Source organism: Euleptes europaea, chromosome 20 (assembly GCF_029931775.1).
Source record: "Euleptes europaea isolate rEulEur1 chromosome 20, rEulEur1.hap1, whole genome shotgun sequence".
Taxonomy (NCBI): Eukaryota; Metazoa; Chordata; class Lepidosauria; order Squamata; family Sphaerodactylidae; genus Euleptes; species Euleptes europaea.
In genome coordinates, this window is record NC_079331.1 from 14649644 (window position 1) to 14718263 (window position 68620).

Genomic DNA, 68620 nt, shown 5'->3' on the forward strand with positions numbered 1-68620 from the left:
AGGCATTGAAGTCCCTCCCCTCCCCAAACTTCTCCCTCCTCTGGCTCCACCCCCAAAATCTCCAGGTATTTCCCAACCCGGAGATGGCAACCCTAGCTGTACATCATAAACCTACCTGTTTTGGGCTTCATCACAAAGATGCCCAGAAGCTACGCACCCCGGCAGCTGTAGAGAGGGAAGCGGTTTCCTCCCAAGGAGCACCTAAGCAGAGGACCTTGTCCACCTGCTGCTTCTTTTTAAATCACACGGCAGATCCGAGGGAAAGACCAGGACATACTTTGATGGGGGGATTTTTAAGCGTACTTGAAAGCAGATGCCAGGACGGGCAGCCATGCATTTCCAACACCTGTCACAGCCCATTCCAGCCACGCTGGCGTAGGGGCCTCTTCAGAAACCCTTTGGAGAGCTACCTCCACTTGAATCAGCAGATGGAAGGGCTCCTCTGCACACCTGGTTATCCTCCAGGTAGCAGGAAAAGATTCCTGTTTTTTTAAAGGAGTCACCAACTTCTCCCTAGCTAATTTTGTAGTCCTTTCAGCACACCGTAAGGAGCTCTTTGCAGGAACTACATCTCTTACAAATGTGCCTTTTTACGATCAAATGACTTTTTAAAATTGGGAGTGGGGTAGGGTTGCCAACCTCCAGCTACTCGCTGGAGATCTGCTTATTTCAACTGATCTCCAGCCGCTATAGATCAGTTCGCCTGGAGAAAATGGCCGCATTGGCAATTGGACTCTATGGCATTGAAGCCCCTCCCCAAACTCTGTCCTCCTCAGGCTCCACCCCAAACACCTCCCGCCAGTGGCGCAGAGGGAGCTGGCAACCCTAGATTAGGGGTTGTTTTGGTGCATGTTTTGCCCAGGACTCTGCTGCTGTGACAGCCGAATGGAACCTCCATATATAGGGTCCGTCTACCTCTGGATCACAGATGCCAGTAGGGTCGCCCGGTCCGGATTGAGAAATACCTGGAGATTTTGGGGCGGAGCTTAAGGAGGGCGGGTTTTGGCGAGGGGAGGGATTTCAATGCCATAAAGTCCAATTGCCAAAGCAGCCATTTTCTCCAGGTGGATTGAACCCTAGCTGCAGAGAGGGAAAAACTTCACCTACAGATTTCTGCCGCTGAAACTGTTAAAGACACAGGCGCAGGCCAGCCTGCCCACCTAGACAGTTGGCAATCCTAACCAAAAGAGGGTCAAAGAGATGAGGGAGCAGATGGCAAAACATAAAACCGGGCCCCTGGCTTCAACAGGTCCACAGGTTCTGTGTATTGCATTTTGAGAGGTTTTTGAGCGACAGACTCGGCCGGAGAGTCACCGAATTGCCTGAAATAAGTAACCTCATAGAAGGTAGCAGAATTGCAGGTGGCAGAACAATAACTCTTCCCGCAGCAGAAACGTTTGGGCGAAGGGCAGGCAGATCTATTATCGGATGCGGCGGAGATGAGAAGGTTCATGACAGCCCATCAAGAACAGACGGGTGGTCAGATGGATGGAGGAGCCGCCGGGGTGTTCGGGGGCCAGATCCGTCACCCTGGAATTGGTCGCAACGGCCGGCAGCGAGGGAAGAATTGATGGGTTCCTCTAAAGAGGCAGCAGGGTGTCTGGCGACGTACAGAGTGCCATCCAAATCAAGATCCGGAGAACACGGCAACGGGTGCTGCGGGGAGCATTTTACACTGCTTTTGAGAAAAGACGACATGCGCCACCCCAAGCAGGGCCGTCTCAGCGCATGGGCACGCGGGGCATCCCCACGAGCATAGGGGCCCCATGTTTAGGGTTGCCAACCTCCAGGTCCTAAGGCAAAAGAGACACCTCTGTGTAGAAATGCAGTTACTCCAAATCTAACCCAGATCAACCATACAAAGTATAGCTAAACAACAGACTGTATTATACAATAACATTGACACATACAAAAAGTCCTATTTCTTAAGCATAAAGACACATAAACGGTCAAAATATTCCAAGGTTTCCAAAATTCACTATCCTAAAGACAGACAAAAAGTCCAACAGATACCTATTCTAGGTTTTTTTCTTCTTTCAGGTATGGATTCCAGGTAGGTATTACTCAGTCCCAAAGCAGGGGATCAAAAGTGCTGGACTTTTTGTCCGTCTTTAGGATAATGAATTTAGGAAACCTTGGAATATTGTGACTTTGTGCCTTTATGCTTAAGAAATAAGACTTTTTGTATGTGTTTGTCAACGTTATTGTATAATACAGTCTGTTGTTTAGCTGTACTTTGTATGGTTGATCCGGGTTAGATTTGAAGTAACCTCCAGGTACTAGCTGGAGATCTCCCGCTATTACAACTGATCTCCAACCAGTAGAGATCTGTTCCCCTGGAGAACGTGGCCGCATTGGCAATTGGACTCTGTGGCATCAAAGCCCCTCCCCAAACCCCGCCCTCCTCAGGCTGCGCCCCAAAAACCTCCCGCCGGTGGCAAAGAGGGACTTGGCAACCCTACCCATGCTAATCTATGTATGTTGTGTCTTGCATATTTAGCATGTGTTTTGCTAAAGATAATGAACAATATTAATGTTGATTTGGGTTTGGTTTAAGAATAAATACTGAAGTATAATGTAAGAAAGGACTTGTTCATTTCGGAAAAGCCAATAAATGTAGCTTTAATTTTGTTGACCATTTACATTTTTATTCCTGAGGGTGGTTGTGCATGTAGGGGCCCCAATGCCCTGCTTTGCACAGGGGCCTATTATGCTGCTAAGACAGCTCGGACCCTGAGAGTGCCAACTGCATGACGGGCACACACCTTCCCCGTGGCTCTTTCCACATGTTCAATTTATGTGCATGCGGTCGTTCTCATATAGGGCTGCCAGGTCTCTCTTTGCCACCGGCGGGAGGTTTTTAGGGCGGAGATTGAGGAGGGCAGGGTTTGGGGAGGGGAGGGACTTCAGTGCCATAGAGTCCAATGGCCAAAGCGGCCATTTTCTCCAGGTGATCTGAGCGCTGTCGGCTGGAGATCAGTTGTAATATCAGGAGATCTCCAGCTATTACCTGAAATAGGCAGCATGTAGGCTCACAATATATAGCACAAAATTAGTATGAAAGAAATATTTTTTAATGGAAAGACATTAACCTCATGTCTGCATATTAACTAACTAACAAAGTTAACTTACTGACATCCAATAAATCACAACAGTATAATAACTAACAAAGTAAACTTGTGTGTGTGTGTAAAGTGCCTAACTTACTGACACCCAATAAATCACATGAATAATAACAATACAGATTGTTATTATTATTAATAATAATACATTAATTAATTATTAATAATTAATTATTAATAATAATAATAATAATAATTAATAATAATAATAACAATACAGATTGGAAAAGTGTAAAGAATTGCAATTCTGTAACGACGCAGCTACAGTCCGTGGGCATAAGCCTCATATAGGGTCAGTATACCTGATAGAGGCTTATGCCCCCGGACTGTCGCTGCCATAGAGTCCAATAGCCAAAGCGGCCCTTTTCTCCAGGGGAACTGATCTCTATTAGCTGGAGATCAGTTGTAATAGCAGGTGATCTCCAGCTAGTACCTGGAGGTTGGCAACTCTATTCCCCCCAGCAGGAGGGTCGAATGGCCTTGGGCTGCAGAGGCCCGAGTTCGAATCCCCACTCAGCCGTGGCGTGCGATGGGCCAGTCACATGCGCCAACAGTATGAGGGAGAAGAAAACCAAACCTGGAGGGGCAGCTGCCGCCGAAACAACCCTATTTTAATCTACGTCGCAAATCAGATCACCAGTAGCCAATCATATTGGGGGCACCATATTGGGGACCCCTGCTCTGGACAGATCCGCATGTCGTAATTGCTGTCGTAATTGTTCATTCCCAGATTTTCTTGCCCGTGGTGAAATCCAGGAGGTTTACGAGAGTGTAATGTGCAGATCCGGCTTCTGTCCGTTACCATTCATCGTGGCTGTAACAAGGGAAGGCATTCAGGGAAAGAAACAGTTAAAAACTGGAAACCTGGAAAGAACTAAATTATGGTAGAAAACAAAGTTTTCAATGAATTAAAGGGTGGGGGGGATACAAGCAAAGGCACAAGCTGTCTGAAGGGACCAGAACAAACTTTTCCTTCCTGTCTTCTTTCTAATCTTTGAGGTTGCATCAAGAATGCCGGAAATTGCATCTTTTAATGAGATTGTGTTACTTAAGAAATGTAAATCTTGGGAAATTCTTGAGTGGAACTCAACCTCTCCAAGATAAGAGCTTTCTCCATCCGGCCATCTCCCTCCTCCCCTCCCCCTGGTCAAGAGACTCCCCGGCTATCTCCCTGCTGAAACAGATCCTCTTTAAGCCCAGGTATTTACCACATGGGCATTGCCCCAAGTAAGGAAATAATTATTGCATGCACTAGATGGAACCTGTCTGATCTCCTTCGGAGTCAGTGAGAATCTAGGCCTGGCGGCCGCTTCTACAAATAGGTTGCCAACCTCCAGGTAGTAGCTGGAGATCTCCTGCTATTACAACTGGTTTCCAGCCGACAGAGATCAGTTCCCCTGGAGAAAAAGGCCGCTTTGGCAATTGGACTCTATGGGATTGAAGTCCCTCCCCTCCCCAAGCCCCACCCTTCTCAGGCTCCACCCCAAAAACCTCCCGCGGGTGGCGAAGAGGGACCTGGCAACCCTGTCTACAGAGTCAAAATCCAAGAGAGGGTAGATCACATTGGCAAGGTTTAAATCAATGTAGAAAAGAAGTGAAACTCAAATATTAAGAGAAAGATTCAAACGCAGCAGCACCTTAAATGGCCAACAAGATTTCCAGGGTTGTATCTGTAGGGCTGCCAATCTCCAGGTACAAGCTGGAGATCTCCTGCTATTACAACTGATCTCCAGCTGATAGAGATCAGTTCATCTGGAGAAAATGGCTGCTTTGGCTGTTGGACTCTATGGCATTGAAGTCCCTCCCCTCCCCAAACTCCACCCTCCTCAGGCTCCCCTCCAAAAACCTCCCACCGGTAGCAAAGAGGGACCTGGCAACCTGGCAATCTGACAAAGCTTATACTTTGGAAATTTTGTTGGTCGTTAAGGTGCTACTAGACTCGAATCTTGTTCTTCTATTGCAGAGCAACACAGCTCCCCACCTGAAACTAAAACACCCTATAAAGGAAGCCACGGCCCTCAGTTTGCAAGACCGGAGCAAGGCTGATAACAAAAGGACTGCGGAAGAACGCAAATGCCCATTTTGTCCGGATCAAGTAGACCCCCCCCAGCCCACATTGTTTTAGCATGTCCACAAAATATTATCACACGAAATAAATATATCACTCCCTGGATAAAACAGCTAAAGAGGCTTTCTGAGAACCAGAGACTGCGTTATCTGCTGTCAAACAGATCGGTCAGTTGCGTGAGAGATGTGGCAACTTTGCTGTTTATAGCGTCAAGGCAAAATCAGATTTCATTTCCCCTTTTTTAAAGTGTGAAGTGATTGGTGAATTGCCGGCAGCTGTTAAATCTAGGGAAAGGAAAAGGACGTTTTGGAGGACATTGATTCATAGGGTCACCATTAAGTCGGAGGCGACTTGACGGCACTTGACACACCCACAGCTTCTGTCAAAGCAAAATAAAAGAAGAGTCCAGCGGCACCTCGAAGACTAAAGAAATGTATGCCAGCAGATGTTCTCGCGCATTAGAGCTCACAACATCTGTGCCTTGATACCAAGAATAATTAAGAATCCTGGGTTGCCAACCGGCCTGCAGAAAAACATCCTGTCCCTTTAATATAGGTTTCATGCATGGAAATGGCCAGTAGAAACTTTTCATGGAGGTAAATAATATCACCTGGTAAATAATATCCCGTTAAGCCTCTGTTAAAGGAAGAGGACAGTTTTCACATAAGTTGGCAACACTTAGTCTAGAAGAAAAGTGTTCATTTAAGGTTACCGCTCCCCCCACATTGGGCTTTGGAGTCTTTTGCCCTAGCCTGACATAAAGAAATTTAGCAGGTGAGCAACGTGGTAATTCTGAAGGTAAATACACAGAATGTTTAAAAATGATGTAGATGAAGTTACAAAGTGTGTTAAAAAAACAGCGTGGGCCCCTTCCTTTCTGGGAAAGGTGCAACACGGGGAGTATATTTCATTGAATTATATTTTAGTGGCAAAGAGCATATTCTTTGACTTGGGAAAACTACTTTACATTTCCTTCCACTATTTAAATGTGTTCAGACAGGCAGTCCAGGGGCGCCCTCTTGTGGCAGAAAGGTTTTAATACAGGATTGCTTTTCTTGATATAAGAATCAAAGACCAAAATGTAGTCTAAAAAGTTGAGGTTCTTCACACCTGTAATGCGCTCCCACCGACCAAGAATGTAACACCATTGAATAATTTTTTCTGGGATAATTTCTATGCTGCCTGTCCAGAAAACATGCTTGAGGTGGCTGGCACATGATAAAAAGAATAATAAAACACTATAAGCATTGTTAAAAATCAACAGCCTATTAAAACCGCAGCATTAAAATGCCAGCCATTAAAAAACCCAGCTGCAGCATAAAACAGCAGCATAAAAACACGCTAGGAGAAAACTTGTAAAAACAATAGAAAAATTAAATGCTTAATGAAAAGCCTAGGTGAAGTGTTTTGAGCTGGTGAGTAAAAGAGAATAGGGCAGCCGCCACCTGAGCTTCCAGGAGGGCATCCCACTGTGGGGGGTGCCAAGCATAGCCTGGTAACTGGCAGGAACCCGGGGGAGAGCAGGGACATGGTTGGGCACCGGGAGACAACAGTGTGACATCACTTCCAGGGAAAACCTGGAAGCGATGTCATGCCTTTCTAGGAATCACTGGAAATTCTATAGTAAAACAGTTGATTCCCAGACTGAACTGACATCACCTTTGGGTTTTTCCTTAAAGGGATGTCATGCCGTCATCCAACTGTGATTTTTTTAAGGTTATTTTTTCCCCTGCTGGTTGCAAGAGTGGTGGCGGGTAGGGTTGCCAGATCCGGGTTGGGAAATACCTGGAGATTTGGGGGGCAGAGCCTGAGCAAGGCAGGTTTTGGGGAGGGGAGGGACTTCAATGCCATAGAGTCCAGTGGCCAAAGAGGCCATTTTCTCCAGGGAAACTGATCTCTATCGGCTGGAGATCAGTTGTACTACTGGGAGATCTCCAGCTACCACCTGGAGGTTGGCAACCCTAGTGGCGGACAAGGAGCTGGTGGCGGGAAGATGACCTCCCGGTTCCACAGGCAATGTGCCACCACCGAGAAAGCCCTGTCTCTCACTGTGACCCTCCTCACCTCTGCAGGGGGACGGCATAGAAAGCAGGGCTTGAGAGGAGGCATTTGGGCGTTGTGGGAGTTGCGTGTGGTTTCCTACACAAAAGTGCTTTCCATGAAGGTGTTCTGTAAGCTGCTGTGGCTGTTGGTTGCATAGGCTATTAGAGGAACGAGCATCAAGAGTACCAATAGAAACACAATAAGAATACTTACCCTGTTTTCCATCCTTAATCGTGCTTTCCTGACATGCTCCATGTTCGTTAGCTCAGTACCATGATAGCCCTGTAACCAGAAAAAGAAGAAGAGTTGGATTTTATATGCCGACTTTCTCTCCCACTTAAGGAAGAATCAAACCGGCTGACAATCACCTTCCCTCCCCCTCCTCACAACAGACACCTTGTGAGGTAGGTGGGGCTGAGAGAGCTCTAAGAGAGCTGTGACTAGCCCACGGTCACCCAGCAGGCTTCGTGTGGAGGAGTGGGGGAAACCAACCCGCTTCACCAGATTAGCGTCCGCCGCTCATGTGGAAGAGTGGGGGAATCGAACCCGGTTCTCCAGATTAGAGTCCACCGCTCTTAACCACTACACCACGCTGGCTCTCCAGGTAAATTAGTATTCCCATAGTATAGACAACTGAGGTTAAAAGAGACTGGATTTTTTTTTTAATAAGCTGGGTCTTGTCTGCTTGATCTTATGATCTTAACTTCCTACTGTCCTAGAGCCAACAGATTTTGATTTGGGGGCAAGGGCATAAATCATTGTGACCAATCATCTTTTTTTAATATGGGTTTTATGCACCTGATAGACATATGATTAATTACAGAGCAAACTCATTTGCTGATTCTTACACACCCACCCAGATGTTTCTGTTGCCATTATAAGGAGCACTTTACAATCAATCTAATCCAGGGTGGTGCTTTGGAGAGGTGGGGGGAAGAAACTCATTAATGAGTGTTCAACTTTGTTGCTAGGACTAATTGCATTTCTTAATCTGCAAAGAGAGCTATTCTCCTCCTCAGGTCTCTGTAATTAATCTCACATATCTTGATTTGTTTCATTTTTTTAAGATCAAGATTGCTGCTGTTATCTTGTCCCTTAAAATAAGAGGACCACAATTTTACAACCGGGCAGCCGTAGGGTTCCCAACCTCCAGGAGGTGGCTGGAGATCTCCCGCTATTACAACAGATCTCCAGGAAACAGAGATCAGTGCCCCTGGAGAAAATGGCTGCTTTGGAAGGTGGACTCTATGGCATTATACCCCATTGAAGTCCCTCCCCTCCCGGCCCTCCTCAGGCTCCACCCCGAAAATCTCCAACCTGTAGCTGGCAACCCAACTTCTAAAGGGGCTATATTCTCAAGGTGAACTGATCTGTATCGCCTGGAGATCAGTTGTAACAGTGGGAGATCTCCAGCTACAACCTGGAGGTTGGCAACCCTACCTCCCAGGGTCACCTCCCCCCAAAAAAAATCTCCAGGAATTTATTAACCGAGTTGGCAACCTTAATTCCCTTCCCCCCATCCCCAACAGGTCTGGCTTTGTGGGTATCTTGGCCTTCCAACCTCTTGCCTTGCAAACACATAGAACACTGCTGGAAAAAAGCTATGTGTTCTATGCACATAGAATGTGGTGACAAGACCCCGGTTTCATCTTGTTTCGCGTTGTAATTACGTTGGCTTGAAAATACTTTAGCTTCTTCAGACTTTATATTCCAACATCCGACTGCAGTTTTGCAGTTCATGAGAATGACATCGTAGTCCCTTTTGTGCATTTGAGTAACTGTATTACTATCCACTGTGATGGTTTATTTTACGTTGTAATGTTAAGGGCATAATAGAATATTGCAATAACACCCTTAGTGTCATTAATTTTATTAGTGGCTGTGTACTGAAAGTAAATTTCCTACATAGGATTTTTCCACAACCTGGAGGTTGGCAACCCTACCTCCCAGGGTCCCCTCCCTCCAAAAAAATCTCCAGGAATTTCTTAACCGAGTTGGCAACTTTAATTCCCTTCCCCCCATCCCCAACAGGTCTGGCTTTGTGGGTATCTCGGCCTTCCAACCTCTTGCCTTGCAAAGAAAAAGGAAGCAGAGCGCGTGGAAGGGCTGCAGGCTTATAACTCGGCTTTATTTGCAAGCCTGTAGCCAGGCAGCAGAGGAAACAGGAAACGAGGCCGTCACCTCGAGCAGAGAATTTATTAAAGGTATCCGGCAAAAGGCAAGGCTTCCGCCACCCACAGGCATTAATGACTAAAGAGGCTTGCAAAGACGAGGACCTTCCCTTGTGACTCTTTGGGGTGCAAATTGTGTGCAGCTCCGGAATGGGAAAAACCTGGCGATTTTTGGGGCGGGGCCTGAGGAAGGCAGAGTTTGGGGAGGGGAGGGACTTCAATGCCATAGAGTCCAATTGCCAAAGCAGCCCTTTTCTCCAGGCGAACTGATCTCTATCAGCTGGAGATCAGTTGTCATAGCAGGAGATCGCCTGAAAACAAGTGGTTCGAAAGAGATCATATAAAGCAGGGGTGGGGAACGTCAGGCCTGGGGGCCGTATAAGGCCCGCGGAATCATTTGGTCTGGCCCTTCGTGGGTCCTGGCAGATCTCTAGCTCAGAAGGATCGAAGACTGGCGAGGGGTTAAAGGGGGGCAGGGCCAGAATGCGCAGGGGGGAGTTCTTAGCCAGTGTGTCCTCATTTCATCCTTGCAGGTAGGGTAGCAGGAGCTGGCTGCAGAATCCGGCCCCGACCATGCGGAGCAGGAGCAACTCCAGCGAGAGGCTGGATGGCTGCGCCCGGCTGGTGCAACAGACCATCCTGTGCCACCAGGTGGACAAGTGCGCCACCAGTTGGATGCCTGCCTGCTTGTCTGTGCTGGGGGGGTCATCAGGGCAGCTGCCTGCTTGGGGCTTGGTCAGCACCCCCTCTCCCTTCTGGTTCTTTCCCCTCTAAGTCCTGCAAAAGACTCGTAGGGCGGGAAAGTGCCGGATCGGGGCGTTATGGGACTGGGCTCCTTCGCCTACAAGCCCCGAGCGGCTTGTTGCTCACTCCGTCTTGTGTTTGCTGCCCTACCTGAATCTCTCGGGCCCAGCTGGGGACGGCAGAGCTCAAAAACGAGTCGTTCTATGTGGCAGACCCTCAGAGCCGTCTCCGGTCGTGCCCCTTGGCTAAATGTCTGACCAAATATAGCAGGCTAATTTTTAAGTTGATAATTTTGTATGACCCACGAATGATGTTATAAATATCCAAATGGCCCTTGGCAGAAAAAGGTTCCCCACCCCTGATATAAAGATTGGCTTCACAACTTCACTTGTATAAAAACAACCCCTTCCTCTACAACATGCTCTTCTGTTGTCGCTTCGCCACTACGAGCTTGAACTACGACCATAACCAGTCCTGAGAGGCGAGGTTAAGACACGAAGCCCTTCGGGGCAGACTAAAGCCGACTGTGCTATAGAGATGTATGTATGTTTTAACTTCTTTTGGTTCCCAATACTGCTATATTAATACAATTTATTTGTGTTTTGTAGAAGCAACTTTGCTTATTATAATTATATCTTCTGTCAGGCTGAAGAAGCCCCCTATGAGCGAAAACGTGCTAAAACAATCCGGAAGGTGTTCCATTTCCCTTTCTGGCATTGAAGATTTCCTCTCAAGCCATTGCTTCTATCATTAGCCTATCAGGCAATAACTATCTGTGTCGTTTGTATCGCGCATGAACTTTAGCAATGCCAAGTGCACGAAAGAAGAATGATTTACACAGAACCTTTTATATATCATTATTGTGTTAGATTGTATGAGTCTTTATCGTTGTATGTATCGTGTTGTGCACTTTGGTGGTGTTTTTCACTTATACACTGTGATTAATGTTTTGTCATTTTTATTAGCTTAATACAATTCTTGCACTCCTATTTTGAGCTCCTTGCTGGTTTTTTCCTACGACTACTCACCTTACAGCATTGGTGCATATTTTCTCCAGTCAATTACCTGGAGGTTGGCAACCGTAGTGCAAAGTCCTCAACGATATGACTGGTGGAACATCTCCATCTTGCAGGCCCTGCGGAACGGAGAAAGGTCCTGCAGGGCCCTGGTCTCTTCAGACAGCGAGTTCCACCAGGCGGGGGCCATGGCTGAAAAGGCCCTGGCCCTGGTTGAGGACAATGCTGCTTCGGAGAGGAACGCGGCTCCTCCGTTTTGCTTGCACTGTTAGGGCTCTGGAACTCCAAGTAGGATCACCAACCTCCAGGTACTAGCTGAAGATCTCCTGCTATTACAACTGATCTCCAGCTGACAGAGCTCAGTTCCCCTGGGAAAATGGCCACTTTGGCAAGTGGACTCTATGGCACTGAAGTCCCTCCCCTCCCCAAACCCCACCCTCCTCAGGCTGCGCCCCAAAAACCTCCCGCCGGTGGCAAAGAGGGACCTGGCAACCCTAATGATGGAAGCAGGGATTTGAACACAGGTACTAGTCTGGTACTGTATCCTCTACACCACAAACTGCTCTGCATTCTGCTCTCCACATGTATAAAAGGGAGGATTAGGCCATGGAGATATATTTAAAACTGTATTTATGCAAAGCGTATATATCCCAATTGTATTCGGTTTTTAGAAACGACGTGCCCTATATCAAAGATGTCTTTTCTGTATGGGAATGCAAGGCCAAACCTTCACGTGAAAGGGTTTTGGTCCTGCCTTGGCAAATCCGGGCGTAATCCACTTTTATCCTAACCTACTTCCTGAATCTGACCAAGGCCAGCTCTGGTAAGTAGAAATCTATAAACTGCTGTGTGTTTGAGAACCGCTCCTGAGCCCGTGACATCGGGTCAGGGAGCTGATTTGCAAGAAAAACACCAGGACCACGAAAGACCACGGATTTGTTTTAAAAAGAAGTATTTGTGCAGGGCTCGGAAAGGTGCGGAGATTCCAGGAGTTGGATCACGCATTGTGTTGTGAGAACAGCGTAACAAAACCACGACGCTTCTGTAGTTAACTAAGATTTTTTTTTGATAAATTAATAGTTCTCCTGAGGTTCCAAGAGACAAAATGTATAGATGCAATTTGACTGGGAATGTATAGGTGCAATTTGACTGGGAAACACGTCTCTGCTTCCGATGCCCAGCTTGTTTTAGTCTCTCCTGCTTCCTTTCGACGAAAGAGCAGCTGGCTGAACAGAACTGCATTTCCGGCAAAATCTTCTTTAACTTGTGTAGCTAATCCGCACGCCGCCTTTCAGAATCTGCTCAAGGCAGCTCCCAACAATAAAACAAAAACCGTGCAGACGGGCTATAAAAACCACGCATATCAATAACGCAATCCTACTCAGTTAACAGGGAGAAAAAACAAGCCAATAAATACATCAGCGTGCAATAAAACCAGCGCATAAAATGAAGCGGCCTGAAATTGTAGGATCGGAGTGCAAAAAGAACTTTTAAAAAGATTGAAACCCTTAGTTTAAAGCTTGAGTAAAGGGACATGTTTTGGCTTCTTGCTGAAAGGAAAGTAGGTGCCAGCTACGCCTTGGGAGGAGGAAGGGGCCATCCCTGAAAAAGCCCTGTCTTTTGGTAACCACCTGCAGTGGCACAAAGAACAGGGATTGAGAAGTTCTCAGCTGGCAGACTGGGCAACCTGTCCAGGGGAGGGGCTGTGGCTCAGTGGTAGAGCATCTGCTTGGCATGCATAAGGTCCCAGGTTCAATCCCTGGCATCTCCAGTTAAAAGGACTAGGCAAGGAGGTGATGGGAAAGACCTCAGCCTAAGACCCTGGAGAGCCGCTGCTGGTCTGAGTAGACAAAACTGACTTGGATGGACCCAGGGTATGATTCAGTAGAAGGCGGCTTCGTGTATGTTCAACCCAGGAGGAGGCAAAAACATTAAAACATCAGAAACCCATGGATTGAAGCAGGGAGGGGACTGCAATTTTTTAAAATGCCATTTTTATAATAGAGTTTTTGTGCTGATTATGGTATGCCATCAAATGCCACGAACAATGTGAAAATTGTATAGCAGACATTGAAAACCCATGCAGTAAATGCAAGATAATAATGCAGTACACCAGTGTGGTGTAGTGGTTCGTCGGACTAGGATGTGGGAGATCGAGGTTCGAATCCCCACCCTGCCATGGAAGCTCACTGTTTGACCTTGGGCCAGTCACACGCTGCTCTAATCTCCCTCACAGGGTTGTTGTCAGGATCAAATGGAGGCGTGCAGAATGACATACGCTGCTTTGGGTCCCCCTTGGGCAGAAATACAGGTTGTCAACGAAGTAAATAAATAAATCCCTGCTCAACCATATAGCTTACGTGCCAGCGTGGTGTAATGGTTCATCGTTTAAACAAGCCTGTAATATAACCCCCCGTCTGATCCATTATATTCTCATTTTTCGGCATTTGATCTCCTGCCCCAGTCGGAGCCAGCATGGTGGTTAAGAGCGGTGGTTTGGAGCGGTGGACTCTGATCTGGAGAACCGGGTTCGATTCCCCACTCCTCCACATGAGCGGCGGCCACTAATCTGGTGAACTGGATTTGTTTCCCCACTCCTACACATGAAGCCAGCTGGGTGACCTGGGGCTAGTCACAGCTCTTTTAGAGATCTCTCAGCCCCACCTACCTCGCAGGGTGTCTAATGTGGGGAGGGGAGGGGAAGGGAAGGTGACTGTAACCCAGTTAGATTCTTCCTTAAGAGGTAGAGAAAGTTGGCATATAAAAACCAACTCTTCTTCTTCCTCCTCTTTTTCTTCTTCCTCTTCTTCCTCCTCCTCCTCCTTAGTGGCATTGGGCCTGTTGCTTTCTCTCAGCCTAATCTACCTTGAAAGCCTGTTGTGAGGATAAAAAGAAGGAAACTCAATGTTTCCTATGCGGAGCTATTTGTGATAAGCCCTGGTCGTTTATAACCTCTGGTTATTTAGCCTTGCTAAATATGGACACACACACACTGCCCGGATGGATGCACGTACCAAGAGGAAATGAAAAAGAAACGTACAGTCAGTCAGAGAGATGAAAAAAAAAATCCCATTTTGCAGAGCTGCAAATGTCTGTGATGAAATTAGACTAATCTGACCAGGAAAGGGCATCTCCCCGGTAGACTAATGTAGACATTTATCTTCTCTTGGCAAAGCAAGCGCGTTGGTCTCACGCAACGGAGGCTGATGTTTCCACCCGACGGCCACCCGTCTCTGGGGCAGGAGATCAAATGCCGAAAAATGAGAATATAATGGATCAGACTGGGGATGATATTACAGGCGCGTTTAAATGATGAACCCTGGAAAGGAAAGGTGGTCCTTGCTGTCTTTGGGGCCAAAGAATCATCCCAATTTAAATTTCACCCGGGGAGGGCTGTTCTGAAGCTAGTGGCGGCTTTTCATGACCCCTTCCTTTCCTTCTTTATTTCAAATAAGGTTGCCATGTCCCTCTTCGCCACCGGTGGGAGGTTTTGGGGGCGGAGCCTGAGAAGGGCGGGGTTTGGGGAGGGGAGGGACTTCAGTGCCATAGAGTCCAATTGCCAAAGCGGCCATTTTCTCCAGGGGAACTGATCTACGTTGGCTGGAGATCAGTTGTAATAACGAGAGATCTGCCACCACCTGGCGCTGGTTCACTCAGTTGAATTATCTACCCCTGAGATGACTCTGGGACTGATACATCTTGGAAGTCTGATGCTTAAGAAATTATTTCTCAGCCCAACCGAAGTATTCTAAGGACATTATCTATCTAATAAGGAGATCCAGCTTGTAGAACACACACTTTTGTTTGTGCACGATCAAGTTTGAATATTTATTGTAGGTTAGTGTTTGTATTGTTGTCTTATATGTTTTTACACAATGTTTCTATGCACACGATCTTTACTTTGATTGTTGAATATATGCAATAATTTCTATTGGCGTATTATTGTTGCATGGAGGTTGGCAACCCTAATTTTTAACCATTGGTAGACATGCCTTCCTTCCCCCAAATGGTGGGGTTTTCAGTTGTGACAGCAGGAGATCTTCATACAGCTCACTGTGTTGCAGACTTGCAGGGAATCTTTTCCGCAGGGATTTGTTTGTCGGGAAGCCCCTGAATGTCTGGTGTGAACGCCCTCCAGCTCCCCACAGTGACTAGGGTGCGAAATGCGGCCTTCCTCGCTCCTGGCGCACCGAGGTTCTGTTCAGGCATCCCACGAAACCGAAACCACCGTTTAATTAAACTAACCGTTCGGTTTGTGTGGGCCGTCGAAACGTGGTGGGTTAGGGTCTGTCAAACCGGGATCCGAAACAACCCTGTGCTGATTCATCGCTGTGGTTTCACATGATGTCTAAATGTGGGTGGAATCTTAGCTGTTCTCCAGCCTGGGGAAGGGGCCGTGGCTCAGTGGTAGAGCCTCTGCTTGGCGTGCGGAAGGTCCCGGTTCAATCCTTGACATGGACAGTTAACAGGACCAGGCAGTAGGTGATGGGAAAGGCTTCCACCTGAGACCCCGGAGAGGCACTGCCAGCCCGAGTGGACCATACTGACTTTAGTGTAGTGGTCAAGAGCAATCGGACTCTAATCTGGTGATCTGGGTTGGTTTCTGATCTGTATCGGCTGGAAATCAGTTGTAATAGCAGGAGATCTCCAGCTAGTACCTGGAGGTTGGCAACCCTGGGGGAGAAGAAGGTAGGTCCCTCTCTCCTAGAGCTGGCCACCCTAGTGGTCATCCCAGGAGATTTCCAGCCACCACCTGGAGGTTCGCCATCCTAGCTCCGGAGTGCTATTGGATCGGCCGCTTCCAAAGACAGAACCTTAAGAGTAAAACCAAAGCACAGTTTACCGGGAAACCACACTTTGCCAGAAAGGCCTGTCTTTGGAGAGGGGGGGCTGTGGCTCAGTGGTAGAGCACCTGCTTGGCATGCAGAAGGTCCCAAGTTCAATCCCCAGCATCTCCAGTTAAAGGGACTAGGCAAGGAGGTGATGTGGAAGACCCTGGAGAGCCGCTGCCAGTCTGAGTAGACAATACTTACTTTGATGGACCAAGGGTCTGATTCAGTATAAGCCAGCTTCATGGGGATAGGCCATGGCTCAGTGATAGAGCATCTGCTTGGCATGCAGAAGGTCCCAGGTTCAATCCCCGGCATCTCCTGTTAAAGGGACGACTAGTAGGTGATGTGAAAGACCTCTGCCTGAGACCCTGGAGAGCCATTGGAGAGGGGTCATGGCTCAATGGTAGAGCATCTCCCAGTTAAAGGGACTAGACTAGCAGGTGATGTGAAAGACCTCTGCCTCAGACCCTGGGGAGCCATTGGAGAGGGGTCATGGCTCAATGGTAGACATCTCCCAGTTAAAGGGACTAGGCTAGCAGGTGATGTGAAAGACCTCTGCCTGAGACCCTGGGGAGCCATTGGAGAGGGGTCATGGCTCAATGGTAGAGCATCTACCAGTTAAAGGGACTAGGCTAGCAGGTGATGTGAAAGATCTCTGCCTGAGACCCTGGAGAGCCACTGCCGGTGTGAGCAGATAATACTGACTTTGATGGACCAAGGGTCTGATTCAGTAGAAGGCAGCTTCACATACACAGCAACGTGACTTGGTGTTTGGAGCGCATAGTATGCCCACTACGATCCAGCACCACTGTCTGCAACCCAAGCAGAGGAAGTGCGCCTGTCGCAATGTCTAAGGGCGTAGGGCCCCGAGGTCGCCTCTGCCCCCCACCTCCAAATGTACAGTCACATGCAACGCAATCACAACTTCCACATTCCAGCTTCGGTGGTTTTTACCAGTGGATGTATAGCAGTTTCAAAATCGGTTGGCTAACCTCTGGAGCCCTCCCCGCAACACAGGAACAAGAAGAAGAGTTGGTTTGTATACCCCGCTTTTTCTCTACCTTTAAGGAGTCTCAAAGCGGCTAAGAATCGCCTTCCCTTCCTCTCCGCTAGGGCTGCCAACCTCCAGGTACTGAGCAATCCAAGAAGAACACCACTGCACTAATACCACAGGTCAAGAAGGCAGGGCAGGATAGGCTGATAATAAACGGACAACACAATAGTGTAACAAAAGTGTATAAGGTGCACAATTATCATATAACAAACAAGATATATACAAAACTCCTTCAAAGTCCAAAGTACAAAATGCTAGTTTTAGAGCAAGGCAAAAAGGTATTCTTCATGTAGAAGTTGCTAGGAAGACAATCGTTTCTATTTCTTCATCAGTTCCATTTAGTTAGAGATTTTCTATATGCACGTAAAGATTATTCAAGTTAAATCTGGTCTCTCATAGAGATTAGAAATCCGACTGTGTATTATAAAGAGGATTAGGGTTCCAGTACAGGATACAACATTGTCAATACACAATAATACAGACAGCTATGACGATTTGACTGTTCCCAAAGGGATACTGCTAGTAACTGGCATATAGAAAATCTCTAACTAAATGGAACTGATGAAGAAATAGAAACGATCATCTTCCTAGCAACTTCTACATGAAGAATACCTTTTCGCCTTTCTCTAAAACTAGCATTTTGTACTTTGGACTTTGAAGGAGTTTTGTATATATCTTGTTTGTTATATGTTAATTGTGCACCTTATACACTCTTGTTACACTATTGTGTTGTCCGTTTATTATCAGCCTATCCTGCACTGCCTTCTTAACCTCCAGGTACTAGCTGACGATCTCCTGCTATTACAACTGACCTCCAGCCGATAGAGATCAGTTCCCCTGCATAAAACGTCCGCCTTTGGCAATTGGACTGTATGGCATTGAAGTCCCTCCCTTCCCCCAAACCCCGCCCTCCTCAGGCACCGCCCCCAAAACCTCCCGCCGGTGGCGAAGAGGGACCTGGCAACCCTACATTATGTCCCGCTGAAGTCCCTCCTTGCCCCAAACCCCATCCTTCTCAGGCTCCACCCCCAAAATCTCCAGGAATTTCCCAACTCGGAGGTGGCAACTCTATCCTGAGCTGCCAAACAGAGTTGCCACCTTTTCTGTTTGTGGCCTCAGCGTGGTCTAGCAGGAAGACACCCAAGAAGTACAGCACTCCACTGTCCACGTTAAGGAAAACCCAATCTCTCCAAAACTGGTGTTGTGTGGTAAAGGGTTGAAGAGCTGAGAATTGCCTAGAGAGCCAGCATGGTGTGGTTAAGAGGGGTGGTTTGGAGCAGTGGACTCAGATCTGGAGAACAGGGTTCGATTCCCCACTCCTCCACATGAATGGCGGCCACTAATCTGGTGAACTGGATTTGTTTCCGCACTCCTACCCACGAAGCCAGCTGGGTGACCTCGGGCTAGTCACAGCTCTCTTCGAGCTCACTCAGCCCCACCTACCTCCCAGAAGGTGATCTTAACTCAGTTTGTTCTCCCTTAAGTGGTAGAGAAAGTCAGCATATAAAAACCAACTCTTCTTCTTCTTCTTCTTCTTCTTCTTCTTCTTCTTTCCTTCCAAGCCTATTGTAGTCAATGGCCCTAGAAGGGTGCTGGGACTATCCAGGACTCTCCTGCCACACCGGCAGCCTCCCCTTGGCGAGGGGACCTTTCCGTATTCTTTCTTACCTGCTTGTAAAAGTGACATGGTTTGGCTGACCAATTCAAAAATGGCCAAAGTGAACGAACGAACAAATGAATAAATGCCTTCCCTAGATTTTTTTAGTTGGTTCATTATTTAAATTGATTATGTGGCAGAACTCTTTTGCTGTGGCATCAAGTCCCGCTCTTCCAATCTCGTATATGCAGCTGTAGACTTTTATTGTCTCTAGTTTATTATACTATTACTGCTGTCGAGAGTTTTATGGTGGTCTGATTATCTTTTAGTGTTGGCTGTTATCCTTTTATTACCTTCAACATGGAGGGGCTCTTAATCTGCTTTTTAAAAATTTTAATTGTACAGCATTGCCTGTTTTTATGCTGCGCTTCAACATTTTTTTTTTAGCATATAATATATTTAAACGAGCGTCGGAACTTGCCTTGTGCCGATTGCAGAGAGGCCTTGTAGAAACATCGAAGAAGAAGAAGCAATGCCTATTAAAGAATAACCTTTTAGCTATTAGCTACTGAAAAGCCTCGACCAGAGGTGTCAAACATAAGCCCCGTGGGCTGGATCCAGCCCCTTGAGAGCTCTTATCCAGCCCGCGAGCCAGCCACCACCACCCCCACTCTTGATCTGGGCGAAGCATAGCCAAGGGACATTCATGTAGGGTTGCCAGGTCTTTCTTCTCCACAGTTGGGAAGTTTTTGGGGTGGAGCCTGAAGAGAGCAGGGTTTGGGAAGAGGAGGGTCTTCAATGGACACTGGTCCATTTGCCAAAGTGGCCATTTTCTCCAGGCGAGCTGATCTCTGTTGGCTGGAGATCAGTTGTAATAGCAGGAGATCTCCAGCTAGTACCTGGAGGTTGGCAACCCTAGTATAATGCCATAGAGTCCACCTTCCAAAGTGGCCATTTTCTCCAGGGGAACTGATCTCTGTTGGCTGGAGATCAGTTGTAATAGCAGGAGATCTCCGGCTACTACCTGGAGGTTGGCAACCCTACATTTATGTCATATCTGGCCCACGTACCAATGGAGTTCGACACCCCGGGCCTAGTGTGAAGATCATCTCATGCTTGTGCATGCCCAATCGGAACCGCTACCGAAAGCCGCTTCAAGGACTCCAGGGAAGGTTTGTTTCTCTCTCGGATGAGCAAGCTGTTTGGAGTCGCATTGGAGTACAGCGGAAGCGATATTCCTCTCCACGATGAAGAACAAAATTACATCCAGCGCAGAGACAAAGATGAGAAACAGAATAGTCCTCTCTGCTGTAATGCAATAACTCCCCTGGTCTGAAAAGCCAGGCATCAGTGGAAGGGAAAGGTTTCGAGGCCAAGCTAAAATCTCATTTTGGGGAGCTTTTCTGTCGGCTCTCAAGCTTTTGAACACATGAAACTGCCTTATACAAAATCAGAGCCTCGGTCCATCGAAGTCTGTATTGTCTACTTCGACTGGCAGGGATTCTCCACAATAGGATTGCCAACCTCCAGGTACTAGCTGGAGATCTCCTGCTATTACAGCTGATCTCCAGCCGACAGAGATCGGTTCCCCTGGAGAAAGTGGCCGCTTTGGCAATTGGACTGTATGACATTGAAGTCCCTCCCCAAACCCCGCCCTCCTCAGACTCCGTCCCCGCAAATCGCCAGATATTTCCCAACCCGGAGCTGGCAACCCTACTCCATGGTCTTATGCAGAGGTTTTTTACATCGCCTCCTGCTAGGCCCTTTAACTGGAGATGCCGGGGATTGAACCTGGGGCCTTCTGCAAGCCAAGCAGATGCCCTACCACTGATCCACGGCCCCCATTCTCCATTTATACCCTGCCTTTCTCCTCGATGGGGACCCAAAACAGCTTACGTCGCTCTCTTCTCCTCCATTTTCTTCTCACAACAACTCTGTGAGGCAGGTTAGGCTGAGCTTGTGTGTGACTGGCCCAAGGTCACCCGGCAGAGTGGAGATTCGAACCTGCGTCCCCCAGAATCTAGTCGGACACTCTAACCACTATACCACGCTGGTTCTGGGGCCCAGATTTCTTTATTTTTTTGTTACGGAAAATTTGGCACTACACTGGAATGTGTGATCATAATAGGCATGTATAGCACACGCTGCTACAAAATAACTGTGCCATTTTTAGTTGTGCCCATACACATGGGCCATTTTTGCATGGTAATTAGCAGCATGTTCCAGGCTGAATTGCCCCGCTTATTTTTTTGAATTTTGCACACTGAACCGTCATTCCGGAAGTGACTGCGAAGCTGGCGCATACCTACTTCGCATTACGAAAGAGGCCATTTTACCCGACCTTTGGTGTTTGCCACAAAGAATCACCCTCAAGGAACAATGCAAAACAACAGAGGCGCGTTAGCTATGCATATGCTAGTGGCTATGCAAAAAGGAACAAAGGAGCAGGCCAGTGGGGGGAGTGGAACGTCTCCTTTTGCGTTGGGACCTTGAAAAGGCATTTTTAAAGTCGCATTTTAAAAAAGAGCTTTGAGCGAGCATCAAAATTGACCATGCAAAAATGGCCAAGGTTTGCTGCTTAGTCATACCGCATTTCATTTGGATTCCTACACAGAGTGGAAGGGGAACTCAGAATTGGGAATTTGAAGTCACTGGTGCAGAAGAGCCAGTGTGGTGTAGTGGTTAAGAGCGGCAGACTCTAATCTGGAGAGCCGGGTTCGATTCCCCACTCCTCCACATGAGTGGCAGGCTCTAATCTGGAGAACCGGGTTCGATTCCTCGCTCCTCCACATGAAGCCTGTTGGGTGACCTTGGGCCAGTCACCGTTCTCTCCGAACTCTCTCAGCCCCCACGTACCCCACAAGGTGTCTGTTGTGGGGAGAGGAAGGGGATTGTAAGCCGCTCTGAGACTCCTTAAAGATAGAGAAAAAGTGGGGTATAAAAACCAATTCTTCTTTACACGCTGACATAATACAGCTGTTTGCGTGATAGTGAGTGTTCAAGTTACACAAATGTGCTGCCTCACTGAGAAACCTCAGTGCGCCCTGGTAAACAGTTCAACACTGAGAACCATTGATTTAGATAAAAGCACCTATTTCCGTACGGCGCAGAACGAAGGAAGGCCATCCAGTCCATGGGAAAAATAAGGCTTGTATCTTCCTGAACAAAAATAGACTTCTGTGTTTTTTTAAAGGGGGGGTTGTGCATCGCCTGCACATTTCCCTTCCATGTAAACCCCCCCCCCCAAAGGCCTTAAATATCACAGCTGAACCGCATCATCTTCATTTTTGTTGTTACACCGGCAGGATCAAGGAAGTCATGTGCGGATGAGCGAGGGAGCGCTTCCCCAAATGGAAACCGACGTGGATTCTGTTTCCGTCAATAAAGTCACAAAAAGCTGAAGCAGGAAAAGTGTCCGCACCGCCGACGGGGCTTGGAGTCGGGAGGGGCCTCTCCGGTCACCCGGGGCTGGTCCGGAATCGGCTTGGCGATCCCGCAAAACCGAGGCCGCGATTCACAGGGCGAGGCTGAAGGCCGAGAGGAATGGAGGTAGGTAGGCCTGAGGGGGTTTGAGGGGTAAAAGTTGGGGGCCAGAGTCTTCAAGCAGAGAGGAAGGGGCTGTGGCTCAGTGGCAGAGCATCTGCTTGGCAGGCAGAAGGTCCCAAGTTCAATCCCCAGCATCTCCAGTTAAAGGGACCAGGCAAGTAGGTGATGCGAAAGACCCCTCCCCGAGACCCTGGAGAGCTGCTGCCAGTCTGAGTAGACAATCCTGACTTTGGTGGACCAAGAGTCTGATCTAGTATAAGGCAGCTTCATGTGTGTTCAAGTATTTAAGGGGAGGGGCCGTTGCTCAGTGGTAGAGCATCTGCTTGGCATGCAGAAGGTCCCAGGTTCAATCCCTGGCATCTCCAGTTAAAGGGACTAGGCAGGTAGGTGTTGTGAAAGACCTCTACCTGAGACCCTGGAGAGCCGCTGCCGGTCTGAGCAGACAATACTGACTTTGATGGGCCCAGGGTCTGATTCAGTAGAAGGCAGCTTCATGTGTTCATGGGAGTGTGGGGTGGCAGCAGAATCACAATAAGTTGCCAGCAGCAGTTTCCACTAGGGTTACCAACTCTGGGTTGGGGAATTCCAGGAGATTTGGGGGTGGAGCTGGGGAGGGGAGGGTGTGGGGAGAGGAGGAACCTCAGCGGGGTATAATTCCATCGATTCCACTTCAAAAAGGAACCCTATGACACAGAGTGCAAAGCTGCAGTACTGCAGTCCAAGCTCTGCTCACGACCTGAATTCGATCCCGACGGAAGTTGGTTTCAGGTAGCCGGCTCAAGGTTGCCATTGCCTGCCTCTGCATGCTGACTTTAGTAGTCCTTGGTGGTCTCCCATCCAAGTACTGACCCTGCTTGGCTTCCAAGATCTGACCAGATCAGGCTAGCCCGGGCAATCCCGGTCAAAGCAATAATTAGGTGCCACCAAGTCACAGCTGATTTAATTGCAACGTAGGGTTTTCAAGGCAAGACACGTTCAGCGGTGGTTTGCCATTGCCAGCCTCTGCGTAGCAACCCCGGACTTCCTCGGTGGTCACCCATCCTAGTACTAAGCAGGGTCGACCCTGTTTAGCTTCCAAGATCCGACGAGATCAGGCCAGCCTGGGCCATCCAGATCCGAGCCAAGGATGTGCAGAAGCGGTTGCCGTTGCCTGCCTCTGCGTAACAACCCCGGACTTCCACAGTGGTCTCCCATCCAAGTACCAACCGGCTGGCCCAGCTTAGCTTCTGAGATCCGACCAGCTCAGTCCAGCCTGGCCCATTTGGGACAGAGCCGGGAGGGCGCGCTTACTCTGGAGTAAACCCCCGCCGAGTTGCAAGCACCGACCCAGGCGAGGCAGGGGCCGAACTTGGCCGGGAAGCAGCGCCAAGGCGCAGATTGAGGGTGAGCCCGTGAAGCCCAGGGGCGAAAACGCACGGGAGGCTTCGCCTGGGATTTGCCACCCTCTAGATCAGGGGTGGGGAATGTCAGGCCCGGGGGCCATGTAAGGCCCGCAAAATCATTTGGTCTGGCCCTTCATGGATCCTGGCAGATCTCTAGCTCAGAAGGATGCTGCCCTGCCTGAATCTCTTGGGCCCAGGTGGGGACAGCAGAGCTCAAAAGTGAGTCGCTCTGCGCGGCAGACACCCGGAGCCGTCTCCGGTCCTGCCTCTTGGCTAACTGTTTGACCAAATACAGCAGGCTAGTTTTTAATCTTTGTATGGCCCCCGAATGATGTGATAAATATCCAAATGGCCCTGGGTGGGGAAAAAGTTCCCCACCCCTGCTCGAGATGCCCACTTTCCCCATCTCAGTTCTCAAAACTCTGCACTGGGGGGCTTATTGTTGAGTTTGGAGAATTTGGCTGGGGGGAAAAAAGTTCCCCACCCCTGCTCTAGATGCCCACTTTCCCCATCCCAATTCTCAAAACTCTGCAAGGGGGGCTTATTGTTGAGTTTGGAGAATTTGGCTTGGGGGGGGGGAGTTCCCCACCCCTGCTCTAGATGCCCACTTTCCCCATCCCAATTCTCAAAACTCTGCAAGGGGGGCTTATTGTTGAGTTTGGAGAATTTGGCTGGGGGGGGGGAAGTTCCCCACCCCTGCTCGAGATGCCCACTTTCCCCATCCCAATTCTCAAAACTCTGCAAGGGGGGCTTATTGTTGAGTTTGGAGAATTTGGCTTGGGGGGGGGAGTTCCCCACCCCTGCTCTAGATGCCCACTTTCCCCATCCCAATTCTCAAAACTCTGCAAGGGGGGCTTATTGTTGAGTTTGGAGAATTTGGCTGGGGGGGGGAAGTTCCCCACCCCTGCTCGAGATGCCCACTTTCCCCATCCCAATTCTCAAAACTCTGCAAGGGGGGGCTTATTGTTGAGTTTGGAGAATTTGGCTGGGGGGGGGGAAGTTCCCCACCCCTACTCGAGATGCCCACTTTCCCCATCCCAATTCTCAAAACTCTGCAAGGGGGGGCTTATTGTTGAGTTTGGAGAATTTGGCTGGGGGGGGGGGAAGTTCCCCACCCCTGCTCGAGATGCCCACTTTCCCCATCCCAATTCTCAAAACTCTGCAAGGGGGGGGCTTATTGTTGAGTTTGGAGAATTTGGCTGGGGGGGGGGAAGTTCCCCACCCCTACTCGAGATGCCCACTTTCCCCATCCCAATTCTCAAAACTCTGCAAGGGGGGGCTTATTGTTGAGTTTGGAGAATTTGGCTGGGGGGGGAAGTTCCCCACCCCTGCTCGAGATGCCCACTTTCCCCATCCCAATTCTCAAAACTCTGCAAGGGGGGCTTATTGTTGAGTTTGGAGAATTTGGCTGGGGGGGGGGAAGTTCCCCACCCCTGCTCGAGATGCCCACTTTCCCCATCCCAATTCTCAAAACTCTGCAAGGGGGGGCTTATTGTTGAGTTTGGAGAATTTGGCTGGGGGGGGGGGAAGTTCCCCACCCCTACTCGAGATGCCCACTTTCCCCATCCCAATTCTCAAAACTCTGCAAGGGGGGGCTTATTGTTGAGTTTGGAGAATTTGGCTGGGGGGGGGAAAGTTCCCCACCCCTGCTCGAGATGCCCACTTTCCCCATCCCAATTCTCAAAACTCTGCAAGGGGGGGGGCTTATTGTTGAGTTTGGAGAATTTGGCTGGGTGGGGGGAGTTCCCCACCCCTGCTCTAGATGCCCACTTTCCCCATCCCAATTCTCAAAACTCTGCAAGGGAGTTTGGAGAATTTGGCTGGGGGGAACGGGCATCTAGAGGGTGGCAAATCCCAGGCGAGTTTTCGCCCCCAGATCTTTATCCCACCCGGGTTGGCTGCGGAAGGAAGGGGGGGGGGAGGCTGGCTTCCCCTTCTCAGCGGCTGCTTTCTCCTCCTCCTCCTGCTCCCGGACCGGAAACCAAACCTCTTTTGCGATTCTCGGGTTTGCTGCGAAGTTGCTTCGGGGCGGCGGCCGCCTTAGGGCGGCGTGTTGGAGCTCCTGCCCGCAGCCTCCGGGGGTCCAGAGGCGGAGCGCCGGGGGCGGCCCGGGGGGGCTTCAAGGGGGGGAGAGAGGGAAGCGCGATCTCCCCCGGGGAAGAAGCGGACCCGATTCGGGGAGGGGGGCGAGAGAGAGCCCCCCCACCCAGCAATGGAAGATGTGAGTTTCGGTGGCATCTTGGGGGTGGGTGGGCTGCGAAGGGTTGGCAGGGAGGGGGAGATGAGAAAGGGGGGAGAGAGGCAGCCCCGGGGGCCCCCCACCCAGCGATGGAAGATGTGAGTTTCGGTGGCATCTTGGGGGTGGGTGGGCTGCGAAGGGTTGGCAGGGAGGGAGGCAGGGAGGGGGAGATGGGAAAGGTCGGGGGGGTCTAGAGAGAGAGAAAGGCGACCTCCTTTTCTTGGTGGTGGGGGAAACCAGCGCTTTCGTACATGCCGGGTAATTCCCTTTCGAGCCACTTTGAAAAGTGTGAACTGGCAAAACCCGCTCGCAAACAACGCTGAAAGTGCATTGGAAGTGGATTGGAAGGGCATCCTTCTGCGTGCGTCAAAGTGCCCAAGTTTCCAGTCCTCTGCGCGCCGCGCCGCCTTGGCTTGACACCCCCAAAGTCAACTTTTTTTGGGGGGTTTCCTTTTTGCGCGTCCAGAACTGGCTCCACCGAGCACCCTGCTGCTTTGTCGAGTTTCACGCCGAAATGGAGGAGGAGGAAAGTTTTAAATTCTCCCCCCCCCCGTGGAAAGATGTGTGGCACTTCTCGAAGTCCCCCCCCCCCTGCCCTCTTTCCTGCCAAGATTGCTGCTGAAATGAAACAGGGTCTGGCTTGGAGAGAAACTCTCTCTGGCCATTTATGCACGGGGGTGGGGGGTTTGCCTTGGATTTCCCACGCTCTAGATGCACATTTTCCCCATCCAAATTCTCACAACTCAAAAATAAGCCCCCGTGCAGAGTTTTGGGGATTCGGATGGGGGAAAATGTGCACCTAGAGAGTGGCAAATCCAAGGCAAAACCTCCCGGGCATCCATGGCCTCTCTTTCTCTCTCTGGCCATTGATGCCTGGGAGGTTTTGCCTTAGATTTGACACTCTCTAGGTGCACGTTTTTCCCATCCGAAGTCTCAAAACTCAAAAATAAGTCCCCGTGCAGAGTTTTGAGAATTCAGATGGGGGGAATGTGCATCTAGAGAGCGGCAAATTCAAGGCAGGTAGTCAAGTTTTATTTTGATACAATATCAGCTCTAGGTAAAAATCAAAGTTTAAAATAATAAAAGTTGATGATTCTGGAAGGATGATTTGAAGAAGAGGAGGAAAGATCTTTTACTGGGAAACGTTTAGATCCAAGGCAAAACCTCCCATGCATAAGTTGCCTTTCCCCCCCCCCACACCATTTGCTTTTCTTTTGGCAGGGGATGGCATTTAGCTGGGAAAACTTTTAGCTGGGGGGTCATAGCCTTCTTTTGCTGCTGGAAGTTGCGAGCGGCAGATATAGGGAGGAAAAAGAAGAATTTGCTCCAGAGCTCTTTGGGAAATACTCCTTGTGCCGCGAGAAGGTGATACCAACTTAAAACAAAACCGAACCCACAAACCCAGCCCGGCTCTTGTGTCTTTCCCAGCAGAGATCTGAGCAGGTCAACTTTTCTTTCCCTGCATGGGGGTGAAGTGCTTGGGGAAAGGGAGTGGGGAGAGAGAAGAGCTTCACTGTGAAAGAAGAGGAGCAAACCAGCCCCAAATTTTGAAATAAGTTGGCAGTGCCCTACAAACGCCCTGTTTTGTCGGAGGAGGCCGGCAAAGGGAACGGATTATTGCCGGGAAAGCACTCTGGCTGGAGGCAGCTTTTGGCTTTATCCTGAACTTTGGCTCCAGAAAAAAGCCCCCCCCTTTTTTTGCAGGAGGTTAAACAAGGGAGCATTCGTTTGCTATGAACAAAATGGGAACCGAGGAAACAGCGAGCGGCAGCCGGAAACAGGGCGCTGAACTCACGTTGCATGGGGCAGAAGCAGTGCAGGATCAGTTAGCTCTGGAGGTCAGGGCCCTTTGGGGGTCTTGATAACCCACCCGTAACTTTTCAGATGGGTAGAAGAGCAAGATTCGAATCCAGGAGCACCTTAGGTTTCCAGGGTATCTGATGAAGGGCTCTTTGACTCTCAAAAGGCTTATGCCCTGGATATCTTGTTGGTTTTTAAAGGACTGCTGGATGTGAATCTAGCCCCACCCTTCAAATATAACCACTTCATCAGTCCCGTTGAGAGATTTAGTGCTTCTGCCACATTAGGGGCCTCGGTTTTTTATTCTTCGCAGACAACCCGGAAAACATGAACATGTCCATTCCCCCCCCCAATCCCATAGAATTAATCCAAAGGGTCCTGTGAAGCAAATTAAAGAGCCCTGCTGGATAGGACCACCTGACCTCAAACACTGGCCAACCAGTTGCCCTGGAGGGGGCCAATAAACAGGGCATAGAGGCCTTCCCCTGACGTTGCCTCCTCGCACTGGAATCCAGAGGTTACTGCCTCCGAATATGGAGGTTCCCTTCACTTGCCATGGCTAGTAGCCATTGCTGGACCTATCTCCAGCGTGCCTGGTGTAGTGGTTAAGAGCGGTGGTTTGGAACGGTGGACTCTGATCTGAGGAACCGGGTTTGATTCCCCACTCCTCCACATGAGTGGCGGAGGCTGATCTGGTGAACTGGGTTGGTTTCCCCGCTCCTAGACAAATACAAAGACAAATGACCTTTATTGGCATATTCTCAGAAATATTCCTACACATGAAGCCAGCTGGGTGACCTTGGGCTAGACACCGCTCTCTTAGAGCTCTCTCAGCCCCATCTACCTCACAGGGTGTCTGTTGTGGGGAGGGGAAGGGAAGGTGATTGTAAGCCGGTTTGAGTCTCCCTTAAGTGGCAGAGAAAGTCGGCATATAAAACCCAACTCTTCTTCTTCATCATCACAGATTGTCTTCTGCTGCTGATAGCCCCATGTTTTCGAACAGGGGGCCTGCTTTGCTTAGCTACACCCTCTGCCTGCGAGAGATTGGTTAACAAGCAGCTTCTTTTCCTTTACAAGGGTTAAGACGCGTGAAGAGCATTCGCCCTGGAGCGCACCCAGCCTTCCACCCTGTCCCTGAATTTTTAAATAGATCTGTCAAGACCGGTCCATTTTTGTATTGGGACCTCTCTCCCTTTTCTGTTTTTTTAATATTTTGGCTGCCACACATTTTGCGTCAGGTACAGGCCAGGTCTCAGAGCTGATGTACGGCTCCTCCATCTGGAGAGCCGCTGCCAGTCTGAGTAGACGACGTTGACCTTGATGGACCGGTGGTCTGATTCAGTAACAGGCGGCTTAACGTGTGTCCATGTGGTGTCTTGACAAAGGGGGTTTCCTCAATCTGTGTCGGAGTGCCAGTTTCCAAGCTCCACTCCTTCTCCCAGACCTACCAAGCTGTGCTGGACCACGACGAAGAGAGGAGCTGGTATGGACAGGGACTAGGGTTGCCAACCTCCAGGTGGTGACTGGAGATCTCCCGCTATTACAACGGATCTCCAGGTGACAGAGATCCGTTGCCCTGGAGAAAATGGCTGCTTTGGCAATTGGACTCTATGGCACCAAGTCCCTCCCCTCTCCAAACCCCGCCCTCCTCAGGTTCCACCCCCCCCAAAGCTCCAGGTATTTCCCAACCTGGAGCTGGCAACCCTAACAGGGATGGTGGAGTTCAGCAACCGGAAGCAGTGCTTTATTTTTGATGGTTGTTAGGGTTGCCAAGTCCCTCTTCGCCACTGGCGGGAGGTTTTTGGGGCGGAGCCTGAGGAGGGCAGGGTTTGGGAAGGGGAGGGACTTCAATGCCATAGAGTCCAATTGCCAAGGCGGCTGTTTTCTCCAGGGGAACCGATCTCTATCAGCTGGAGATCAGTCATAATAGAAGGAGATCTCCAGCTAGTATCTGGAGGATAAAACCAACATCAATGCCAAGCATTAAACGAATATGAGCTATAATAGAAGGAGATCTCCAGCTAGTATCTGAAGGTCAGCAACCCTAATGGTTGTGCAGGCCGCTGGAAATAGCCGTTCGGAAATGGGTTACAACTTTGGAGATGAACACGCAGCGGAAGGCAAAATATGTTCCCCGCCCCGAACTTTTACTGAATTAAGGTCAAGCTAGAAGGGAACTGGGAGTTCCCATGCGTTTCTTTTCTTTGTAAATGTGTGTGAGGCCTCATTCAGATCCAAAGCAGGGGGGGGTTGTCTCACTCTTCTCCCCCCCCCCCGCCCGTCTATGAGCTGTAACAGCCCCACAGCGCTGGGCTTGCAAAGACGGAAGCAAAGTTCAGAAAACCCAGAGGCCGCGGCATTTGATCCCTGTGAAAAAAGAGGGCATAGCTAGATTTCTGAAAGGCACATCAAAAAGGGCTTCATCTGACTGTTGTCTGTGTTCGTTCGAGAGCTAAAATCTACAGGAAGTGTCAAATTTAGCAAGACTCCACTTCCTGGTCCCTTCCGAAGACTACTGTAGATTTTTATTTTTAAACTGATGAAGAACTTTCCGCATCCTTCCCAGAAATGCTTTGAATGGAAGGAAGTCTTAAACCTTGATATTTCCCCCCACCCCACCCCAACTCCAGTAAGATGTGGTTAAAATCGGGACAGATTGCCTCTTGAAGGTCTCCTAAAGAAGGGATTTGGGATTCTGTATTAGCATGTTATTCAAATACCTACTTAGCCGCCTGAATAGCCTGAGCTCATGAAAGCCTCTGAAGCTAAGCAGGGTCAGCCCTGGTGAGGACTTGGATGGGAGACCACCAGGGTTGCTAAGCAGAGGCAGGCAACGGCAAACCACCTCTGCATGTCTTTTGTCTTGAAAATCCTACGAGGAGTTGCCATAAGCCGGTTGCAAGCCGACAGCACTTACTAATAACGGAATAGCGACTTGCTGCTTTTATTTTTAATGGAGCTTTGCAGATTTTAAAGAGCTCCTCGGGTTATTTTAGTGATAATCTGACCAAAGCGGTTTGTTATTCGTCGGATCTCACGGTCATTTCGGCGTGTCTCTTTCTTCTTCTTTCTTTGGAGCTGTCCCTTCTCTGCAGTTTTAGTTCGAGCAAGCCCATCTTCAAAACGTTCTCATTTCTTCGTCTGATGCATGAAAGGGAGACTTGTCAGCCGTCTCAGGAGAATGTGTGCCATAAAGTTTATGGGCATTCCTCCTTTTGGCCCTAACCAGAGGTTGCGAGATTTCAATTTTTTTAAAAAGGGTGTGAGAGATGCTCTTTGCTCTAGAAGCTTCTTTTCTCTGGAAGACCAGGGGAACTGATCTTTATTGACTGGAGATCAGTTGTAATAGCTAGGATTGCCAGGTCCCTCTTTGCCTTCGGCGGGAGGTTTTTTTGGAGGGATCCTGAGGAGGGCAGGGTTTGGAGAGGGGAGGGACGTCAATGCCATAGAGTCCAATTGCCAAAGCGGCCATTTCCTCCAGGCGAACTGATGTCTATCAGCTGGAGATCAGTTGTGATAGCGGGAGATCTCCAGCTAGTACCTGGAGGATAAAACCAACATCAATGCCAAGCATTAAATGAATATGTGCTATAATGCAAACAAAATAATATTAAATTAAACAAACAAATATCCAAAATGTGCATCAATACCTATCAGTTTATACACGTGACAACGAATTCAAATTGTTCAATAATTACTAAAGAGACAATGCTCGAAATGTCCATATAGTATATCTCACAGTGTTCAGATTTCAAAAATTATTACAATATAAAATCTATTAAGTAAAATCTATTAAGTAATAAAATCTATTAAGTAAATATTGTCGAAGGCTTTCACGGTCAGAGTTCATTGGTTCTTGTAGGTTATCCGGGCTGTGTAACCGTGGTCTTGGTATTTTCTTTCCTGATGTTTCGCCAGCAGCTGTGGCAGGCATCTTCAGAGGAGTAACACTGAGGACAGCCAACCCCTTTCTGACTATATATTACTCTTCCTACACACTTGACACTGAGAGACACTGTCCTTCAGGGTTACTCCTCTGAAGATGCCTGCCACAGCTGCTGGCGAAACGTCAGGAAAGAAAATATCAAGACCACGGTTACACAGCCCGGATAACCTACAAGAATCTATTAAGTAAATCTATTAAGTAAAAAAATCTATTAAGTACAATATAAAATCTATTAAGTAAACAATATAAAATCTATTAACTAAACCTATTAAGTAAGTAAAATCTATTAAGTAAATCTATTAAGTAAATACTTAAAATCTATTAATTATTAAAATCTACTTAATAGATTTTACATTGTAATAATTTTTGGAATGTTCCAATTTGAACATAGGGGTATGTAGTGATTCATAAATTGTCAACATTTATTATGAGTTAAATGGTTTTCCTATGTTTATGCCCAATTGCCAAACAAAAATTGTATTAATATCCAGTGATGTTCATATTAAATGAAGATATATGTACTATAGTGGCATCTGAGGAAGTGGCATCTGGTCGAAAGAGGGAGTTATCCGCCCCCCTGTAGTCTGTGTCCTGGTTACGGGCAGCAAGCAGGGTTTGTGGTTACTCAACCTCAGGAAATCACCTTGAAGGATCGATGGATTGAGCCTATTGTTGCAACACATGAGGGAGATATGCAGAAGAAAATCTGCTACACCTCTTCTTTGCCAGGACCTTCTTGGGTCTGAACACTGTGAGATGTACTATATGGACATTTTCAGCATTGCGTCTTTAGACATTATTGAACAATTGAATTCATTGTCACGTGTATAAACTGATAGGTATTGATGTACCTTTTGGATGTTTGTTTGCTTTAATATTATTGTTGTTTTGCATTATAGCACATATTCATTTAATGTTTGGCACTGATGTTGGTTTTGTGTTCCAAACATACTGTACAGCAGGCTAGCTAGTGTTTTTTTCAGTACCTGGAGGTTGGCAACCCCATTCTTGAGCGCAAGATACTCTCATCAGGTACCTGATTTCCAGTTTGCCTGTCTCAGATTCCTGACGCCGCTCCGGTTCGCACAGTTCCGCCGCCTTTGCGCAAAGCAAAACTAGGAAGGGTTTGTACAATGGACCGCGAGGCGGGGACCTGAGTTTTGAACGACCTGCCTTCCTGCTTTCTTTCCTCTCGCTGCTGCTCTAGGGCGTGAAGGAGGAGCTTCCGGAAAAACCGAAATGCGCTTCTACTGCGGACAAAGCGGGCTGGGTCAAAAAGAGCAGCGGCGGCATCCTGGGACTCTGGAAAGAGCGCTACGTTCTGCTTTGTAGGAGTCAGCTCTTGATGTATGAAGATGAGGTAAGGTTAGTGAAGAGACAGCCCTCAAGGAAGAGGGGTCAAATCCTGGGTAGGTAGGCTTGCCAGCTCCGGGTTGGGAAAGAGCTGGCTATTTTGGAGGTGCAGCCCGAGGAGGGCAGGGTTTGGGGAAGGGAGGGACTTCAATACCATAGAGTTAGGATTGCCAACCTCCAGGTACTAGCTGGAGATCTCCCGCTATTACAACTGATCTCCAGCTGATAGGGATCAGTTCACCGGGAGAAAATGGCTGCTTTGGCAATTGGACTCTATGGCATTGAAGTCTCTCCCCTCCCCAAACCCCGCCCTCCTCAGGCTCTACCCCAAAAACCGCCTGCCGGTGGCGAACAGGGACCTGGCAACCCTACATAGAGTCCAATTGGCAGTGCGTCCATTTTCTCCAGGGGAACTGATCTCTGTTGCCTGGAGATCAGTTGTTATAGCAGGAGATCTCCACCCACCACCTGGAGGTTGGCAACCCTATGGGTAGTCCTGGATAGGGTTGCCAGCTCCAGGTTGGGAAAATTCCTGGAGATTTTGGGGGTGGAGCCTGAAGAGGGTGGGGTTTGGAGAGGGGAGGGACTTCAATTGCTTATAAAGCCATAGTGTCCACCTTCCAAAGTGGCCATTTTCTCCAGGTGAACTGACCTCTCTCACCTGGCAATTGATTACTTGCAATTGTGGGAGACCTCCGGGCCTCACCTAGAAGTTAAACATAAAGGCAACAACTGCAGTCGTGCTGTAAGTTATATAGACTATCCAAAGTACACAGCTACTATGGCGAAACTACCATATTCATGCAAGAATAAAGATTACAAATTTATGTGCAATGCTACAATGTGATGTGATGCTATCAAAAGTACAATATCTACCTACTTGTCTATAGACACAAATACATTACAATCAATACAAAGAAGAAGAAGAGTTGGTTTTTATATGCCGACTTTCTCTTCCACTTAAGGCAGAATCAAACCGGCTTACAATCACCTTCCCTTCCCCTCCCCATAACAGACACCCTGTGAGGTAGGTGGGGCTGAGAGAGTGTGACTAGCCCAAGGTCACCCAGCTGGCTTCGTGTGTAGGAGTGGGGAAATGAATCCACCAGATTAGCCTCCGCCGCTCATATGGAGGAGTGGGGAATCAAACCCAGTTCTCCAGATCAGAGTCCACCGCTCCAAACCACCGCTCTTAACCACTACACCACGCTGGCTCTACAGAGTTGTACAGCAACAGTCTATGATCTATTTAAAGCAACAGTCCACATTTTCATCCTTGGGATGATGACGGATATAATTCACAAATCAACTGCAATGCCAGTCCTGGGTGTAGCAAAGTACAGAGTACGGTATTCTGCAGTGGCATCCCAAAGTTTTTTTAAAGCGACAGTTCCCATTTCATCCTCAGGACGATAAGAGCATGCTTCATAAATCAAATTCGAAACACCAACCATACATTATTAGACAATCACGTGTGTGTGTTTTTCCCCCCCTCCCTTTTACGGTAGGACGAACAGAAGTGCATGGAAACGGTTGAGTTGGAAAACTATGAGAAATGCCAAGACTTGCGCGCCTTCTTGAACAGGAAGCATCGGTTCATTTTACTTCGCTCTCCGGGTTACAAGGTAAGGATGAGGACCTTTCTTTTTGTCCATGAGTCCATTTCTTTTTTTTCGCCCAGGAAGCAAATGGATTTTTTTTAGCATTGTGTCTCTACTGGCCCAGAGAGAGGAGAGAATTATCCTGTATTTGACAAGCATCCCTCCGGATCTCAAAAAGATAGCCTAGCCTGGAGTGTAGGGTTGCCAGGGTTGTCACCAGCGAGAGGTTTTTGGGTGGAGCTTGAGGAGGGCGGGGTTTGGGGAGGGGAAGGACTTCAATGCCATAGAGTCCAATTGCCAAAGCGGCCATTTTTCTCCAGGTGAACTGATCTTTATCGTCCGGAGATCAGTTGTACTAGCAGGAGATCTCCAGCTAGTATCTGGAGGTTGGCAACCCTACTGGAGTGGTATGCTTGATCCTTGCGCTTCAGGGGTCAGAAGCAAATAGGGTTCTCAGGTCTGGGTTGGGAAATACCTGGAGATTTTGGGGGTGGAGCCTGAGGAAGGCAGGGCTAGGGAGGGGAGGGATTTCAATGGGATATAATGCCATACAGTCCACCTTCCAATGCGACCGTCTTCTCTAGGGAAATGGATCTCTGTCGCCTGAAGATCAGTTGTAATAGTGGAGATAATTAAATTGTGGAACTCCCTGCCCCAGGATGTGGTGATGGCTGCCAACTTGGAAGGCTTTAAGTGGAAGCGGACATGGCTACTGGTCAAAATGAATACTGGTCATGATGCATATCTACTCTCTCCAGTATCCAAGGACCATGCCTGTTATATTAGGTGCTGCTGCAGCCGTCTTGTTTGGGGGCTTCCTAGAGGCACCTGGTTGGCCACTGTGTGAACAGACTGCTGGACTTGATGGGCCTGGGTCTGATCCAGCAGGGCTTTTCTTATGTTCTTATCAGAATCTCCAGCATCCAACTAGAAGTTTTTGAGCCTTAGTTAGCAACTGGACGTTGGCAACCCTGGAAACAAACCTATCTCTGAAGCTGTTCTATACCACTGGGTGTATTGTGGTCTAGTAGTGAGAGCATTTGGCTAAGATCTGGTAGACCCAGGTTTAAATCCCCCATCTGACATGAAGCTTGCTGGATGGACCATGAGCCGGTTGCTGCCTCTCGGTCTGTCCTACTTCGCCGGGTTGTTGTGAGGGTGAAAGAGGTGGAAGGAATCTGATTAGGGTTGCCAGGTCCCTCTTTGCTACCAGCCGGAGATTTTTGGGGCAGAGCCTGAGGAGGGCGAGGTTTTAAGTGGGGGGGACTTCAATGCCATGGAATCCAATGGCCAAAGCGGCCATTTTCTCCAGGTGAACTGATCTCTATCATAGAATCATAGAGTTGGAAAGGACCACCAGGGTCATCAAGTCCAACCCCCTGCACAATGCAGGAAATTCACAACTACCTCCCCCCGACACCTAGTGACCAGAAGATAGCCAAGATGCCCTCCCTCTCATCATCTGCCTAAGGTCACAGAATCAGCATTGCTGACAGATGGCCATCTAGCCTCTTCTTAAAAACCTCCAGGGAAGGAGAGCTTACCACCTCCCGAGGAAGCCTGTTCTACTGAGGAACCGCTCTAATTGTCAGGAAACTCTTCCTGATGTCTAGACGAAAACTCTTTTGATTTAATTTCAACCCGTTGGTTCTGGTCCGACCTTCTTGGGCAACAGAAAACAACTCGGCACCATCCTCCATATGACAGCCCCTCAAGTACTTGAACATGGTTATCATATCCCCTCTCAGCCTTCTCTTCTTCAGGCTAAACATACCCAGTTCCTTCAACCTTTCCTCATAGGACTTGGTCTCCAGACCCCTCCCCATCTTTGTTGCCCTCCTCTGGACACGTTCCAGCTTGTCTACATCTTTCTTAAATTGTGGTGCCCAAAACTGAACACAGTACTCTAGGTGAGGTCTAACCAGAGCGGAGTAAAGCGATACCATCACGGCTGGAGATCAGTTGTAATAGCGGGAGATCTCCAGCTAGTACCTGGAGGTGGGCAACCCTAAATCTGATGCATGTTGGTGGAAAGCTGGGATAAAATTGGACTAAATGAAGAGCCAGTGTGGCGTAGGGATTAGAATATAGGACTGGGTGAACCAAAACAAATTGGGTCTTAGCAGGGCATTTTGTGAACATGTTCTACCCTTGCTCAGCACGCCCTCTTGTCTTTTCAGGCCCTGCGCTTTGGGAGTTTTCTTTGCAGAAGTCTCTTGGCTGTAGCAATTCTCGCTTCCTCCTCCCAACTCATTAAGGGGTGGTGGAAGCGGAAGGGGCCGAGGTGGGGGCGGGGAAGGGGGAAGGGACGCTCCCGTGGCTGAAAAGTTTAACGTTTCCCCATCTCCTCCTGTCCCTCTTCACTGGGTGTCTGGCGAGCCTGTGGGAAAGCAGCAGATGTTTACAGATGTTCCAACAGGCTTCCATGAGCGGGCCGACGTCACCACCACGGGCCCTTGGGGGCTATTTGGAAATTGCAGTTGTGGCAGCCGAACGATTCCCTTCCCCTACCTGCGACATCCACAACCTCTTCCAGAGTGGGGTAGTGGAGCCAGCGTGGGGTAGTGGTTAAGAGCGGTGGTTTGGAGCAGTGGACTCTGATCTGGAGAACCGGATTTGTTTCCCCACTCCCACACATGAGGCCAGCTGGGTGACCTTGGGCTAGTCACACTCTCTCAGCCCCACCTTACCTCCCAGGGTGTCTGTTGTGGGGAGGGGAAGGGAAGGTGATTGTAAGCCGGTTTGATTCTCCCTTAAGTGGTAGAGAAAGTCGGCAGATAAAAACCAATTCTTCTTCTTCCTCTTCTTCCTCTTCCTCTTCTTCTTCCTCCTCTTCCTCCTCCTCCTCCCCTCTGCGCACCTGGATTCAAATTGCTTCCCCACCCCCCCATAATCAGGATGAAAAATCATTCTTGTACTAAAGATGATGTCAGATGGTGTGGAGTTTTGTAAGAGGGTGTGGAGTCCTTTGTGTGTGGGAGGCGCAGGATACCCACCAGACTATTTATCTGTCTATTTATTATTTTGTCCTTTTTCTTCCGTGGAGCTCAGGAAACCCTGTCTGCTTGGTTCTCCCCTCCACTGTTTTATTTTCGCAACAGCCCTGTGAGGCTAGTCTGAAATGTAGGGTTGCCAGCCTCCTGGTGGGGCCTGGAGATCTCCCGGAATTACAACCGATCTCCAGACTACAGAGATCAATTCCTGGGGAGGAAACGGCAATTTTGGAGGGTGGATTCTAAGAGATCAGACCTCTGCTGAGATCTTTGCAGAACTGGATTTTTGCACAAGCTAAGCAAACTATAGTTTAGGGCCTCAGATTGTAAGGGGCCTCTAAATACAGGGAGGAAATCCTTAATTATCTGGAGAGCCAGCGTGGTGTAGTGGTTAAGAGCAGTGGTTAGGAGCGGTGGACTCTGGAGAACCGGGTTTGATTCCCCACTCCTCCATGTGAGTGGTGGACGCTAATCTGGTGAACTGGGTTGGTTTCCTTCCTCTTTCATATGAAGCCTGCTGGGTGACCTTGGTCTAGTCACTGTTCTCTCCAGACTCTCTCAGCCCCGCCTACCTCATAATTTGTCTGTTCTAGGGAAGGGAAGGTGATTGGAAGCTGGTTTGATTCTTCCTTAAGTGGTAGAGAAAGTTGGCATATAAAAACCAACTCGTCTTCTTCTTCTTCTTCATTTACTTAATTAATTCAATTTATGCCCACTATGTTTCCTGGCCAGGGCCGGGCTCAGAGCGGCTAACAATCATGAAATAATTCAATACATGAAATCCAGTTAGAACTATACACTAAAATCTGTAAAATTCAATCACATTATAAACAATTATAGATGAGCCATTAAAACCTAATTGTAACGATTGGCGCCATTTGGGGGGAGGTAAAGCTAAGGGTCCTCATGAATTTGACCTAGTTTAGGGCAGGGTGGACTGGGGAGCCAAAATGTCCCTGTCAAAGCACCCACACGCACACAAATGGAGAGGGGAGGGAAGGAGGAATAGCACGTTCGAGGTGGCTCGCACCTAGGGTTTCCAGGTCCCTCTTTGCCACCCGCAGGAGGTTTTGGGGGCGGAGCCTGAGGAGGGTGGGGTTTGGGAGGGTCTTTAATGCCATAGAGTCCAATTACCAAAGCAGCCCTTTTCTCCAGGTGAACTGATCTTTGTCGGCTGTAGATCAGTTGTAATAGCAAGAGATCTCCAGCTAGTACCTGGAGGTTGGCAACCCTACTCGCACCCATCTTGTACAAGGCTGGCCCACCGGGACTTTTGCCGTTGTCTTTGATGGACAATCTGCCCCTGGATTAGGGCCACGTAGGGTTGCCAGGTCCCTCTTCCCCACCAGCGGGAGGTTTTTTGGGTGGAGCCTGAGGAGAGCGGGGTTTGAGGCGGGCAGGGACTTCTGTGCCATAGAGTCCAATTGCCAAAGCAGCCGTTTTCTCCAGGGGAAGTGATCCCTATCGGATGGAGGTCAGTTGTGATAGCGGGAGATCTCCTGCTCCTACCTGGAGGTTGGCAACCGCAGGGCCACAGCCCGTCTTGTTCCATCCCTGGACCCTTAGAGGAAGGGTGTGATAGAAACATGCCTGACAGCTGCGGGAATCTCAACCCCTCCGTTCACTACGGTCTTATTTTTGTCATCCGAGGCGGCGTTCCTCTTTCAGCCTTTTGGCTGTGCGGATGCCAAGCGGGGGGTGTGTGTGTGTCGTGCCTTGGCTTGCGTAACCGCGTTTGTTCCGAGCAGCCGAGAGCAAATAATCTAATCGTGGGGCTGCAACAATCGAAATGAATCGATGACATAACCCTTCTGGGTCGCCGGCGAGGACAAGCTCAGGGACGGAGGGGGGGATGTAGGAATCAGGTGGTTCGGTCACGTTGACTCTTGGCTGCAGAGAAAGGAGGGCTCGGGTGTGAGTTCATGGAAAGATCACGTTGGCATGGGGAGGCACTGAGAGATCCCTCTCTTTGCCCAAAATGAACTGGGGTGGGAGTGGGGTGATTCTGCCTTTCCTTCAGGCTGGGGGTTTGCAGCCAAACCGTTAGGATCTGGCTGGTGGGGGGGTCTCTGCTTGGAATTAAGGCGAGTGGCAGGCGTTTCCCGGCTTGCCGTCGTGCCGTGTTTTGCCAGATCAGCTTTTTCCTGGCGCTCTCGGGACTTTGTTTATAAGGGTGACTCAGACTCAGCTGGCCCGGCTCAGCTGTCGGGAGGAGGGCAGCACGGGTCCCTCCCTGTTCTCTGCTCGGGCTGCAGAAACCTTGCAGCAGAGAAGGAATTCAGGTTGCAGCTGCCTGCTCCGTTGTCTCTCCCGGCCCTGTTTGCCAAAGGGCTGAAGCGAGGCCTTGCACGGTTGTGCAAAACCGAGAAGAGCGGCAGGTGGGGTGCCGTGGCCGAGACTTGAACATGAAAGAATTGGATTCAAAGAGCTTCTTAAGGACATAAGGACATAAGAAAAGCCCTGCTGGATCAGACCATTGCCCATCAAGTCCAGCAGTCTGTTCACACAGTGGCCAACCAGGGGCCTCTAGGAAGCCCACAAACAGAAGAAGACATTTGCAAAAGATACTGGGTGGCTGTTGGAAACGTCATCCCGGTTTTTAGATCTCCCTCCATGAAGGAGGGTCGACATTAAACCACAAGAGTTTTCCGCTAAACGTTAGGAAGAACGTCCTGACTGTTAGAGCGGTGCCTCAGTGGAACAGGCTTCCTCGGGAGGTGGTGGGCTCTCCTCCTTTGGTGGTTTCAAAGCAGACTGTATTTAACTCCACAAGTGGAAACAGGTGTAATAGCACAGACTGATGTTCAAGGGATATGCGATCCTTAACTCACAGTTTTATAAGAGTAAGGAAAGTATATCTCAAAATAGAAGAAGCATTGTATTGCAACAAAAGATAATTTCAGTACATCAGTACGTTTATTGCACATGTTATGTGTTTATGTTGAATACAATTTTATGCAGTATATTGTAGTTGTTGGGCCATCAGTGCTTGTTGATTGTCTTAATACCACCTGGAGGTTGGCAACCCTGCTGCAGAGCAATTGAGTTTTCATTAGCAGGTAAGAAGGAGGCACGTTTCTAGCCCTCAGCTGCGGAAAAGCATCTATGTTCTTTTCGGCTAGACAATGCAGAAATTAGCCAGTGGTAAAAGGATCTCTGGTTCATTGTGGGGCACTGGTTTTGGGAATAAAAGAGAAAATAAGATGATGGCGTGAGCCAAATTGCGTTTCTCGGGATAAAATGCATAACTCTCCCCCCGCCCTTTCTTTTCTTTCCCTTCCCAGGTGCAAGATATCAAATTTCAGGCATGTCATAAGGAAGAAAAGGAGTCGTGGATGAAAGCCCTCAATGAAGGCATCAGCCGAGGCAAAAACCGGGTCTTTGATGAGGTAAAGGGCGGATTCGGGAAGCTCCAGAGATTAGGGGTGGGGAACGTCAGGCCCGGGGGCCATATAAGGCCCGCGAAATCATTTGTTCTGGCCCTTTGTGGGTCCTGGCAGGTCTCTAGCTCAGAAGGATGCTGCCCTGCCTGAATCTCTTGGGCCCAGCTGGGGACAGTAGAGCTCAAAAGCGAGTCGCTCTACGTGGCAGACACTCGGAGCCGTCTCCGGTCATGCCTCTTGGCTAAATGTTTGACCAAATATAGCAGACTAGTTTTTGAGTTGATAATTTTGTATGGCCCGCGAATGATGTTATAAATATCCAAATGGCCCTTGGGGGAAAAAAATTCCCCAGTTCTGTTTAGGATTTCCGCTTGTCTAAGTGTGAGAAGCTCGACCTGGGAGGTTCCTCAGAAGGCCTGAGCCAGAGATGGAAGCAGCTCCATGGCAGAAGACATTCTAATCTAAAGGCTACTAGGACATAGGGTTGGCAGTCCTCCCTGGATACTGGGAGGGAGATAGGGTTACAAGATCCAGGTTGGGAAACTCCTGGAGATTTCGGGGTGGAGCCTGGGGAGGACAGGGACCTCAGTGGGGTACAGTGCCATAGAGTCCACCCTCCAAATGTGGACACCCAGCGTGGTGTGGTGGTTAAGAGCGGTGGTTTGGAGCGGTGGACCTGGAGAACCGGGTTTGGTTCCCCGCTCCTCCATAGGAGCGGCAGAGGCTAATCTGGTGAACCCGGTTGGTTTCCCCACTCCTACACACGAAGCCAGCTGGGTGACCTTGGGCAAGTTACAGCTCTGTTAGAGCTCTCTCACCCCCACCTACCTCACAGGGTGTCTGTTGTGGGGAGGGGAAGGGAAGGTGATTTTAAGCCGGTTTGATTCTCCCTTAAGTGGTAGAGAAAGTCAGCATATAAAAACCAACTCTTCTTTATCTTCTTCTCCTTCTCCTCCTTCTTCTCCTCCTCCTCCTTCTCACGTGGCATAGTGGTTAAGAGCGGTGGTTTGGAGTGGTGGACTCTGATCTGGATAACCGGGTTTGATTCCCCACTCCTCCACATGAGCGGCGGACACAAATCTGGTGAGCTGGATTTGTTTCTCATCTCCTACACACAAAGCCAGCTGGTGACCTTGGGCTAGTCACAGTTTTCTCTGAACTCTCTCAGCCCCATCTACCTCACAGGGTGTCTGTTGCGGGGAGGGGGAGGGAAGGTGATTGTAAGCCGGTTTGATTCTTCTTTAAGTGGTAGAGAAAGTCGGCGTATAAAAACCGACTCTTCTTCTCCTCCTCCTCCTCCTTCTCCTCCATTTCCTCCAGGAAAACTGATCTCTGTAATCTGGAGTTGAGCTATAATGCCAGGCGATCCCCAGGTCCCACCTGGAGGCTGGCATCCCTGTTAGGACACCTCACTAAAGCAGGGATGCCTCTAGGACTGTGGGAACAGGATAGGAGGAGTTACACATGAATCCAGTTGGAGAGCCTCAGTTGGCCTTCTGCGTAGGGTTGCCAGCTTCCAGGTGGGGCCCTGAGATCTCCTGGAATTACAGTTGATCTCCAGACTGCAGAGATTAAATGGCTGCTTCGGAGGGTATGCTTTATGCCCTGCTGAGGTACCTCTCCTCACCAAATCCTGGCCTCCCCAGGCTCCTTCCTCAAATCTCCTGGAATTTCCCAACCTGGAGTTGGCACCCAACTTAGACTTCCTGTGGAAGAACAGCCCTGCGATCGGTTGGACCTCCACAGTTCTGTTGACCTGTTGAATTCTTCCGAGGCTGGGCAAGAGGGGCTTCTACCATTCACTTTATTTCCTAGCCTCTCCCTGCAAATCAGTTCTCTGCTCTTGCATGATCCAATTTAATTTCAAATATTATTTATTTATTTAAAATTTATTGTGTGAAGTCCAAAGGCTATAACAAAAACCACTGCCCGGGCAATCATGAATATAACAATAGCAGAAAACACAGCAGAATTAAAAACAGTTTTCAAATTGTTGGAACCGGGGCATAATATAGATTTAGGGTTGCCATCTACGGGTTGGGAAATAGCTAGTGATTTTGGGGCGGAGCCTGAGGAGGGCGGGGTTTAGGTATAATGCCATAAAGCCCACTTTCCAAAGCAGCCATTTTCTCCAGGGAAACTGATCTCTGTCATCTGGAGATCAGCTGTAATAGTGGGAGATCTCCAGTCACCACCTGGAGGTTGGCAACCCTACATAGGTTGCAGTAGGTGAAATCTTGGCTGCCAGTGCATACCGTGATGTCACATAGGTGACAGATTTATTTAGAATTTTTCTACGCCTAGTCCCTCTTTGCCACCGGCGGGAGGTTTTTGGGGCGGAGCCTGAGGAGGGTGGGGTTTGGGGAAGGGAGGGATGTCAGCGCCATAGAGTCCAATTGCCAAAGCGGCCATTTTCTCCAGGCGAACAGATCTTTATCGGCTGGAGATCAGTTGTAATAGCCAGAGATCTCCACCAAGTACCTGGAAATTGGCAACCTTAGTATAATGCCATGCTCTGACCTGGATGGCCCAGGCTAGCCTGATCTCGTCAGATCTCAGAAGCTAAGCAGGGTCAGCCCTGGTTAGTATTTGGATGGGAGACCACCAGGGAATAGCAGGGTTGCTGTGCAGAGGAAGGCACTGGCAAGCCACCTCTGTTAGTCTCTTGCCATGAAAACCCCCAAAAAGGGGTCGCCATAAGTCAGCTGCGACTTGAAGGCACTTTACATGCACAGTATAATGCCATAGAGTCCAATTGCCAAAGAGGACATTTTCTCCAGGGGAACTGATCTCTATCGGCTGGGGATCAGTTGCAATAGCAGGGGATCTCCAGCTTGTACCTGGAGATTCAAATAAATAAATAAATAAGGACTCCAAATAGGATGCCACAGTAACAATATATTGGTTACGAAAATCCAAACCAAACAACATAAATAGAAACAAAAACGTGTTACGTCACACTGTAGCCTCCCAGGGCTTAAGGCAACGCCTATAAGGGCAGAGAAATCAGTTGCAATAGCAGGGGATCTCCAGCTTGTTCCTGGAGATTGGCAACCCTACGCTCAGCTCAATGTTTAGCTGCAGGCTGGGGAGCGTCGAGAGGAAAGAACATCGTTTGGCCGGAGCCCAGAGTGGAAAAATCGGTCTCCTGGCCCTTTTGTAAGGCCTGCGTCCGCAAGGGGAATGTAAACTCTGAATGAACTTCTTGAGTCTGCTTCTCTCTCTCTTGTGCCGAAGCCAAACGGAGATGCGGGGAGGCAGCGTGGGGCCGGGATTTGTGCAGGAAACCGTTTCATAAGCGCAACCCGTGCGGGTGGGTGCCTTTCCCAAACAGCAGGCACGGGAAGAGAAATCGAAGAGTTTTGGAGTGTCCGATTATTTAGGGCAGTGTCTCCCTCCCCCCCACTCCACAACTTAACCCATGCGCGAAGGGGAGGTGGCATTCAAGCCGTTCCCGTCTCCTGTTTCGCAGGCTGAAGAATTTGAGATGTGATGTCATTCTGGGTGACGCTGGCAGCCGCCGCCGTATCTAGGGAGCCCGCGCCGGGGCGGCTGTGCGGGCCCAGAGCTGGCACGTTGCAAAGTCTGGACATATTGTTTTTCTCTGGCAATGCGAGCGAATGTAATGAACTCCATCTACCGCCGCCTGGGTGAAAAGGCTCGCAAAACTTTTCATGGGCCGGTCCCTTTTAAAAACAACAACAACCCTATAAGGGAAAGGAGACTCCGAAGGGTGGAGGGAAGAAACTAGAGGCCAGACTTTTCCGTTCTTGAAAAGCCGAGCGTCGCTGTTAATTTACACCGGGATTTTGCTTCGGCTGACTGTTTCCAGGCAGGGCTGCCTTGCACACGACTAATTTCTGTCCTCTGGGGGAGAGGGAGGAGGAAAAGAGGCACGTCGCTTTGCAATTTTCAAAATTGGGGCTTGAACGTTGTCTTTGCTGTGGCTCAGTGGGAGAGCATCTGCTTGACATGCAGAAGGTCCCGGGTTCAATCCCCGGCATCTCCAGTTAAAAGGACCAGGCAGGTGGGTGATATGAAAGACCCCTGCCTGAGACCCTGGAGAGCCGCTGCCGGTCTGAGTAGACAATACTGACTTTGATGGGCCAAGGGTCTGATTCAGTATAAGGCAGCTTTGTAGGGATAGGCCATGACTCAGTGGTAGAGCATCTGCTTGGCATGCAGAAGGTCTCAGGTTCAATCCCCAGCATCTCCAGTTAATCAGTTATAATAGCGGGAGATCTCCAGGTGCCACCTGGAGGTTGGCAACCCTAGGGGAGGGTGATTTCAATTGTCTGGGGAGGGAAGGGTTTAGCTTCCCCTCCCCTCAATCATGTTTTTATCCCACCCTTCCCCCAGGGTGCTCAAAGCCTACGTATAAGATTCTCCCTTCTTTTACTTAACCCTCATAACAACCCAGCGAGGTTGGCTCGATTGTGATTTAGTGGCTAGCTCCATCGCTTTCTGTGAGTGAAAGGGGATTTGAACCCGTGTCTCGCCAGACCAACACCTTACCCACATTGGTTCTCCCCACAACGACAGAAGGGGAAACAGATGTGGCTCTACCTTTCGGTCAGCGGTCGCTCATATTGCCAATATTTTTCAGCCCTGAGGCAAATCTCACAGCAAAGGTCTGGAATCCATGCCCTACAAGGAGAGACATAAGGAACTGGGTTTGTTTAGTCTGGAGAAGAGAAGGTTGAGGGGTGACATGATAGCCATGTTTAAATATTTGAAGGGATGTCATGTTGATGACAATGAGGAAACTGAAATTGTTCAAGACTTTCTATTCCTTGGCTCCACCATCAACCAAAAGGGAGACTGTAGCCAAGAAATCAGAAGGAGATTGAGACTGGGAAGGGCAGCCATGAAGGAGCTAGAAAAGATTTTGAAGTGTAGGATGTGTCACTGGCCACCAAGACTAGATTAATTCATGCCATCGTATTCCCTATTACTATGTATGGGTGTGAAAGCTGGACAGTGAAGAAAGCTGATAGGAAGAAAATAGATTCCTTTGAAACGTGGTGTTGGAGGAGAGCGTTACGGATACCGTGGACCAACCAAAAAATAAATCAGTGGGTTCTAGATCAAATCAAGCCTGAACTGACCCTAGAAGCTAAAATGACTAAACTGAAGCTACCGTATTTTGGTCACATTATGAGAAGACAAGAGTCACTGGAAAAGACGGTCATGCCAGGAACAGTTGAGGGCAGCAGGAAAAGAGGAAGACCCAACAAGAGATGGATTGACTCAATAAAGGAAGCCACAGCCCTCAGTTTGCAAGACCTGAGCAAGGCTGTCAAAGATAGGACATTTTGGAGGACTTTCATTCATAGGGTTACCATGAGTCGGAAGCGACTTGATGGCACTTAAGACACACATATGTTGATGAGGGAACTAGCTTGTGCTCTGTTGCTCCAGAGACTAGGACACGGAGTAATGGATTTAAACTAAAAGAAAAGCGATTCCCCCTAAACGTTAGGAAGAACTTTCTGACGGTGAGGGCAGTTCGATGGTGGAATGCGTTGCCTCGGAGGGTGGTGGAGTCCCCGTCTTTGGAGGCCTTTAAGCAGAGGCTGGATGGCCATCTGTCGGGAGCGCTTTGATTGTGGGATCCTGCATGGCGGGGGCGGGGGGTGGTGCTGGACTGGATGGCCCTTGTGGTCTCTTCCAACCTTGTGAACTTGTGAATGAGTGAAGAGGTGGAAAGTGAAATCAAGTCACAGCCAACTGAGGTGACCCCTCATGGGGTTTTCAAGGGAAGAGACTTACAGAGGTGGTTTGTCAGTGCCTTCCTCTGCACAGCAACCCTGGTGTTCCTTGGTGGTCTCCCATCCAACTACTAACCAGGGCTGACCCTGCTTAGCTTCCGAGATCTGTGAAGACCAGGCTAGCCTGGGCCTTCCAGGTCAGGGCTTGTGTGAAGCAGTCCACCACGTAACTTCGCAGGTTGAAATGACTTGATCTCCTGCCATTGGTGAGCAAAGAAAGTGAAATCCCCCCCCCTTCTTTTCTCTACTGCTTAAAGGTGAAAGTGGACCAAAGCCTTTCTCTGGAGCACGTGACCCGAGACAGAGCCAAAATCGGCCAAGGACGCCGACCTCCAACCAGAAGCCACCTAAAAGAGGTAATAATTATTGTCGAGGAGAGGAAGAAGCTGGAGGGCTAGCGTGGTGTAGTGGTTAAGAGCTGTGGACCAAGTTTGATTCCCCCTTCTCCACATGGGTGTTGGACTCTAATCTGGTGAACTGTGTTGGTTTCCCCGCTCCTACACAGAAAGCCAGCTGGGTGACCTTGGGCTAGTCACTGCTCTCTTTGAGCTCTCTCAGCCCCACCTACCTCACAGGGTGCCTGTTGTGGGGAGGGGAAGGGAAGGTGATTCTAAGCCGGTTTGATTCTTCCTTAAGTGGTAGAGAAAGTCGGCATATAAAAACCAACTCTTCTTCCTCTTCTTCCTCCTCCTTCCTCCTCCTCCTCCAGCACTATCTTCTAGGACTGTGAGTAAGCCCCAAAACAGCAGTTCTGACTACAAAATACCCTCATAGAATTAAACAAGGTAGTGCATAAATAATCACTGTACATGCATTTCAGAATTATCTATTACATAAATAAAGACATAAGAACATAAGAAAAGCCATTTTAGATCAGACCAAGGCCCATCAAGTCCAGCAGTCTGTTCACACAGCGGCCAACCAGGTGCCTCTAGGAAGCCCACCAACAAGACAACTGCAACAGCACCATCCTGCCTGTGTTCCACCGTACCTAAGATAACAGAAAAGAGCAAGAGTCCAGTAGCACCTTAAAGACTAACAAAAAATATTTTCTGGCAGGGTATGAGCTTTCGTTAGTCTTTAAGGTGCTATTTGTCTCTTGCTCTTTTCTACTACTGCAAACAGACTAACTTGGCTACCCACTGTGAATTATCTCCTAAGATAATAGGCATGCTCCTCTGATCCTGGAGAGCATAGGACATGTGACATACAATGACAGTTATATACAATAGCCTACAGTGCTTGCAAAAGAGGCAAAATAGAAATAGAGTCCAGGCAACGCAATAGTAACTCCTTGAGGTCAGTAGAACCGGGAATCCCGATCTCCTCAGAGCTGTGTCTATCGTCACCGGACTTTGATATATAGTTCAATGAACTTCTAACGAATGACGTGGTTCCTGTGAACCCTTCACTGGGACAGGGATCCGGTATTCTCCTGTTTCAATAGGCTCTTCATCAGGATTCAACAGAGGCTGCACTGTAGCAGGTTCACATGCTGAGTGGCATGCGAGGGTTCTCCATCTAATTAAGGAAGCTTAGCTAAATCAGTGGTAGTCGGGCTACACGCTGTATGGTCAAGTTCTGATTTCCTGAATACTTCTCCAACTTGACCCATCCCTCCCAGCGCAGAGCCGTTATGTTAGCCAGATTAAACACATTTCCATCAGCCATAATTTCTGGCAGATATCGGAGTATTCCCTGGAATAAAAGACTTTGCAACTGTCAGTTGAGAGAACCAGTAGAGCATATCCTTCTATATTGTCCCCTGCATTATAACCAAGGTCTAGAACTAATTAACCCTCACATTATGCCCTTAAAAAATCCAGCATACGATGGCATCACATTTTTTTATTAGCGGACATGACACCTGTTGTCTCCGAACACGTGGCAGAATTTCTGACAATTGTTATTAAAAAAAACAAAAAACCAAGAGGGTAAGGAAATTAATAAAACCAACAGAGTCAATTTGTAGATACTGGGTACCAAAAAGGGTGCTGGTGTTAGTTGGTGTTAGCTGTGGTTCTTATCTGTTGCCCCGAAGAATGTTTTATTACAGCGTTTAAACTGAAGAGGTTTAATTTGATAGCCGTGTTTTAGTTCTATCGTTGAATGTGAGACCCTTCTGAGTGAGATGGAGTGCATGTATGCACTCTTGTTATCATTATTATCATGCCAATAAAGGTGACCGAAACCGAACCGAATTTCTTATCTTAGTTCCCCAGCTTGTTGGTTTCAAGAGCCGATTCCTCCTTTGCCGGTGATCTGGTGTTTCTAGACGGTTATTTCCGAGTTTGATGGTTCATAAGACTGACGTCAAGGCCTCTCTCTCCCTCGTCTAGGTTGCCAACGCCATGTCCGACGGGATCCTGAGACTTGACTTGGACGTCCCAGACAGCGGCCCTCCGAATGCCACCTTGGAGACAAGCGACGCCGTTCACGTGGCCCCTCCTAAGGAGGCGGTCAAGCCGCCCATGCCCCCGGCAAAACCTCCTGCCGAGAAGCTGAATCCAGATTCGACGCCCGAGCCGGAAGTCAAGAACCCTCCGATGCCTCCTGCGAAGCCTGCTAAAGAAACAGAAGCACCCGGTGACCATTTGAGCTCCGCAGAAGGTGACGGGGGTGTCCAAATTGATGATGTGGAGGAATCCAAAGTTGGTCCGGAGGTGGAGAATTTGGCAGACGCCGGTGAAAATGCGCTCAAAGTTCCGGTCCCTCCCCCAAAGGTCTTATCTGCTAAGATGAAGATAACGTGGGACGATCCAACTTCTGAATTGCCGGTTGTCGGAAATGGAAATCCACCCGCGGCCGGCAGCAAAGAAAACCTCCATGGAGATGCCCAGGAGGGGACAAAACCTCCCACTCCTCCTCCTAAAATTCTGTCAGAAAAGTTGAGAGCCAGCATGATATCCCAACGGGGGCGCTCGGAGGTCGGCGCTTCCGAAGACGACCAGCGACTGGATGACTCGAGTCCCCCCTTGAATGGAATGAACGGTGAAGGAGTTACGGGGTCACCTCCCGAGGAGCCAGTCTTCGGACCCAGTGAAGAGGAGAACCCCTTTCAAGAGCGGAGAGAAAATTCCTCGGCGCAAGACGCTAATAAGGAGAACTCGAGCCTTCCGGCGAAGGATCAGGCGCCGGTGTCGGAGTCCGCGGGAAACCCTTCTAATCCTAAGACTCGGTCGTCCTCCGTGGGGGACCTGCTGACGGAACCGAGGGAGAAGCCCCTGCTGGGGCAGGGTGTCCACCGGGGAGCGGCCCTCCAGATGGCCCAGATAGAAAAAAAGGTCGCCTACGAACGGGAGAGAACGGAAAAGCTGCTGCAGCAGGTACTGAGCGAGCAGCCCCGCACGGGCAACGGGCCGCCGACGAACCGAGAGGCGCTGCTCAGCGAGGCCGTGGAGCGGCTCCGGCAAGCCACGCAGGTCTTGCAAGAGAGCAAAGGCTCGGAAGAGCTGAGGAAGGAACTTCGGGAGAAGGGCAAAGGCTTGCCGAAGGACCTGGCGACGCTTTATAGGAGAAGCGCTCCCTGAGCGGGGAAGGTGTTTTCCTTTCCAACCGGGTGGCATGGTGGCCGCCTATGACCGTACGGCTAGGCCAGAGTTTTTGCAAAATGGGGGGAGAGATGTGTTCTGCTGTACGACCCCAGCTGTTAAATTACCGCTTGATTTTTGTGTTGCCCGTCCCGTGAGCTTGGCCCACGAGTAGGGTTGCCAGCCTCCAGGCGGTGGCTCGAGCTCTCCCGCCATTACAACTGATCTCCAGGTGAAAGAGATCGGTTCCCCTGGAGAAAATGGCCACTTTGGAAGGTGGGCTTTATGGCATTATAACCCGCTAAAGTCCCTCCCCTCCCCCAACCCTGCTCTCCTCTTTGTCCGCCCACAAAATCTCCTGGTATTTCCCAGCCCGGAACGGGCAACCCTACTCACGAGCCATGGGTCACGTGCTGGGTGGAGGGTATCCATTAAATCAAAAGAGATTCCGTCTAGACATTAGGAAGAATTTTCTAACTGTTAGAGCGGTTCCTCAGTGGAACAGGCTTCCTCGGGAGGTGGTGAGCTCTCCTTCCCTGGAGGTTTTTAAGCAGAGGCTGGATGGCCATCTGTCAGCAAGGCTGATTATATGACCTTAGGCAGTTGATGAGAGGGAGGGCATCTTGGCCATCTTCTGGGCATGGAGTAGCGGTCACTGGGAGTGAATGGGGGGGAAGTAGTTGTGAATTCCCTGCATTGTGCAGGGGGTTGGACTAGATGACCCTGGTGGTACCTTCCAACTCTATGATTCTGGAAGGCAAGCATGTGTGTGTATGTAAGTATGTATTCCCACTCTTTGAGAGGTCTTGAGCAGGAACTCTGGAAGTAGCGGTTGAAGGTTGGGCCTGTTTTCTTGGAAAGAGATGGGGGGTTGAGCTAAGGTTGAGGGTACACCTGCTGACACGGGCTTTGATGCTGAGAGCTGGTGCAGCATAGCGGCTAAGTCAACAAGCTTCAAATCGGGCTATCTCTAGTTTTATTCTTTGCTTCTGCTATGAGTTCACTAGGTCGCCTTAGACAATGTGCTGTGTGTGTTTTGCGGTCAAGTCACTGCTGACTTACTGTGACCCCATTGGGTTTTCAAGGCAAGAGGCGAACACATGAACACATGAAGCTGCCTTGTACTGAATCAGACCCTTGGTTCATCAAAGTCAGTATTGTCTACTCAGACCGGCAGCGGCTCTCCAGGGTCTCAGGCAGAGGTCTTTCACCTCCTTGCCTAGTCTCTTTAACTGGAGATGCTGGGGATTGAACCTGGGACCTTCTGCATGCCAAGCAGATGCTCTACCACTGAGCCACAGCCCCTCCCCATTAATGCACACACAAAACTGCCTTATGCTGAATCAGACCACTGGTCCATCAAAATCAGTATTGTCTGCTCAGACTGGCAGTGCCTGGACCTTTTAACTGGAGATGTCAGGGATTGAACCTGGGACCTTCTACATGCTGAACAGATGCTCTACCACTGAGCCACGGCCCCTCTCCATGGCTCTCCAGGGTCTCAGGCAGAGAGGTCATTCACATCACCTGCTTGCCTAGTCCCTTTAACTGGAGATGCCTGGGATTGAACCTGGGACCTTCGACATGCCGAGAAGATTCTCTACCACTGAGCCACGGCCCCTCTCCACAAAAGTGGTTTGCCATTGCCTGCCTCCGTGTCACACCCCTGGTATTCCTTGGAGGTCTCTCATCCAAATACTTGCCAAGGTTGAGGCTGAGAGTGTGTGACTGGCCCAAAGTCACCCAGCACGTGTCCGTGGCAGAGTGGGGATTCGGACCTGGGTTTCCCAGATCCCGGTACATTGCCTTGCCCACTACACCAAACCGAATGGGCTACACCCGCACTAGGTATTATTTGCCAGTGCATCCCAACTAACAGGCTGTTGGAAGCAGCAACGGTAACTTCAGGAATGACTAAAGGTAACTTCAGGCCTTTGCCAAACAGGCCAGCAGTGAGAGGGCGAGCGTGGTGTAGTGGTTAAGAGTGGTGGTTTGGAGCGGCGAACTCTGATCTGGTGAACAAGGTTTGATTCCCCACTCCTCCACATGACTGGCAGACTGTAATCTGGAGAACCTGGTTTGATTCCCCATTCTTGGGCTAGTCTACAGTGTGGGGTAGTGGTTAAGAGCGGTGGTTTGGAGCAGTGGAGTCTGATCTGGAGAACCGGGTTTGATTCCTCACTCCTCCACATGAGGCTAATCTGGTGAACTGGATTTGTTCCCCCACTCCTACACACGGCCAGCTGGGTGACCTTGGGCTAGTCACACTCTCTCGGCCCCACCCTCCTCACAGGGTGTCTGTTGTGGGGAAATGAAGAGAAGGGGATTGTAAGCCGGTTTGATTCTCCTTTTAAAAGGTAGAGAAAATCATCATATAAGAGCAGTGGTTTGGAGCGGTGAACTCTGATCTGGAGATCCGTGTTTGATTTCCCACTCCTCCACTTGAGCTGCGGAGGCTAATCTGTTGAACGGGATTTGTTTCCCCACTCCTCCACATGAAGCCAGCTGGGTGACCTTGGGCTAGTCACAGTTCTCTTGGAGCTCTCTCAACCCCACTGTTGTGGGGAGGGGAAGGGAAGGCAATTGTAAGCCGGTTTGATTCTTCCTTAAGTGGTGGAGCAAGTCGGCATATAAAAACCAACTACTACTACTTTCTCTTCCTCCTCCTTCTTCTGCTAAGAGTCAGATGTAACTTGACAGCATATAGGAATAAAATTACAAATTTGCAGATCCATGGGGGATGTGAGAGACTGGCGTTCAATTGCTCTAGTGGAGTAACTTGGGTTCTCAGAGACCCTCTTGGAGACGGGAGTGAAGGATTGTGAACGGGTGCTTAAGACATGCCCTCATTCCCCCTACCCCCAATGGTTACATTACCGCTGATTTTAGTTGCACGCTGTATATCTTTTGGCCCTCGTGTTGGCAAATTAAGAAGGTCCCCCGTAACACGCTGTTCTTAGCGGCCCCAGTTTGTCCTGGGGGTGCTGTTTTATATAGCTTTGCCGGGCTCTTGCCCAGTTTCTCAGGAACAAAAATGAAAGAAGTTACTTAAACCAGCCCTGTAGAGAAAGAGGCGGCGGTGGTACATTCTGGGTCTATTTCTGCCTCCTCGAGGGCTAGGATCTTTCTCGCTTTCAGCAGAAACGAATTCGGACTATTCTGGCCCAAGCGCTTTGGGGATCGCATCTCACCCGCTCCTGGTTCTTGCTCGCTTTGCACAGGTAGTCTAGCTCTTTTAATGTAACCGACTCTGACAATAATATGAATGTCTGAAACAAGCTTGAAAACGGCCGCTCTCCTGTCGACCGAGGCAAATACGAATTGTTTGCAGGCGACCAGTGAAGCTGTGTGAATTGGATCGGTTCCCCTGGAGGAAATGGATGCTTTGGTGGGTTAACCCTTTGACATAGTACCCCACTAAGGTCTCTGTCCTCCCTAGGCTCCACCCCCAAATCTCCAGGAGTTTCCCAACCTAGATCTGGCAACCCTACCCCCCCCCCCCCATTCCCCACCAGTGACCAAGAGGGACCGGACAACCCTGGCTTAAAAATGTGCATCTTCCTGTCCAATTGGCTTGTAATATGCCGGCGCTGCTGTGTTTTGTGTGGAAAGATTGTACCAAGTTATGTTCAAGGGAGAACATACAAAGGAAGCCTAGAAAGTCGAGGATTAGAAGACACATGAACACATGAAGCTGCCTTGTACTGAATCAGACCCTTGGTCAGTATTGTCTACTCAGACCAGCAGCGGCTCTCCAGGGTCTCAGGTAGAGGTCTTTCACATCGCTTGCCTAGTCCCTTTAACTGGAGATGCCGGGGATTGAACCTGGGACCTTCTGCGCACCAAGCGGATGCTCTCCCAATGAGCCACAGCCCCTCCCCAATGTGTGAATGCTTCCCCCAAATTCTGCCGCAGTTTGGAAGCCGGCGGGGGAACCTCTGTATTGATGAAGGCCAAGTTTTGTACGTGTATGAGTTTAGCCCAAAACACGTAGACTCGCTTGTCGGAGAGTCGGGATTGACTGTGAATCTCTCTGGCATGTACTAGGCTGCAAAATTGGGATCGCTGCCACGTAATGTGTGAATTGGCCCCTTACATCTTTAGTGGAGCACAGAAGGAAATAACCGGTCATGCTGCTTTCAGCATCGATCTATATTGTTATTACACTGGAGGAATCGTCTGTCCTCTCGTTCCGACCGCTTTCTGTAGGAACCCTAACAAGGAAGCCGGATTCGAATTTTTCATGGTTGATTTCCAAACTAGAGCTATGTATAATATAACGTAGAATAACAATAACTTAAACATCTTTTCTGCAACGTGTTGTAAAAGAAGAACTTAATCTTAATCTTTGAGAGCCAGCGTGTTGTAGTGGTTAAGAGCCATGGTTTGGAGTGGTGGACTCTAATCTGGAGAACCGGGTTTAATTCCTCCTCCACATGAGCGGCGGAGGCTAATCTGGTGAACTGGGTTGGTTTCCCCACTCCTACACACGAAGCCATCTGGGTGACCTTGGGCTAGTCACAGCTCTCTCAGCCCCACCTACCTCACAGGGTGTCTGTTGTGGGGAGGGGAAGGGAAGGTGATTGTAAGCCGGTTTGATTCTCCCTTAAGTGGTAGAGAAAGTCGGCATATAAAAACCAACTCTTCTTTTTCTTCTTCTGCCTTTCCCAGTGAGAGCTGGTGGGTTGAGTCTCTGGGTGCCAAAGAGCCAGAAGTGTCCAAATTGTTGGTTCAGACAGCTTTGTAATGTCTCTGAGGTCGTTGGCACAGATGTTGAAAATGCCTGGCCCAGGCCCTTAAAATCCTGAGAAACTTTAAAGATTATTTTTAACAAGACTGTCTTTGTTCTTTTCTTTGGTGTTGGAAGTTCTGTTTGCATTTCTTCAAATGACTGTCTGGTGAGACTGTTGTCCTAGGCTGTGGGTCCTCAACATGGCATGCTTGGGGGCCTTGGAGACTGCTAAAAACCTTTCCTGGTACCTGCCAAGTGCTTTCAGAAAGTGGGCCCCCTCCCTGTGCTTTCAGCAATGCTGCTGATTCCCAAACGTTGTTGATCACAGGCAGGGGGCCGCGTGTGGTACTGTGCATATCCTCTTTGTCCAGACAATGTGGCGATCATGGGGCGGTGGGGGGAGCGAACAGGGCCGGTGTGCTCATGCCTTCTCCATCACCCCATGGCAAGACAACATATGGATGGGTAATCTGCACAGGACAATCGGCTATGAACTGATCGCAGGATCTCTTTGGCTTGTCACTGAAACAGGGTTGCATTAGGCTTTTGCAAAACTACACCCCAGGAAAGCAGCTTTAGAATCATAGAGTTGGAAGTAGGGTCGCCAACCTCCAGGGACTAGCTGGAGATCTCCTGCTATTACAGCTGATCTCCAGCCGATAGACATCAGTTCGCCTGGAGAAAAGGGCCACTCTGGCAATTGGGCTCTATGGCATTGAAGTCCCTCCCCAAACCCCGCCCTCCTCAGGCTCCGCCCAAAAAACCTCCCTCCGGTGGCGAGGAGGGACCTGCCAACCCTAGTTGGAAGGGGCCTCCAGGGTCATTTAATGCAACCCCTTGCACGATGCAGGAAATTCACAGCTACCTTCCCCCCTCAAACCTCCAGCGACCCCTACTCCATGCCCAGAAGATGGCAAAAAAAGAACCCCTCCAGGATCCCTGGCCAATCTGGCCTGGAGGAAAATTGCTTCCTGGCCCCGAAGTGGCGATCGGCACTGCCCTCGGTGTGCAAAAACGGGCCACGAGAGCCAAACACTGATGCAACCCTTCCTGCCCTCCCTCTCACAATCTGCCAGCGTGGTGTAGTGGTTAAGAGCGGTGGTTTGGAGCGGCGGACTCTGATTTGGAGAACCGGGTTTGATTCCCCGCTCCTCCACACGAGCGGCGGAGGCTAATCTGGTGAACCGGACTGGTTTCCCCACTCCTGCACACGAAGCCAGCTGGGTGACCTTGGGCAAGTCACAGCTCTGTTAGAGCTCTCTCAGCCCCACCTTCCTCACAGGGTGTCTGTTGTGGGGAGGGTGATTGTAAGCTGGTTTGAGTCTCCCTTAAGTGGTAGAGAAAGTTGGCATATAAAAACCAAACTCTCCTCTTCCTCCTCCTTTTCAGAATCAGCATTGCTGACAGATGGCCATCTAGCCTCTGCTTCAAAGCCTCCGAAGAAGGAGAGCTCACCGTCTTCCCGAGAAAGACTTTGAAGAGATACGCTCAGGCCAATTCTGCCTGATAGCAAATTCACACAACTTGGGTTGGAAATGAGCGCTCGGCGGGCTTTACGCGCTGCCGAAGGTTCTGGGCTGGGTTCTTCCACCATCTGGGTTTCCATCTGGTCCTTCACTCCGCCCCCACCCTGCCCTGTGACTTCTTAGACCACAGCAGGCTGTTTTGCAAAGCTGTTCCTGATCCAGAGTTGGGAGGATTGCTCTGCGATGTGCTTTAGCGAAAGAGTGAAATTCCCCCAGCCGGCCGATAGTCAAGCCACAAACCGGTGGCAGGGAGTTTTCCCTTATAAGGGAGAAGATTTTCTCACGCGCCCTGCTTCATTTCTAAACTGGCAGGCTTTCAACCTAGGGTTGCCAACCTCCAGGTGGAGGCAAGAAGAAAACAGTGCAGGCAATTATATCCAAAACATATATTCAAAGAAAGTGCTATTTGTATTTATTTGCATTTTTTTGATAGTTTTGTGTTAGTTTCATGTATAGCACTGTTGTTTGATGTCTTGCACTTTCTTTGAATATATGTTTTGGATATAATTGCCTGCACTGTTTTCTTCTTGCCAGTACTTATTAACAGTGTAATTGAGTTGTTCTTTTGGTTGTAACCTCCAGGTGGAGGCTGGTGATACACTGGAATTACAACTGATCTCCAGATGACATTGATGGCTTATTTATTCTTTATTTAAAGCGTTTCTTCCATTTCTCCTGAAGAAAATGGCTCCTTTGGAAGGTGGACAGCATGGTGTTATGTCCCCATTCACCCACGGTTAGGGTTACCAGCTCTGGGTTGGGAAATACTTGGAGATTTTTGGGGGGGAGCCTGAGGAGGGCGGGGTTTGGGGAAGGGAGGGGCTTCAATGCCATAGGGTCCAACCGTCAAAGCGGTCATTTTCTCTAGGCGATCTCTATTGGCTGGAGACCAGCTGTAATAGCGGGAGATCTCCAGCCACCACCTGGAGTTTGGCAACCCTACCCACGGCCCACTCTCAAATCTCCAGGTATTTCTGAATCCGGATTTGGCAACCCTATTTCAAATCTGTTTCAAAACGCACCTTTTGAGCCAGAAGGATTCTGCTTTAAATAAAGTTGCCAACCTCTGATGAGGTCTGGAGATCTCCCAGAATTACAACTGATCTCCAGAATACAGTGATCAGTGCCCCTCCAGAAAACGACTGCTTTGGAGGGTGGACTCTATGACATTGTATCCTGCTGAGGGACAGTTGGAACTGAAGAGGGCTGTCTGTGTATGTAAATATCCAAGGTAAAACATGGGAACTGCACAGTATCATGTTACCCTATGGGTAGGGTTGCCAACCTCCAGAGGGTTTAGTAACTAGAATACAAAAAAGCAAACAACCTATGCTGCAAATGTGAATAGGCTATATATCAAAAGGCAGCACGAAGGCTCGATATTAAGTATGCAACAAATTCAGTATTTATTCCTAAATCATTAACATATACTCATATTATTCCTAAATCTAATCTATTCTATCTAAGCAAACACTAGTCACAAAAAGTGTATTTAACAAATAATTCTAAACAAAATATAGGACCGAAGTCCATTCAGGTTTAGGAAGCAGAAACCCTCTTATTACGTATACACAAAGTCTTCAAATACGGCTATCAGCATTGACAAAAATCAACATCAACAAGTACGTGCCCTCTAGATCCTGGCTGCGTTTCGTGAGGTTCTTCTTCAGCTTGTTGATTATAAATTGTAGATCATAGTAGCTTCACCAAATGGATAAATTAATCAATGTTCATTGTGGTTCAAGGATTTCCCCTTAGTAACAGTAATCCAACGGTGGTAAAGCCTTACAAACTTTCATTCACGACAGATTGCCACATGGACCAGCCTGGTTTCTTGGAAATTCATCATAGACTTCCATGAGTTCATGAAGTCCGCTTGTGAGTACTTTTGATATATAACCTCCAGGTGGTGGCTGGAGATCTCCTGGGATTGCAACTGATCTCAAGGCAACAGAGATCAGTTCAGCTAAAGAAAATGATGGTCCCTATGGCATTATACCACCCCCAAATCTCCAGGTATTTCTCAATTCTCTTCCATTTTATCCTCACAACAGCAACCCAATGGGGGTAGGCTAGGCTAAGTGTGCGAGACTGGCCCAAAGACACAGAGCAAAATTCAGTGGCAGAGTCAGGATCTGAACCTGGGTCTCCCAGATCTTGGTCTGAAAAGCTAGCCACTACAGCACATTGGCTTTTGTGGGGTGGCTGCTGTTGCACAGTAGCGATCGGACAGGCCTGGGTGAGTCGTGCAAGTTGGGTGGTAGCAATTCATCCAGTGGTTACTGCGAGGCCTGACCCTGATGAGTCCTCTCTCAAACGCTGAAAGGGCCCTGTCTCCTCCCGCTAGCTTTTACTGACAGAAACCAAGGCTTCAACTGGTAATATAGTTGTGGTTTTCTAGCAACACCCACAGTGGGCATTCGTTCCTTAAAACCACAGGGGCTACTTCTATTTTAATTGTTTTTTTTTTAATTTGTAGTTTTTTATTTTTTTTAACTTGCACATACAAACAAACAAATGCAATACAATTCGTAACTATTCAACATCACACATTATGATAAATTGGATCAAGGGGTAATGACTTTAAGAATAGTAGGTTAAACCTTTACCCATTGGAACGTATTGAATAGTTAAAACAGGTATTTTAAATTGGGAAAAGCCAACATATCAAATTTTTCTAGGATTGGAAACCACATTTCTAAGAAAAGTGCCTCGTGGTTGGGGTTTTCCATTTGCTGTACTTTTTCTGATTTTTTTTCCATAATCAGGAAGTCTTTAATACGATTCAACCACATAGAAACTGTGGGAAGATTTTTGTTTCTCCATTGTGATGCTATTATTATTTTTGCCATAGAAATAAGAATTTGTATGAGCTGGATTCTAATCTTTGGAATTTTGGGATCATATCCTTGATTTAGTAATATGAGTTCTGGTTGTTTTGGTATGGAATAACCTGTGAGTAAAAGGATTTCTCTTAGAATATCGTCCCAAAAAGAATTTATGTGTTTGCATGACCACCAACAATGTAGGTAGGTACCCAGACTACCACAATTTTTCCAACACTTTGGAGTTATTAATATGGTTTAATTTCACAGGAGTTAGATACCACCTTGTCAACAGTTTCACCATTTGCATCTTGACAGAAACTGTATGATTTCCAAGTTTGTGACCAATGTTTGTCTAAAATTAATTTTCCACAATCTTTGTTCCACTTAGTTAAGTAGGTAATAACTCCTTTTTCTAATGTTTTCCCCAGTAAAATATGATAAAGTTTTGAGATTAGGCCTTTTTGTCTATTGGTGTGTAATTTAACCAGAGTTTCAAAATCAGGGTTTTTTTAAAAGCTTGTAAAATTGTTTATTATTACATAAATGTTTTAATTGGAAATATTGAAACCAGGGTAACTTAGAGCTAGTACCAGCTTCAATCCTAGATTTATCTAAAAGATGTCTTTTAATTGTTTGTTTTTAGATTTCAGATTTTTCTTCAAACCTGGGGCTTTTCTCCAGTTTGTAGCAAGACGTGCCTTGTCATGGCCCCAGTCTCCAGCTTTAAGTATCCCCCAAGTTCAACATTGAGAATTAGCTATAAGGTACACCTGCTTCACAGTCCTAAAACGGCATCCTTCAAATGGGAAGCAAACAGCTCTTGCCTTTCCACACCCCACACCTCCCCTCACCGCCTGCAGTCAACTTCATACTGAAAGTTTGCAAGAGGAAGTGAACACCGACGGTGCAAAATGTATTTAAAGCGTATCTTGCAAACAGCAGGCCTCAAGATTCCCTGACTTCCTCTTGGTGTTATAAAATAATTTCCTCTCCAGTTTTTGCATCTGGATAGGAATCTCTCTCTCTCTCTCTCTCTCTCTCTGCAAAAAGTGTAAACAGACTCCTCTGGGACAGGAGACTAGGCAGGCAAATACTGAGAGGTCTAGAATCACACCTGCTGGTTTCCCCCAGCTTCTCCCTCCTGCCATTTTGGGTGACTGTCGGAAAGCTCTTTCGTAGAGGCGGAAGATGGGTTGTGTATGTAGTGATGTGTAACGCAAGCAAATAGGAAGATGTGTGTTTGTGTTTGCCCCATGGGCACATTCATGCAAACGGGTGGTTGAAACGCATGGCGAACACCCAGCTGAAGCTGCCACCTGCTTCCTCTTCTCTCCCGGTTCTCAGGCAGAGAAAGGTCTTTTCTATCATGTGGTCTATGCGCAAAGCTGGTGCTCTAACCCAGCGGCACTAGCTTTGTGGCTGGCGGACAGCTGCATTCGCAGTTGCCGTCAGCGCCGCATCAAACACATGGACACACGGAGCTGCCTTTGACCGAATCAGGCCACTGGTCCATCAAGGTCTGTATTGTCTGCTCAGACTGGCAGCATCTCTCCAGGGGCTTTTCACATCATGCGCTACCTGATCCTTTTAACTGGAGGTGCCCGGGACTGAATCTGGGTCCTCCTGCATTCCAAGGAGAGGCTGTACCACTGAGCCATAGCCCCATTTCCCATTCCTGGCATGAAGCCCACATCTCAAGGAAGAACGCACCAGGTCCAAAAGACAAGTGCTACTGGGCAAGAGTGTTGATCACTTTCCTGAAACTCGGGGCAGGGGGTGATGCCACAGTGGAAAATGTGGCTCCAAGAAGATCCATAGGTGCATGTCAAAGAGCCACATAGGGCTCTCGAGCCCCTGATTGTCAGTGCTCTAACCACTGAGCAGCAGTCCCTTTCCTGAGCACTGGCACGTCTCATTTTATAGACAGAGCACCACTTAGCTCATTTTTTTTTTAATCCAGCCACATTTCCACTAGCTGTTGTTGGCCTGAAAACATCTGTACAGAAGCATACCAGGGCTGGAGAGGACCACAGTTTGGTATCATCCGTTCCATGATGCAGTGTGTGTGTGTGTGTGCGCGCGCGTGTGTGTGTATGCCAGCAGAGGCAGAGAGCAAACGCTTTATAAACACCCTGTGGTATCTCCCACTAAAGAATCTCATGCACCAGGCTTGGGGAAGACCTTTCCCTGTTTGAGATCTCGAAGAGCTACTGCCTGTCGGAATATACTCTGTGGACAACTGAATGGACTTTGCGTAAAGCGGCTTGAAATCTCCAACCCAGCTTACAAGCTATTCAGTTAGTAAAGGTTTGCTTGCGGGTGTTTGAACAAATTTACTTCTGGTGGAGAAAAGCCATTGGCAGCCTGAAATAACCTTGGCCAGCACGGGTTCACACTGTGATGAGGGTTGCCAACTTTTAAAGCGTGGTGCAGTGGTTAAGAGCGGTGGTTTGGAGCGGTGGGCTCCGATCTGGAGAACCGGGTTTGATTCCCCGCTCCTCCACATGAGCGGCGGAGGCTAATCGGGTGAACTGGATTTGTTTCCCCACTCCTACACATGAAGCCAGCTGAGTGACCTTGGGCTAGTCACAGCTCTCTCAGCCCCACCTCCCTCACAGGGTGTTTGTTGTGGGGAGGGGAAGGGAAGGTGTAAGCCGGTTTGAGTCTCTCTTAAGTGGTAGAGAAATTTGGCATATAAAAACTAACTCTTCTTCAACTGGTCCCTTTAATAACTGTAACCAGGTGATGTTATTTTGCTCCATGACATAAAAAGCATCAGCTTTTCAGATTTCTGCATATTAAACCTCTATTAAAGGGACAGGGCCTTTTTTCCTGGCCAGTTCTCAATCTTAGCTGCAACCCTTCCTTTTTTTTTTTTTGTTGAATTATTAGAAAAAAACAGTGACAATAACAACAACAACAAAAAGCAGAATTACTGAGTTTTCATAATTTAAAATACTATACACACACACACACACACAATAAAATAAGATCAAGTCTCCCATGCTACAGCTTATTTTCTATGTCTTCATATTCATCATTACGTCCTGACTGAGCTCAACGCATTCCTCTTTCCCGCCCTTATTTATGAAATTCTCTATTTTACTTATTGTATGTGACAATACCGCATCCAATCTTATTGTATCTCTGTTTTTCTGATATGCTGTTAGCTTAATTAAAACATATATTTCTTTAACTTTAACCAGCCATTCCTCTATCTTTAGAGTTGATTTTTGTTTCCAGTGACTGGCAAAGGTTGTTCTAGCCACAGTTATCATATGTAACACCATACAAAGTTGATCTTTAGCTAGATTAGGTACCAGATTTAACAAGAATATCTCGGGTTTACATGGAATATCAACCTCCATTCCAACCGTTAGACATTTCACTATTTCAGACCAAAATGATATAGCTCTCTCACATTTCCACCACATGTGTATAAAATATGCTTGTTTTCTATCACAGTACCAACAGCTGTCGTTTTCTGATTTATGGATTTGACTTAGTCTAAGTGGGGTCAAATACCACATATATACCATCTTTATTAGATTTTCTCTCATTTGCATACTGACTAAAATCTAATCCCTTTGTGAAAATGTGTTCCCATTCTTGGTCACTGAACGCTCTGTCTAAGTAAGTGTTCCATTTATCCCGATATCCCGTTGTTTGATTTAATTTATCTTTAAGTATAATTGTATATATTTTTGAAGCTGGAACCCTTCCTATACACTCAAAGGTGTCCCTGTTTTCATCTGTGAAATATAGCAGTATATGCATAAGGGGAATGGTTTATGGACGCACATCTGATCCTTTAACTATGCGCCCCTCGGAGTAGCATTACCCATATTTTCCAAGTCAGTCGGCCACCTGAACTGTCAGGTTTAATATAACAGAGGGCTGATTTGTGTGTGTGTGTGTGTGTGTGTGTGTGTGTTTTGCTGATTAAAGATTTTCATTTACTACGTACGATTTTATTCTGAACCACAAGAGGGAGATCTTCTATTGCTTATTGTCCAAAGGACCCGCATAAGAACCTAAGAGCAGCCCTGCTGGATTACAAGCATGGTCCATCCACCCCCCAGCGCTCTGTTTCCGGCAGCGGTCAGTCAGATGCCCCCGGGGAAGCCCACAAAGGGGCCCTGCGGGCAACAGCCTTTTCCTGCCAACTACTCCCCAGGCATCTGACAATTAGTGGCTCTAACCCTGGAAGCCCATTCAGCAATCATGGCGGTTAACCGATGGACCTATCCTCTATCCAACCCTCTTTTAAGCGACTGATCACCATCACTTCTCATAGCGGGGAGTTCCACAAGACAACAACCCATGGTGTAATGCAGTGGTTCCCAAAGTGGGCAGTAACAGAGGTGGGCCCCTTCAACTGTGGAGTTCACTAATTTACAATAGATCAAGCTATGGCACCATGCTGGCAAATTTGGTGGAAATTATCAAGATTTTCCCCCAGACTTTGACGAGCCGGTACCACTGAATCAAGTTTATTAGTTTTGCTGAATAAATTTCAACTAAAAAGTTTTAATTTGATTTTGAATTGATGTGCAATTAATTGTTACTGCTTTGAAATTTTATCATCATTTTGTTTAGTGCGTCATGCAAACCCCTATTTTGAATAATGCTTTTTATACGATATGGTAGGGGGCGCTGGGGTTGAGTTTGTGGAACCAAGGGGGCGATGGCCCAAAATGTTTGGGAACCACTGGTATAACGTAACACTTTATTTGAGTCACCGTAAAAATACAAAGATACAAAAAATACAAACATACAAAGAAGAAGAAGAGTTGGTTTTTATATGGTGACTTTCTCTACCACTTAAGGCAGAATCAAACTGGCTGACAATCACCTTCCCTTCCCCTCCCCACCACAGACACCCTGCAAGGTAGGTGAGGCTGAGAGAGCTCTAAGAGAGCTGTGAGTAGCCCAAGGTCAGCCAGGTGGCTTCATGTGGAGAAGTGGGGAAACCAACCCAGTTCACCAGATTAGAATCTGCCGTTCATGTGTAGGAGTGGGGAAACAAATGCAGTTCTCCAGATTAGAGTCCACTGCTCATTTGGAGGAGTAGGGAAACACATACGAAGCTGCTTTATACTGAATCAGACCCCCAGTCCATCGAAGTCAGTATTGTCTACTCAGACTGGCAGCGGCTCTCCAGAGTCTCAGGCTGAGGTCTTCCACATCACCTCCTTGGCCTAGTCCCTTGAACTGGAGATGTCGGGGATTGAACCTGGGACCTTCTGCATTTCAAACTGATGCTCTTCCACTGAGCCAGAGCCCCTCTCCACGGCTCTCCAGGGTCTCAGGCAGGGGTCTTCCACATCACCTCCTTGCAAGTCCCTTTAACTGGAGATGCCGGCGATTGAACCTGGGACCTTCTGCATGCCAAGCAGATGCTCTACCACTGAGCCACAGCCCCTCTCCGTGGCTCTCCAGGGTCTCAGGCGGAGGTCTTTCACATCACCTCCTTGCCTAGTTCCTTGAACTGGAGATGCCGGGTATTGAACCTGGGACCTTCTGCATGCCAAACTGATGCTCTACCACTGAGACAGAACTCCTCTCCATGGCTCTCAGGGGGAGGTCTTCCACATCACCTCCTTGCCTAGTCCCTTTAACTGGAGACCCCGATGATTGAACCTGGGACCTTCTGCATGCCAAGCAGAGGCTCTCCCACTGAGCCAGGACCCTTTCACCAACCCAGTTCCCCAGATTCGCCTCCGCCGCTCCTGTGGAGGAGCGGGGAACCAAACCCGCTTCTCCCGATCAGCCTCCACCTCTCCAAACCACCGCTCTTAACCCGTCCACCACGCGGCCTCCAGGCTCGCAGGTCCTTCCCAAGCCGGAGCTCTGTCTTTCTGTCTTTCTTCCTTTCTCTTTCCTTCTTTCCTTCCTTCCTTTTTCCTTCCTTCCTTCCTTCCTTCCTTTCTTTCTTCCTTCCTTCCTTCCTTCCCTCCTTCCTTCCCTCTCTCCCTCCCTCCCTCCTTCCCTCCCTTTTCTCTTCTCTTCTCTTCTCTTCTCTTCTTTCCCTTCCCTTCCCCTGCTCTCTCTCTCTTTTCTTTCTTCCCTCCCTCCCTCCCTTTCTCTTCTCTTCTCTTCTTTCCCTTCCCTTCCCTTCCCTTCCCCTGCTCTCTCTTTTCTTTCTTTCTTTCTTTCTTTCTTTCTTTCTTTCTTTCTTTCTTTCTTTCTTTCTTTCTTTCTTTCTTTCTTTCTTTCTTTCTTTCTTCCTTTCTCCCTTTCTCCCTTTCTCCCTTTCTCCCTTTCTCCCTTTCTCCCTTTCTCCCTTTCTCCCTTTCTCCCTTTCTCCCTTCCTTCCTTCCTTCCCTCCCACAAGTGTCTCTCTGATTTACATTTGTTTGGAATTTAAATGTTGCACACTGGTGACATGTGGTTGCGGTGGTCGAAAAGCCAAACTCGCCTTCACTTTACAAGCACGGTGAGCGGAGCCGGCCAACCCCCTGGTTTGGCCAGGAGGCGGCGGCGACGGATCCCACGGAGGCGCAAAGGGGGAGAAAGGGGAGGGCCGGGCCGGGTTTCCCTCCCCTCTCCTCCCCTCTCCGGGCTCGCTGGGCCGGCTGCCTGTCGCCCGAGCTCCCGCTCCTGCCGGCAGGCGCCTCCTCTCGGGCTCGTGGAGCGGGCAGAGCGCGCGGGCAGAGCGCACGGAGCCAGGCGCAGCCCGGTGCGCCCCGGTGCCAGTGGCCGTCGCTCCCCCGGGAGGTAGGTGGGTGGGTAGGTGGGTGGGTTTTCCCGGCGTGGGACTTTTTGCAAAGTTGGGCATCGCGGGGCGGAGCGGGGCTTTGGCTTCGGGGGGGGGGGGGTCCTGCTGCGGACCCCCCACCCCCCCGAGCTTTCCAAAAAAGCTTTCCAAAAAGCGACTGCGGAAACTTGCACTTTGGTGGGAACTTATTGGTGGGTCCCCGCGCGTGGGAAAAGGGGATCGGGGCCGGGGGGCGCGCGGGGCTACTCGCGAGCCAGGGCGGGAGGACGCCTGCAGCTCGAGAAAGGAGCTTGGGCGTGGGGGGGGGTGACACGTTTGTTGCAGCCCGGTCCGCGGGGTGGGTGGGTGGGTGGGTGGGCGGAGGGCTCCTCGCGAGTAAGCGCGCGCAAGCTCGTGCTGGAGGAGTAGGGGAACGCAGGGCTGGAATGGGGGGGGGGCGCGGAGGCGTGCTTACTCTCGAGTCAGCCCGGGCTGAGGCGTGCGCTTTGCAGGAGGGGAAACCCCCACCCCGGCCAACTTTTCTCCTTCCATTGTGCGTGTGAGTTTTCTTTTGCAATGGGGGGGGGGGGAGCCTTGCACCAAGGGGGGGACCCAAAGACGCGAGCCAGGAGCCCCCCTTTTAAACCTGGGGGTGTGTGTGCAAAATGCATTCTTTAAGTCGTGCAGTCTTTAAGGAGGGTGTCACTTTATGGACGGTCTTGGGTGGGGGGGCGAGGCTGCCTGGGGGAGTGGGGAGAGAAAGAGAAGGGGGGGGGAGAAACAGAAGTGGGGGGAGAGATCCCACCGCTTGGAAAGAATCCCGATTGCTGCTTTGGCTGGGGGTGGGGGAGCCAGGCGAGGGGTCTGCCCCTCCCGTGGCTGGGGAGCCCCCCCCCCCAGCCTGGGCTTGTGCGGGCTTACTCGGGAGGAAGCCCCCACTCTTGTCTAGGGGGCTGGAGTCCCCAGCGAGCCTGCAGGAGGATTGCTAGACAGGGAGCTCCCTCCTGTGCCCCTGGACTCCAAATGTGTGGGGAAGGGGCTGTGACCCCCCTCAGTGCACCCCTTTTCCCATGGCTGCCCCCCCTCCTTCGCCCCTGTCTTCCCAGATCCTGGAACCCCAAAAGGGGGGCTTTTAAACTTTTTTTCCCTTGAGCAGCTTTATGTTTGGGGGACTCTATGCTCCTTGAGGTCACTGCCTAGTTGAGTGGGTGTGGGTTCATGGGTCTGAAAAGTTTCCTAGTTCTGGGGGGCAGGCCCTCTTCTGTGGGAGAGAGGGGTGTGGGGGGTTTTATTGAAGGGGGGAAGCATACACATATAAATCTGCAGACTGCCACCATGCGCTTTGGCGCATGGAGGGAGCGCACCAGGCGCCTACAGAGTGGTGGGGTTTTGCAAGGAGGGGATTCTCTTCCAGGATTCCCGAAGACCCTCTCCCAATCTACTTTTTCCTGGGGGACATCCTCTAGAACTCCTATGTTCCTTTCTGCGCTTCCCCCCTTTCAAATATCTGGTTGCTGGCCCTCCTCCGGAGCAGCCCTGTTTTGTAACATCTGGGCCTTAAGGGTTTAATTTAACATGCAACATTGTTAACTGCAAAGTCACAAGTGGTGCTTGAATTATTGGGGGGGGGGGGGAGAAAGCTGTTTTTATCCAGTACTTTGTTGGGGGTGGGGGATGGGGAAGCTTCTACCGCCCCTGTAACTTGAGCCCTGGAGAGCCAGAAAAGGTTTTTTAAAAAAACCCTCTTTCCCCCTTTCCAACTTTGTTTTGAACCGTGAGTATTCTGAATGTTTCCTTAACCTGCAATTTCTCTCCGGGGGGGGGCTCTGGTTGGCTGCTCTCGTTTTATTTCCTTAGCAGAACCCTCCCGTCCTTTTAATTGGGTCTGAAATTGCTATTTTGGAGAGGAGAAAGAGGCTTTAAAAAAAACCCAACCTTCTCGGAACGGTATAGGGTTTCACGGGGCAAATCTTTCTAGCGGGAAGCATGTCCCCCGCATGGGGAGCGAAATTGCCACTATTATGACCGTGCCTCTCAACAGAATACTGGAATTTAGTTTTCAAAAAGTGACGTTGTTTTTGTTTGCAGCAAAGTGTAAAATCAGTGATTCAGAGCATAGTCAGCACATAGCAGTTCTCTTCTTTCTTGGGGGTGTCTCCATAGTTGTCAGAAAACTTTCTTTCTTTCTTTCTTCCTTCCTTCCTTCCTTCCTTCCTTCCTTCCTTCCTTCCTTCCTTCCTTCCTTCCTTCCTTCCTTCCTTCCTTCCTTCCTTCCTTCCTTCCTTCCTTCCTTCCTTCCTTCCTTCCTTCCTTCCTTCCTTCCTTCCTTCCTTCCGCCTTCCCTTCCCCTCTTTTCTTTCTTTTCTTTTCTTTTCTTTTCTTTCCCACAAGTGTATCTCTGATTTACATTTGTTTGGAATTTAAATTATAAACAGTACACTGGTGACATTTTGTTGTGGTGGTTGAAAAGCCAAACTTGCCTTAACTTTACAAGCACGGTGAGTGGGTACAGCCTCGTTTGTTTCAGTAGGACTTGGGTGTCTGCGACGGTTTGGATAACAGTGTATAGTGCTGAGTAGGGCAGACCGTTGCATTTTCTGTTGTACGTGGTGCTGTGCGAATGGTGAGTGTTGTGTCCTATTG

General features: G+C 49.0%; 1 protein-coding gene and 1 non-coding gene across 2 annotated transcripts; both read left to right on the forward strand.

Annotated features, from left to right (window-relative positions):
• The first annotated feature begins 25903 nt into the window (after positions 1-25903).
• PLEKHO2 (pleckstrin homology domain containing O2) lies at positions 25904-50191 on the forward strand. Its single transcript, XM_056865950.1, has 6 exons — positions 25904-25912; positions 32768-32920; positions 34422-34538; positions 40792-40896; positions 46919-47017; positions 49001-50191. Exons 1-6 carry the CDS (start codon positions 25904-25906, stop codon positions 50189-50191), a joined length of 1674 nt encoding a protein of 557 aa, XP_056721928.1.
• On the forward strand, positions 44831-44899 carry TRNAV-GAC (transfer RNA valine (anticodon GAC)). The gene has a single exon. It is a non-coding gene; the product is annotated as a tRNA-Val (tRNA).
• Positions 50192-68620: the final 18429 nt, after the last annotated feature.

Coding starts and splice junctions, on each gene's coding strand:
- PLEKHO2 (XM_056865950.1), top strand. Junction 32,921..34,421: donor TCTTGATGTATGAAGATGAG/GTAAGGTTAGTG, acceptor CTTTTACGGTAG/GACGAACAGAAGTGCATGGA. Junction 34,539..40,791: donor TTCGCTCTCCGGGTTACAAG/GTAAGGATGAGG, acceptor TTCCCTTCCCAG/GTGCAAGATATCAAATTTCA.